This window comes from Pelodiscus sinensis, chromosome 1, assembly GCF_052426305.1.
Source record: "Pelodiscus sinensis isolate ZL-2025 chromosome 1, ASM5242630v1, whole genome shotgun sequence".
In the NCBI taxonomy this organism is placed as follows: Eukaryota; Metazoa; Chordata; order Testudines; family Trionychidae; genus Pelodiscus; species Pelodiscus sinensis.
This window is the reverse complement of record NC_143052.1, coordinates 358,879,348-358,944,514: the sequence shown is the minus strand read 5'-3', so window position 1 is coordinate 358,944,514 and position 65,167 is coordinate 358,879,348. Positions and strand designations below refer to the sequence as shown.

The 65,167-nt window shown below is 49.1% G+C and overlaps 5 protein-coding genes across 5 annotated transcripts; 3 read left to right on the top strand and 2 right to left on the bottom strand.

The window, feature by feature from the left end:
* The first annotated feature begins 1,561 nt into the window (after nucleotides 1-1,561).
* On the top strand, nucleotides 1,562-2,509 carry LOC102455220 (olfactory receptor 51E1-like). Its single transcript, XM_006117161.4, has one exon. The coding sequence runs from the start codon at nucleotides 1,562-1,564 to the stop codon at nucleotides 2,507-2,509; it is 948 nt and encodes a 315-aa protein (XP_006117223.3).
* A 17,215-nt stretch (nucleotides 2,510-19,724) lies between these two features.
* LOC102458897 (olfactory receptor 52K2-like) lies at nucleotides 19,725-20,672 on the top strand. Its single transcript, XM_006117174.3, has one exon. The coding sequence runs from the start codon at nucleotides 19,725-19,727 to the stop codon at nucleotides 20,670-20,672; it is 948 nt and encodes a 315-aa protein (XP_006117236.3).
* Nucleotides 20,673-32,151: 11,479 nt separating this feature from the next.
* LOC102458672 (olfactory receptor 52K2-like) lies at nucleotides 32,152-33,087 on the top strand. Its single transcript, XM_006117173.4, has one exon. The coding sequence runs from the start codon at nucleotides 32,152-32,154 to the stop codon at nucleotides 33,085-33,087; it is 936 nt and encodes a 311-aa protein (XP_006117235.4).
* A 10,147-nt stretch (nucleotides 33,088-43,234) lies between these two features.
* On the bottom strand, nucleotides 43,235-44,176 carry LOC142819032 (olfactory receptor 52B2-like). The gene is made up of 2 exons (XM_089775159.1): nucleotides 43,992-44,176; nucleotides 43,235-43,775 (listed from the first exon to the last, which is right to left on the bottom strand). Exons 1-2 carry the CDS (start codon nucleotides 44,174-44,176, stop codon nucleotides 43,235-43,237), a joined length of 726 nt encoding a protein of 241 aa, XP_089631285.1.
* A 10,240-nt stretch (nucleotides 44,177-54,416) lies between these two features.
* LOC102458185 (olfactory receptor 52E8-like) lies at nucleotides 54,417-55,406 on the bottom strand. The gene has a single exon (XM_006117171.5). It carries the CDS (start codon nucleotides 55,404-55,406, stop codon nucleotides 54,417-54,419), a length of 990 nt encoding a protein of 329 aa, XP_006117233.5.
* Between the last annotated feature and the right edge of the window lie 9,761 nt (nucleotides 55,407-65,167).

Genomic DNA, 65,167 nt, shown 5'->3' with positions numbered 1-65,167 from the left:
TACCAGTCAAATCAGTTGAAACTATAGTAAAGAACAGAATTGTCAGACACACAGATGAACAGAATTTGCTGGGGGAAAAGTCAACAGGGTTTCTCCCGCAGGAAGTCATGCCTGGCTAGTTTAGTAAAATTCTCTGGGGGGTTAAACAAGCACGTGGACAAGGGGGATCCAGTGGATATAGTGGACTTAGATTTCCAGGAGTCTTTTGACCAAGTCCCTCACCGAAGGCAAAAGGAAAGGAAGCTGTCATGGGATCCGAGGGAAGGTCCTCTCATGGACTGAGAACTGGTTAAGACGTAGGAAAGACGTAGGCCTCAGCTGGAGTACTGTGTCCAGTTCTGGGCGCCACATTTCAAGAAAGATGTGGAGAAATTGGAAAGGGTACAGAGAAGAGCGACAAGAATGATTAAAGGTTTAGAGAACATGACCTATGAAGCCAGGCTTCATGAACTGGGCTTGTTTAGTTTGGAGAAAAGAAGATTAAGGGGGGACATGATAGCGGCTTTCAAATATCTAAAAGGGTGTCACAAGGAGGAGAAAATTTGTTCCTCTTGGTTTCTGAGGACAGGACAAGGAGTAATGGGCTTAAAGTGCAGCAGGGGAGGTTTAGATTGGACATTAGGAAAAAATTCCTAACTGTCAGGGTGGTCAAATATTGGAATAAATTGCCAAGGGAGGTGGTGGAATCTCCCTCTCTGGAGATATTTAAGAACAGGTTAGATAGACATCTGTCAGGGATGGTGTAGGTGGAGCTTGGTCCTGCCTTGAGGGCGGGGGGCTGGACTCGATGACCTCTCGAGGTCCCTTCCAGTCCTATGATTCTATGATTCTATGAAAAGGAATCAGGGTCAGTTTTCAGAATGGAGAGAGGTAACTAGTGACGTCCCGCCGTGGTCTTGACTGGGACCCATCCTATCCTCCGTATTCAAAAGAAAGGGTAAAGCGTGAGGTGGCAAAGTATGCAGATGATACCGAAGGGCTCAAGATTGCTAAGTCCAAAGCAGACAACAGAACCCCATCCAGGGAATGAGGGGGTGTCTCTGTGGAGGTGCTATCCATGACGCCCAGCTCTCCTCCCGGAGGTGTGTTCTAGTTTGACGGGTTCCCCCTGGAATGTGTCTTGGCAAAGGTTTGGTTTCTTCCATTCTGAAATTTCGAGCTACCAGGTGAATGAGGAAATCCCTCCAGCATGGACTCTCCAGCCTGGGTTTTCATTGCAATACGGAGCAAGGAAGGATAACTGGTACCAACATTCAGGTGTCCGGGTGGTGCCAAGTATGGTTTCACACACAATGACGTGTACCAATTACTGACACCGGGCGCGCCATTGAGTATGGAATAGGCCTGAGTAGGGTCAACTGTTGATAATTCATTTATCTGATTAATGGAACAGCCCCCGGCAGGGCATGTGGAGTCTGACATTCACTTTGTCTCTCCATCCAGGCATTTGGGCTCTGACCATCACCTAACACCCTGGGCACCTACAGGAAGTTGGAAAAATGTGAGTTTTGAATAGGAGACACTGTTCGGCATGAGGGTCAGTCACCTCCTCCCCGATTCAATGTCAGATTCCAACACCACCGACTTCACCAACCCCTCCACCTTCATCCTGCTGGGCATCCCTGGCCTGGAGGCGGCCTATGGCTGGCTCGCCATCCCTGCCTGCATCATGTACATCATAGTGCTCTTGGGCAACCTCAGCATCCTCTTCATTGTGAAGTTTGAGCCAAGCCTCCATGAGCCCATGTACTATTTCCTCTGCATGCTGGCTGTCACTGACCTGGTCCTGTCCACATCCACCCTACCCAAAATGCTGAGCATCTTCTGGTTCAATTCCAGGGAGATCACATTCACTGCCTGCCTCACCCAGCTATTTTTCGTTCACTGCTTCTCAGTGATGGAGTCTGGGATCTTCATGGCCATGGCTTATGATCGCTACGTGGCCATCTGCCATCCCCTGAGACATTCCACCATCCTGAGAAACACCGTGGTGGCCAAGATCGGCCTGGCTGCAGTGCTGCGGGCTGCCATGCTCTCACTGCCCTATCCCTTCCTGGTGAGACAGTGGCCATATTGCAGAACCAACATCATCCCCCACACGCACTGCGAGCACTTGGCCGTGGTGAAGCTGGCCTGCGCCGACATCCGCATCAGTAATTACTACGGCCTCTTTGAGCTATTCAGTGGGAAAGGTCTGGACTTGCTTTTTATTGTCATGTCTTATATCCAGATCCTCAGGGCCATCTTCAGACTCCCCACAAAGGAAACCCGGCTCAAGGCTTTTGGGACCTGCGGCTCCCACCTCTGCGCCATCTTGGCCTTTTACTTCCCTGGTTTTTTCTCCTCCTTCACACAGCGCTTTGGCCAGAATCTGGCATTGGATTTCCCTGGTCTCATTGGCAACGTGTACCTCCTGGTTCCCCCCATGCTAAGCCCCATCATCTACGGGGTGAGGACCAAACAGATCCGGAAGAGGCTGCTCCGGCTCTTTTCTCATAAACTGACCTGAAGTTTTGTGCTGGTGCTCTGGCTCTCCAACAGACGTCCGTTCAGAGTGGACTGTTGACATGCTGGTGGGCATTCCTGTAATCACTGCTAGGCAGCGCAGGAGACAATAAACCCCTTCCAGGCCTTAGTGTGATGTGTCCATGTGACAGCCTGGGGAATGGGTCCGTGCACATCTCATTAATTCCTGGCGTTGCCCCCTCTCTAGCTCTGACTGTAAATGCACATCTAAGTACGGCCCCACCGCTTCGTTTTCCTCGTGCCTGGCCCTGGCTCCATTTCAATGGCTGACCCGGGTCTCCCAGCAAGCCGGCTCCACTTCTGCTCTTCAGCCCCTTCTGTGTGTTTTCTGCCAACAACTCTGCCCCACCTCTCTCTAGGGGCCACGTCTGTGATGGGACCCGCCTGCAACAGAGGTACAGCTGGGGCCTCGGTCTCTCCAGGCTGGGTTCCCTCTTGCGCTGTCATGTGACGAGCTGCCAAGTCCTCCACGCGGCCTCACCCCAACATCCACAGACAGGGGCTGCGCCATGTGTGCTCCTGGGGGCTCTGCCAGCCAGTGCCTGAACCCCCAGTAGAGAGGCGACTGCCAAAGACCTGCCAGGCCCTAGTCCAGGCCCCCGGAGCGGCGTTGTTCAGCCATTGTCAGAACTCTGAGGAGAATGTGTTCCTACCCCCTATGCCACTTCCACAATGGACAGTGGACCTGCACCTACCTTGGGCTTGGGTGTGTTCACCCACTCAGCCGTCAATAGCCTTTGGCCTTCTGACGATTGTACCTGGAAGGGGGAGCGAGGGTTTCTCCGTGTCACCCTTGTTTCTGCAGCTCGGACGGAGCCAGACTCCACAACTTTCCCTGAGGGCACAGGCTGCTTCCCAGCCTGCTGGCGTTCCACTCAGTCAGACGTTGAGAAGAGCAGCTCATGAGGCAGCCATTGCTCACACTGCACCGTAACCTTGGGCCAGTGGTGAATAGGGGGTGCCAACGTGTCACAATCTCCACCTCCTTCCCCCCTCATCTCATCCCCTCTGCACCACAGCTAGGACCGCAAGGACTCTGCTGCGAGGACTCACACCTCGGGCCAGTGCAAGGCACAGAAGGAGAGAGGGCAGCCGGGACATCGTCTAAAAGCTGCTGAGGATGGGGAGCAGGGTTTTGCAGCAGGTGGGAGAGATTGTGCATCATACGGCCTGTGGGCCCCATAGCTCATCTGAAAAATCCTGAGTGCAGAGTGTCCCCAGTAACATTCATCCTTTGGCTTTCAGTTCCCTTTCCTTGCCAGCTACAGCCTGTAGCACACAGGGGTTCCAGCAATGGATACGGACTGAGAACCCATCTGGAGGCCACATCTGGAGTACTCCATCCAACACTCGGACCCCCACTAGAGAAAGGATGTGGACGCATTGGAGAGGGTCCAGCGGAAGGCAACCAAAATGATTCGGGGGCTGGAGCACATGACCTACGAGGAGAGGCTGAGGGATTTGGGTTTGTTTAGTCTGCAGAAGAGAAGAGTGAGGGGGGATTTGAGAGGAGCCTTCAACTTCCTGAAGGGGGTTCCAAGGAGTATGAAGAGAAGCTGATCTTCATGGTGACAAAGCTAGAACAAGGAGCAATGGTCTCAAGTTGCAGTGGGGGAGGTCTAGGTTGGATAGTGGGAAAAGCTGTATCCCAAGGAGGGTGGTGAAGCACTGGGATGGGTTCCCTAGGGAGGGGGTGGAATCTCCATCCCTAGAGGTTTCAAGGTCACGCATGGCAAACCCCTGACTAAGATGGTTTGGTCCTGCTTTTGGACTAGATGACCTGCTGAGGTCTCTTCCCGCCCTATGATTCTATGATGTCTTCAAGACACTAGAGCTTCATGAAATTCATCCCAGGGTACTTAAGGAGCATTCCTTAAGTATGCTGGGAATCCTGAACCTGGGAGAAGTTCCAAAATAGAGGGAAAGGGCAAATATACTGCCCATCTAAAACAGGGAAACAAGCACAACCTGAGTCTACAGACCAGTCAGCTTAACTTCTGTGTGAGGAAAGATAATGGGACAAATAATTAAGGATTTCATCTGAAAACATATAAGCTGTGTCTAGACTGGCCAGTTTTTCCGGAAAATCAGCCGCTTTTCCGGAAAAACTTGCCAGCTGTTTACACTGGCCACTTGAATTTCCACAAAAGCACTGACTTCCTACTGTAAGAAATCAGTGCTTCTTGCGGAAATACTATTCTGCTCCCATTCAGGCAAAAGTCCCTTTTGCAAAAAGCTTTTGCGCAAAAGGGCCACTGTAGACAGCTCAGATTTGTTTTGCGCAAAAAAGCCCCGATGGCGAAAATGGCGACTGGGGCTTTTCTGCGGAAAAGTGCATCGAGATTGGCCATGGACGCTTTTCTGCAAAAAGTGCTTCTGCGGAAGAGTGTCCGTGCCAATCCAGACGCTCTGGTCCAAAAATGCTTTTAACGGAAAACTTTTCCGTTAAAATCATTTCCGGAAAATCATGCAAATCTAGACGCAGCCATAGGGTGCATCTACACAGCAACATCCATTATTCCAAAATTTCAAAATAACGGGTGGCTTAGTTTGGTGCTTTTAAACCTGATTCCACATGGAATAACACCTCTTCTAGCATAGCTATTTCGAAGTAGTGCCTCTTAGGACAGTGGCTGCAGTTCTTTCAAAATAATTTGAGCAAATTACTTCATGTAACCTACCAGTCTTCATGCCTCGGTCCACTGGGTCTGTCTATCTGATTTTGGTGTGTGAATCATTCTTGTGTATAAAATTAGACATATAGGCTACGTCTACACTGGCCCCTTTTCCGGAAGGGGCATGTTAATTTCAGAGATCGTAATAGGGAAATATCCCCCGCGGCATTTAAATAAAAATGTCCGCCGCTTTTTTCCGGCTTTTAGAAAAGCCAGAAAAGAGCGTCTACACTGGCCCCGATCCTCCGGAAAAAGCGCCCTTTTCCGGAGGATCTTATTCCTACTTCCTACTTCCGGAAAAGGGGCCAATGTAGACGAGCCCATAGAGTGGGGAATGCTTTATGGGTTTTAAATGGGTGAAGGAAAGTCATCAAGGGAGGCCCCAGTGTCTGGGCAGTCATATGCAAATCACCTTTTGTCCGTTAAGTCATGGCAGTGGTTGGTCTGAGGACTTCCCATGCAAAAGGGGACTCTTTAAAAATAATAGGAAAGGAGGGGTGTGGGTCTTTGGCTGGCCCACCCAAGGGAAGGACCCCAAGACCCCAAGGTGACGGAGTGCAGTGGTTTGGAGGCTTTGCTGGAAAGAGACAGCATTAGGGAGAGTTTGTTCTGAGGTTTCAGTGCATTTCCTGTTATTTTGGGTCTGTACTCTTCTCTGCTTGGCCTGTTCTCACTTATCACCACTCCAGTCCTACGGCTTGTACTGAATAAAATCCCTTTTATTTCCTATCGAGCCGAGGGAGCAACCAGGGGGCACGTTCCCCTTTCTTTGCTAAGGGGGGACTCACCAAAGTAATTCACTGGGGGATTTGATCCCATTTGGGGAGGGGTATCCCAAAGGAGCTGGGCCCTAAACTGCCCTCCCTTGGACCTGAAGATGTTCAGTGTCTGTGCTGCTTCTTGGGGGGTAGATGTCTCAGCTCCGGGTCTTGGCTGGGGGAGACCAGGGAGCTGGCCCAGCAGGGCCGGGTGGGGAGGAGCCTCAGTGAGCAGGAAGTCGAGTGGCAGTGGCCATGTCAGCACCTCAAAAATCACCCCAACGGGTCTTCTGTGACCTGATCCCGTCACACTCGGGGGAAGGGCTCGTGTCAGACAGCAGCCCGACAGCCCTGAGGCACCCAGCAGCTTCCCCTGCTTGGAGTTAGCTTGAAATGAGAGTTTGCTGCTCCCACCCAGCCCAGCCCTGCTCCCAGGAGCCTGCCTAGGGACAGAAGAGACATGTGCCTTCCTGGGCCGGTGCGGCCCTTGCCAAGGTCTGGGGCAACGAGACCAGCCTCCAGGATCTCTGCACAAGACTCCAGAACGCCGATGTCTGTGACCGTATGGCCGACAGCCTGGCCACCAAGAGGCACATCTGCACCCAGGCGCAGGTGTGGATGAAAGTTAAGGAGCTCTGGCGGGCCTATGCCAAGGCGCAGGAGCAGAGCTCCCGCTCTGGGGCAGAACCCCACACCTGCCCCAGCTATGAGAGCCTGCACCACATCCTAGGCTGTGAGGCCATCCCTCTGCCCGTCGTCATCCTCCCAGGGCACAGAGACACGGTGGGAAGAGGAGGAATCCTAGAATCCTAGAGCTGGAAGAAACCTCAGGAGTCATCAAGTCCAGCCCCCTGCCCAAAGCAGGACCAATCCCAACTAAACCATCCCAGCCAGGGCTTTGTCAAGCCAGGACTTAGAAACCTCTAGGGATGGAGATTCCACCCCCTCCCTAGGGAACCCAGCCCAGCGCTTCTCCACCCTCCTAGGGAAATAGTTTTTCCTAACGTCCAACCTAGACCTCCCCCACTGCAACTTGAGCCCATTGCTCCTCGTTCTGCCACCTGTCACCACTGAGAACAGCCTCTCTCCAGCCTCCTTGGAACCTCCCTTCAGGAAGTTGCAGGCTGCTCTCAAATCCCCCCTCTCTCTTTTCTTCTGCAGACTAAACAAACCCAAGTCCCTCAGCCTCTCCTCGTAGGTCATGTGCTCCAGCTCCCTCATCATTTTGGTTGCCCTTCGCTGGACCCTCTCCAATGCAGAACTGGACACAGTGCTCCAGATGTGGGCTCACCAGAGCCCAATAAAGGGTAATAATCACTTCCCTAGATCTGCTGGCAATGCTCCTCCTAATGCAACCTAATATGCCATTAGCCTTCTTGGCTACAAGGGCACCCTGCTAACTCATCTCCAGCTTCTCATCCACTGCAATCCCCAGGTCCTTTTCTGCAGAACTGCTACTTAGCCAGTCGGTCCCCAGCCTGTACCAATGCTTGAGATTCTTCCGTCCCAAGTGCAAGACTCTACATTTGTCCTTATTGAACCTCATCAGATTTCTTTTGGCCCAATCCTCTAGTCCAGGTCACTCTGGATCCTATCCCTGCCCTCCAGTGTATCTACCTCTCCCCCTAACTTAGTGTCATCCACAAACTTACAGAGGTATGTCTCCACTACCCCGCTAGTTCGAACTAGGAGGGTAGTGTAGACATACCCATAGGGTGCAATTCATCCCCTCATCCAGGTCATTAATAAAGATGTTGAACAAAATCCGCCCTAGAACCAAACCTTGGGGCACTCCGCTGGAAACCAATCGCCATCCTGACATCAAGCTGTAGATCACTACCCGCTGGGCCCAACAGCCTAGCCAGCTTTCTATCCCTCTAACAGTCCATTTATCCAGAGAAGCCAGACAAGGTGAGCACAGTCACCCTCCTGACTCCGGCACTGGTGCCCCATGCTCTGGACGTGTCCCAGGCATTGTCTGAGGCCAGGGAAGACACCTCAGCTGAGTGCCATCATGTTTCCTGTGCACACAGGGTGGAGGGGGCAGGCAGCTGAGCGCTCCTCACTCGGCCTGGGGATCACGCAGCAGCCTGTACACGTGGGAGCACTCCGTGGCACATGGCCCCAGCAGGCTGCACCAGAGGGCCCCTGTGCTATTGGCCACGGGGTGTCTGGAGAGGTCGGCCATTCTCTTGACACCCTCCCTCCACAAGTCAGCTCTAGAAGGAGGTTGTGGACATGGACACACACACACACACACACACACACACACACACACGCATAGCAGTGCCGCACATGGCACACAGGCATGCGCACACTCTTTGGGCAGCATCCACTCCTGGGGACAGCGCAGTGGGAGGAAGGAGCATTGTCCATTTACACACATCTGCCCCCAACACCCTCTCCACTCTCTCCTAGCGGGCAGGGATACAAGTGCTCTCCCTGCAGGACGCCACCACTGCTGGGCCCGGCGTGTGCGTGACACAGAGGGAAGCCCAGTTACCCTGTGGCCCCCTCTCACCCACAGGATGCTGGTCTGGCCAGCACTTTCCCATGCCTACTTGTCCCCGGGATGCTGGGCCTCCCCAGAAGCTGTCTCAGTTAAATGGTGACCAGCCAGAGCCTGCTTCCTGAACCCCTGTCCCAGCTCTGAGTCTCCTCCTGCACCCAACCGCCTGCCCCAGAAGTGAGCCCCCCTGCACCCGACCTCCTTCCCAGAGCTTGCACCCTGAAAAGCCTCCTGGACCCCAATCCTGCACCCTGGGCTAAGCCCAGAGCCCCTCCCATACCCCAAACCCTTTGTCCCAAGACCAGAGCCTTCACCCCAAACCTCTACCCCAGCCTGGTGGAAGCGAGTGAGGATGGGGGAGGAAGGGGGATAAAGTGACCAGGGTGAGTCGTTGGAGAAGGGGCGGAGCAGGGGCAGGGCCTCAAAGAAGGGACGGGAAGTCGGCGGGGCAAGAGTGTTTGGGTTTCTGGCAGATCTTAGGGTACGTCTAGACGACAGGCTTTTGTTGACAGAGGCTTTGATGACAGATACGGCCGACAAAGCGTCTGTCGACAAAGAGCATCTAGACGACATCCAGTTCTGTTGACAAAGCAAGCCGCTTTGTTGACATGAGAGTGTAGCTGCAAAGGACATTGTAGATGCAATAACTCCTTCGGTCGACAGAACTCTGTCGATAAAAGGCGTTATTCCTCGTAGAATGAGGTTTACAGCCTTCGACAAAACTGCCGCGTTCTTCGGATGTTATGTCACCCGAACGCGGCGGTAGTGTAGACACAGGTATAGTTTGGTCAACAAAACTCTGTAGTCTCGACACACCCTTACATTGCACTTACATTGAAAAAATGATCTTGTGGTTAAAAAGATCGGAGATCCCTGTCTTAAGGGACTGCAGCATGCCCCCAGCCACAGAGTGTGAGGGGGTAGGTTGGTGAGTCAGCGAGTTCCGAAGACCCCCCAAGTCTAGGCTGCACCCCGAGGAACTCACTCAAGGAACAGGTTCTCCCAGATGATTCCTTCTTGACATGGGTTTTGTCCCTGGGAGAGAGACCATGGTTCTAGCAGGGAAGTCAGCACCCCTGTGTGGAGTGGTGCTGGGACTATTTGTGGGGGGTGCTGAGCTGCCCCCACCCCTGTTTGTGCCCCTCATTGCCCCTGCTGGGGTCACACTGAGGGTTGCCAACTCTCCTGGGCTGGATGGACGCGATGCCATGGCTGCACATGGCATCTGGTAGGTCCTGTCTGGGAGAGCTGGCAACCTCACTCCAGCTGAGTCAGCAGCAGGACACCAAGTGGCAGCGGAGCCTACAGAGGGGGTAGCCTGGCATGCAGAGCCATGGGGGAGGTGGGTGGAGGAACCTTGGAGGGTCCATAGGGATGATGAGTGGAGGAACCTTGGAGGGTCCATAGGGATGATGAGTGGAGGAACCTTGGAGGGTCCATAGGGATGATGAGTGGAGGAACCTTGGAGGGTCCATAGGGATGATGAGTGGAGGAACCTTGGAGATCCTGGCATGCAGAGCCATGGGGGCAGTGGGTGGAGAAATCGTGGAGGTTCTTGTATCTGTCAGGCTCTGGGTGGGTGACTCGGGTTCCGGAACTCAGGACTGATGGAGACAGCAGCGGGTGAATCGTTGGGCCAGCCCCTTGGCACAGAGAAACCAGGCTCGAAACCTGAGGGTGCTGCAGCACCCCTACGTGTGGCATCTCTGCCAGCATTCTGTTGTCCTCTGTGTGACCTTGGCCAAGTCACGTTGCCCCTTGCCTCTGGTTACCTATCTGTATAATGGGGATATGGTCATGCTTTTCCTTTTCTAGGTGTTTTCAAGATTCTCCAATGGAAGGTGCTGACCAATATGATAATTACTTCAGACAACTGCTGATCTGTGGTACCTGAGCAAGTGTCCTGTGTGCCTGCCTTGTGTGACTGTCTCCCCTCTGTCATCTGTTCCCATGTGTCTCCCTACTATCTTCGCATTTCTCCTGGGCATTTACAGGGAACCAGACCTTGTGGAGACAGAGGCATTATCCCTGGTTTTCTTAAATATAAACCAATGCGCAGAACAACCAATTCCTCCCTGACTCACCCAGAGCCCGGGTGTTCTCCTCTCCCTTGGGGAAAAGTCCCTTAATTGCTGTTTACTCCTAACACTGAACAAATTCCACAGCCATGGGAAACCAGACATCGGCTGGAGCATTTCTGGGCTCCATGCTCTTTGCATCCAGATGCTGCTTCTCTCCTCGGTGGTGAGCAAACTCTCCTGGGATTGCCCAGAGCTGTGTTATAAATGGTGCGCACACTGGTGCCGGCTCTCGGCGCGGGACGCTGCTGCCGGTGCCAGGCTGAGAGAGGTGGGGACGCTGCTGCAGACGCTGGGCTGAGAGAGGCGGGGACGCGGCTGCCTGAGGGGGGTTCCAGGGAAGACACGTCCCTCTCAGCACTCACAGGTACCGTTTCTTGCTGAGGGTCCCCCCTGCTCCACCAGACCTGCTATAGTGTGGGGATGATGGGAGAGAGAGTCAGTCTGGGGTCCTTGATGCTCTTCACAGCCACTGAACATCCCAGGGCCCTTGCAAAAGGGATGGGTTTGCTCTAGGATCATGGACCAAAATGTCCTTCTTTTCCATCCCCCCCGCTGGTGTCCTCTAGCCCAGAGCTGGCTGCATTTCAGGGGCACAGTGGAGGTTTCCTAATGAAAGGCCAAAACAAACAAACAAAAAAAGTAGCAAGAAAACCAGTGAAGTATCCCCAAGGCCAAAGAACCTAGTAAAAGAAGCAGAGAGAGATAAAAAGGCATCTTATAAAAAGAGGATAAATCCTAGCTAGGAAAATAGAAAGGAGCATAAACTCCGCCAAATGATGTGTAAACATATCATGAGGAACGCCAACAAAGAATTTGAAGAGCAGCTAATCATAACCTCAAAAAGTAATAACATTTTATGGAGTACATCAGAAGCAGGACAGCCAATGGAGACAGTGGATAACTGAGATGCTAAGGGAGCCCTCGAAGGCTATGTCTAGACTACAGGGTTTTTCTGGGATACCGGAGATATCTCGGAAAAACTCCGTTGAGTCCAGGGAACGTGTCTGCTATTCCGCTTTTTTCCCCCAGAAGAGCAGACGTGCTCTTTCACAAGCCTTGTCTTCCTCCTTCCACGAGGAAGAAGGGCTCTTCCAAAAGAGGGTTTTTTTCTGAAATTCGGCCAAATTTCAGAAAAGCCTCTTCCAAAAAAACTAACGGAAAAAGGTACACAAATTCTGATAAAGCCCCATAGTCTAGACATAGCCAAAGGCAATAAGGTCACTGCTAACAAAGTAAATGGATTCTTTGTTTTGCTTTTCATGGCTGGGGACGTGAGGAAGATTTTCAAACCATTCTTTTTTGGTGACATATCTGAGGAATTCTCCCAGATTGAAGAGTCATTAGAGAAGGTTCTGGGGAAAAAATGATAAATTAAACAGTGACAAGTCCCCAGGACCAGATGGCATTCACCCAGGAGTTCTGAAAGAACTCGCATGGGAAATTGTGCGACTACTAACTGTGTTTTTTTACTTCTCGGCTGTGTCTAGACTGGCAAGTTTTTCCGTAAAATCGTCTGCTTTTGCGGAAAAACTTGCCAGCTGTCTACACTGGCCGCTTGAATTTCCGCAAAAGCACTGACCATCTCATGTAAGATTGTCAGTGTTTTTGCAGAAATACTATGCTGCTCCCGTTCGGGCAAAAGTCTTTTTCTGAAAAACTTTTGCGCAAAAGGGCCAGTGTAGACAGCACAGTCGTGTTTTCTGCAAAAAAGCCCCGATCGCGAAAATGGCAATCGGGGCTTTTTTGCAGAAAAGCATGTCTAGATTGGCCACGGACACTTTTCTGGAAAAAGTGCTTTTGCGGAAAAGCGTCCTGCCAATCTAGACGCGCTTTTCCAAAAATGCTTTTAATGGAAAACTTTTCCGTTAAAAGCATTTCCAAAAAATCATGCCAGTGTACACGTAGCCCTCTTGTAAAGCATCTTCTGCACCGAATGACTGGACAATAGCTAACATGACGCCAGTTTTTGTTGAAAAGCTCTAGAATTGATCCTGGCAATTCCAGGCCAGTAAGTCTAACTTCAGTACCAAGCAAGTTGGTTAACACTACAGTTGAGAACCAAACTGAGAGACACATAGATGAAGGGAATTTGTTGGGGAAAATCAACATGGTTTCTTGAAAGGGAAACCATCCCTCACCAATCTTGGCGAATTCTCTGAATGGTTCAACAAGTATAAGGACAAGGGGGATCCAGTGGATTTAGAGTACTTAGATTTCCAGAAACAAGGTCCCTCACCAAAGGCTCTCAGGAAAAGTACGTTGTCATGGGGTAAGAGGGAAGGTCCTCTCATGGACTGAGAACTGGTTAGGAAATAGGAAAATAGCTGGTGAACCTGGCAAAGTCCGATGAAAAACAAAACCAAGTATTTAAAACTGTTCCTCAGAGTGGTCCGTGGTCTGCAGCCACGGAACCTCGTGGTTCCCACTGGCTCCAGTTCGCCGTTGCAACCAAGGGGAGCCACGGGATGCTTCGGTCCAGGTTATGCTACTTCCCACGGCTCCTGTTGGCTGCAAACGGTGAACCGCAGCCAATGGGAACCGCGAGGCTCTGTGGCTGCAGAACTGGGAAGCAAACAAACCGGTGCGGGCCAGGAGCAGCTTTCTCCGGATGGGTTCATGGACCCCTTTGAAAAACACTGATTTACACCTTTCACCCAGCGTATTCCGGTGTAAAGCAGCTCATTCAGCTACAGTAGAGTCCGGATTATCCGACGTTCGGTAATCTGACATTCCGCTTTATCCGACATAGCTGCCCTGTGCTGCTATGCCGCATGCAGCCTCCCCGGCTGAAGAGGCTCCCGCAGCCTCCTGCGGGCTGGAGCCTCCTGCCAGCGCCGCTTGGTCCCCATCCCTGCCCGGCCCTGGCCCCTTCCCTCCCTGCAGCTCTCAGGCACGGGCCAAGAGAATGGCGCCGCTCGCTGCCCCGTCGCTCTCCTGGCACTGCTGATGCCGCTCCTGCCGGCGCCGCTTCGTCCCTGGGAGCTGCAGAGAGGGAAGGGACCAGGGCCAGGCAGGGATGGGGACCAAGTGGCGCCGGCTACAGTAGAGTCCTTATCATCCAACATTTTCGGTAATCCGGCCACCTGTCAGTCCCGTTTAGGTAGGGTAATCGGGACTCTACTGTACTTTAGGGCTGTGTCTACACTGGGCCACTTATTCCGGAAAATCAGCCGCTTTTCTGGAATAAGCTGCGAGCTGTCTACACTGGCCCTCGAATTTCCGGAAAAGCAACGATGCTCTACTGTACAAAATCAGCCGCTATTCCAGAAAAACTATTCTGCTCCCGCTCGGGCATAAGTCCTTATTCCGGAACACTGTTCCAGAAAAGGGCCAGTGTAGACAGCCCAGTAGTCTTTTCCGGAAAAAAGCCCCAATCGCAAAAATGGAGATTGGGGCTCTTTTCCGGAAAAGCGCGTCTACATTGGCCACAGACACTTTTCCGGAAAAAGGGCTTTTCCGGAAAAGCAGCTTGCCAATGTAGATGCTCCTTTTCCGGAAAAACTGAAAACAGAATAGTATTCTGTTTTAAGCATTTCCAGAAATTCATGCCAGTGTAGACACAGCCTAGGTGGCAAAAATGTGTATCTTTAGGTAATCGGGGAGTATGACTTTATTTTGCGCAAACAAATCCACAAAGTCTTCAAAATATTTAGTAGATAAGGTGTAGGAATAAGTGTCCAGTTTTGAGAATGGAGAGGTAACTAGTGGTGTCTGCCAGTGGTCTTTACAGGGACCCATCCTATCCTACATGTGCATCAAAAATCTGGGGAAAAGGGTAAACAATTTGGCGTCAAAATATGCAGATGATACAAAACTGCTCAGGGTAGTTATGTCCAAAGCAAACAAGAGAATCCCAGCTATCAATACAGCTACTAAATAAAGGGGTTTAAATTAGCTCTTTCCTCTCAAGGGAGAGATCTTGGAGTCATTGTGCATAGATTTCTGAAAACAGCCACTCAGTGCGCAGCAGCCTATAGAAAAGCAAACAGAATGTTAGACCCTAAAAGGAGCCAGACTGGGTCAGCCCAAAGATCCATCTAGCCCAGCGTCCTGTCTTCTGACAGTGGCCAAAGCCAGACGCCCCAGAGGGAGTGAGCAGAACAGGGAATCATCCAGTGATCTGTGTCCTGTCATCCATTCCCAGCCTCTGACAACCAGAGACTAGGGACACTGTTCATTCCTACTCATCCTGGCTAATAAGTACCGATGGAACAAACCTTCATGAATTGATCTAGTTCTTTTTTGAACCCTGTCAAAGTCCTGGTCTTCATGACATCCTCTGGCAAGGAGTTCCACATGTCCAGAATCATTAAGAAAGGGATAGAAAATAGACAGAGAATATCTTATTGCCTCTATAAATCCGTGGTACGCCCACATCTTGAATACTGCAAACAGATATGGTCACCTCATCTCAAAAATGTATATTGGCATTGGTGAAAATTCAGAATAGGGCAACAAAATTATTAAGGATGTGGAATAGCTATCGTATGAGGAGAGACTAAGAAGACTTGGACTTTTCAGCTAGGAAGAGATGACTAAGGATGGGGGGGAGGGGTATGACTGAGGTCAATAAAATCATGGATGGTGTAAAAAACATGAATAAAGCAGAGTTATTTACTCCTACCTAGAAGGATCTGATTTTTACAGTGTTTTACCCTTTGTCCCCCACCAAAGTTCCTTAAGCAAAGCCAGATGCCAGAGGCCAAGGAGGAAGGATCTCATAGATTGGGAACCAGTTAAAAGACAAAACAAAGAGTCAGAAAAAATAGTCAGGTTTTGGAAAGGAGGGTAAATAGTGGTGCGCTGGGAACAGGGCTTTATACAGTATCGGGAGAAAGGTGATCATAATGTGATGAAATCTGCAGATGATAAAAAACTGCTCCGGATACTTAATCCGAAGCCGAAAGCAAAGAGCTACAAAGGGATTTCGCAAAACTAGGTGACTACACAGCAAAGTGTCCAATGAATTCCGATGCTCATGAGTGTGAAATAATGCACTTTCAAACTCATAATCCCAGATATACAGACAAGTGTTGGGGCTTAAAGTAGTTCTCACCACTCAAAAAGAGAGATCTGGGAGTCATTGTGGGTAGTTCTCATTGTGGGTGACTGCAGCAGCATTCAAAGAGAATACTGGGAATCATTAAGAAAAGGCTAAAGAATATTATTGCCTCTATACTATCAGTGCTATGGCCACTTCTCGAATATTACATGCAGATGGGGTTGCCTCATCTCAAAAGTGATGTCTTTGTAATTGGAAAATGTCCTAAGCTTCCATCTGAGGCGAGATTAAAAACACTGAGACTTTCTAGCATTGTTAACTTGCGGAACTCCTTCCAAGAGGAAGTTGTTTTTTTCAGAAAGTCTGTTTTACAAAATTCATGCTACTGACAAGCATGAACTACATTCCTGCATTTTTAAAACTAATTTCATTTCAGATTTCCCAGTGGTTCATAAACAAATTAAATCTTTTTTTATATATTTAATAATTTATACATGGATTAGAACTGTTCTCTATTTGCCCTTTACTTTTTTTTGGTTGGTTTTACCTGTGAAACTCTCCATTTGCATATGGTTCAAAATCATATGAATGGCTGGTTTGTTACTCTTGTGTTCACAAATTTATGGTCCAGTTGTAGATGCTGTTTACCATCCTCATTCACTGCTAAGGGATTGGAACTCACTTCCTTGCCTTAAGTAAGGCAGTGCTTTCCAATGCAGAACAATAATATTTCTTGAACATATCTACTTTCTCTGCAATCTTACCTTGTTTCTCCCGCCCCCCCTTCCAGGAATTTACCTGAAGTTTTTCAAGGATTACTACAGTCAATAATATAGTTTATAAATTCCTTTTTTAATCCTTAGCCCTTCAAAGGATGGATTTTCCCCTAATGGCTTCAGTGTCCCTTGTAGATTTATAACTCGCAATTTCTGTTATTTGCTCTCTATTTTCCCTTCTCCCATCTGTTTTATACAGCCTTTCCCCCGGTAATAACTGCCTTCATTTTGCCATTCAAATGGACGTTTAGCCAAATTCATCCATGGTTTTGACTGTGGAATCATGATTTTCATTATCTAATAATCTCTCCATTAGAAACTGCGATATTTCATTAACAATTTTCTCTCTACATTTTCTTCCCAATACACTACGCAGATCAACACTGCCCCTCGATCTTCCGGAGTTCAATCCAGCAGGTGTATTATAGACCCATAAAATTAAATAAATTGGGCGCCCCCATTGGCACCGGTACTCCTGGTCCTCACAAGGAACAAGGGAAGCCTCCCGCTGTGTGGACGGCATGGAAATGCGATGTGAGATATATCGACCCCCGCTATGTAATTTACCCAACTGTAGTTGCAAATCATAGAATACTAGGACTGGAAGGCTGTCTACACACTGGCCCCTTCTTTGGAATAGCCATGCTAATTTAGAACTTTGGAACAGGGATTTAAATATCCCCCGCGGGATTTAAATAAACATGGCCGCTGCTTTTTTTCCGGCTTGGGGAAAAGCTGGAAAAAAGCGTCCAGACTGGCGCGATCCTCCGGAATAAAGCCCTATTCCGGAGGATCTCTTATTCCTACTTGCAAGGATCTCTTATTCCTACTTATTCCCCTGGGGATTTCCCTATTCCAAAGTTCTAAATTAGCATGGCTATTCCGAAGAAGGGGCCAGTGTAGACACAGCCAAAGGGACCTTTAGAGGTCATCGAGTCCAGTCCCCTGCCCTCATGGCAGGACCAAATACTGTCTAGACCATCCCGGATAGACATTTATCTAACCTGTTCTTCAATATCTCCAGAGACGGGGATTCCACGACCTCCCTGGGCAATTTATTCCAGTGTTTGATCACCCTGACAGGTAGGAACTTTTTCCTAATGTCCAACCTAAACCTCCCTTGCTGCAATTTTTCTCCCTCCTCCTTGTGACACCCTTTTAGATATTTGAAAACCGCTATCATGTCCCCCCTTAATCTTCTCTTTTCCAAACTAAACAAGCCCAGTTCTTTCCATCTTCCTTCACAGCTCATGTTCTCTAGGCCTTTAATTATTCTTGTTGCTCTTCTCTGGACTTTCTCCAAATCTTTCTTGAAATGTGGTGCCCAGAACTGGACACAACCCTCCAACTGAGGCCTAACTAGTGCAGAGTAGAGCAGAAGAATGACTTCTTGTGACTTGCTCACAACACACCTGTTAATGCATCCCAGAATCATGTTTGCTTTTTTTGCTACAGCGTCACACTGTTGGCTTATATTTAGTTGTGACCCCTAGATGGGTAGCAGGTTTAAAACTAATAAAAGAAAGTTCTTCTTCACACAGCGTGTAGTCAACCTGTGGAACTCCTTGCCAGAGGAGGCTGTGAAGGCTAGGAGTGTAATAGAGTTTAAAGAGAAGCTAGATAATTTCATGGAGGTTAGGTCCATAAAAGGCTATTAGCCAGGGGATAAAATGGTGTCCCTGGCCTCTGTTTGTTAGAGGCTGGAGAGGGATGGCAGGAGACAAATTGCTTGATCGTGTCTTCGGTCAACCCTCTCTGGGGCACCTGGTGCTGGCCACTTGTCGGTAGACAGCATACTGGGCTATAAGGACCTTTGGTCTGACCCAGTACGGCCGTTCTTATGTTCTTATGTTCTAGATCCCTTTCTGCAGGACTCCTTTCTAGACAGTCACTGCCCATTCTGTGTGTGTGAAATGGATTGTTCCTTCCTTAGTGGAGCACTTTGCATTTGTCCTTATTAAACTTCATCCTGTTCCCTCAGATGATTTCTCCAATTTGTCCAGATCATTTTAAATTATCACCCTCTCCTCCAAAGCACTTGCAACCCCTCCCAGCTTGGTATCATCTGCAAATGTAACAAGCGTCCTCTCTATGCCGATATCTAAATCGTTGATGAAGGTATTGAACAGAACCTGTCTCAAAACAAACCCCTGCAGAACCCCACTTGTTATACCTGTCCAGCAGGATTGTGAACCATTAAAAATCTTACTTTGACCTTCTCGGGTAGTGTAGTCCAGGCCTCTGCGTCTATACAATATACTGCTTGGGACCTGTTCTCTGTGTCACCGTTGGAATGTGGTGAGTTCCATTTTCGCTGCCTCTTTTTTACCTTTATCTCTTCACCAAACTAACCCTTCCCAGACATTGCAGTCAGTCTGCATCTGGAACTCCACCCGTTCCCGCAGCCTGGATCAGACACCCCCTGCTCTCTGCTCTATTCCTCCTAGAGGGAACTGAGTGCGGGTGCCCAGCAGTTACATCTCCATTCCACTCCTTGTGGGTACGTCTAGACGACAGGCTTTTGTCGACAGAAGTTTTGTCGACAGATACTGTCGACAAAGCTTCTGTCGACAAAGAGCGTCTAGACTACATCCAGTTCTGTCGACAAAGCAAGCCACTTTGTCGACAAAACCCTGTAGTCTAGACACAACCCTAGATGCAATAACACCTTCTGTCAACAGAACTCTGTCGACAAAAGGCGTTATGCCTCGTAAAATGAGGTTTACCAGCGTCGACAAAACTGCTGAGTTCTGTCGACGTTATGTCGACAGAACTCTGCGGTAGCGTAGACGCAGGCATAGTTTTGTTGACAAAAGTCTACCTTTGTCGACAAAACTCTGTAGTCTAGACACAGACCTTTGCCATTGGTCTGGCCACGGCTGGGAATGAAAGGGTGTCTCTGTGGAGGTGCTATCCATGACACCAGCTCTCCTCCCGGAGGTGTGTTCTAGCTGGGATGTTCGCCACCGGAACGTGTCTTGGCAAAGGTTTGGTTTCTTCCACTCTCAGATTTTGAGCTACCAGGTGAATGGGGAAATCCCTCCAGCATGGACTCTCCAGCCTGGGTTTTCATTGTAAGGGGGAGCAAGGAATAATAACAATTCTCACCACTCAGACTTCCTGGTGGTGCCTATTAAGGAGTCCCACGCGATGACGTGTACCAATTACTGACACAGGGAGCGCCGTTAAGTAGGGAATTGGCCCCTGTAGGGTCCATCCCTGGGAACAGCCTCCATTAGTATGGATGGGGTCTGATATTAACATTGTCTCTCCATCCAGGCATTTGTGCTGTGACCATCACCCTAGACCCTGGGCACCTGCAGGAAGTCAGGGGAACGTATGGTTTGAGTAGAGAACACGGCTCTGACGCAAGGTTGGCCATCTCCTCTTCAACACCATGTCAGATTCCAACACAACTGGATTCACCAACCCATCCACCTTCATCCTGCTGGGCATCCCTGGCCTGGAGGCGGCCTATGTCTGGCTCGCCATCCCCTTCTGCCTCATGTACGTCATAGTTCTCTTGGGCAACTTCGTCATCCTCTTCATTGTGAAGTTTGAACCAAGCCTCCACATGCCCATGTACTATTTCCTCTGCATGCTGGCCGTCACCGACCTGGTCCTGTCCACCTCCACCCTACCCAAAATGCTGAGCATCTTCTGGTTCAATTCCAGGGAGATCAAATTCAGTGCCTGCCTTGCCCAGCTGTATTTCGTTCATTCCTTCTCGGTGATGGAGTCTGGGATCTTCATGGCCATGGCTTATGATCGCTACGTGGCCATCTGCCATCCCCTGAGACATTCCACCATCCTGACATACGTGGTTGTGGCCAAGATCGGCCTGGCCGCAGCACTGCGTGGCAGCATTATCGCACTGCCCTATCCCTTCCTGGTGAGACGGTGGCCATATTGCAGAACCAACATCATCTCCCACACGCACTGTGAGCACATGTACGTGGTGAAACTGGCCTGCGGTGACATCAGCATCAGTAGTTCCTACGGTCTCTTTGTGCTATTCTGTGGCAAAGGTCTGGACATATTTTTTATTGCCATGTCCTATATCCAGATCCTCAGGGCCATCTTTAAGCTCCCCACAAAGGACGCCCGGCTCAAGATTTTTGGGACCTGCAGCTCCCACCTTTGTGCCATCTTAGCTTTTTATATCCCTGGTTTTTTCTCCTCCTTCACACAGAGATTTGGCCAGAACATGGCCATGCATTTCCATGTTCTCATTGGTAACGTGTATCTCTTGGTGCCCCCCATGCTCAACCCCATCATCTATGGGGTAAGGACCAAAGAGATCCGGGAAAAGCTGCTACCCTTCTTTACTCGTAAACAGACTTAAAGTTTTGTCCTGGTGCTCCATCTCTCAGAGGGTGCGTCCACGCTGCAGCCTTACCTCGGAATAAGCTGCACTTGTGCTTGTGAAGCTTATTTTGAGGTAATTTCAAAATAGCTTATTTGTCTACACAGCACCCAATTTCAAAATAAAGTGCTATTTCGACAAGTCCCTTAACCGTTGTGGAAGGAGGGGCACAGAGACGTCGGAATAGCGCACCCGTTATTTCAAAATATATTTTGAAATTACAGGCACGTTTAACGATGCAGACTAGCTATTTCGGGATACTTCCCGGGATTCCAAAATAGCACCGCTGTAAAGACGGAGCCAGAGAGCGCTCCCTTCCGAGCGGACTGTGAACGTTCTGGCAAGTATTGCATTGATCGGTGACTGCGCCGTGCAAGACACATTAAACCCTTTCCTGGCCTTAGTGTGATGTGTCCGTGTGCTGAACTAGGGAATGGGTCTGTGCACACGCATTAAGTCCTGGGGGTGCCCTCTCCCTAACTCGAATTTGAAATGGGCCTGTGGGTGCCTGCCCATCCTACCTTTTTCCTCAGGGTCTCCCCTTTGCTCCACATCTTCGCTCCAGTCCTCAGCCACTTCTGTGTGTTTTCTGCCCATTTCCTGCTCCTCTCCTCCCCATGTCACTCTTTGGATCATCTCTGCGCGGGGTCCCACCTGGAACGGAGGTGCCCTTGGGGCCTCGGTCTCCCCAGTCTGGGTCCCATCTTGCCCTGGGATGTAACAAGCTGCAAAGCCCTCCACGCTGCCTCACCCAACGTCCACAGACAGGGCCTGCGCCCAGGTGTGTTCATGGGGGCTCTGGCCAGCCACTGCACGAACCCACAATAGAGAGGCTACTGTCAATGCGCCCAGCTCCTCAGGCTAAGAGCCCAGCGCCGCACTGTCCTACCCTGGTGACAACCCCACTGCATTACCCAATGTGCCACTGCTACACAGGGAAGGTGGCATGCACCCGTTTGCGTGCATTCTTCAGCAAGCCAACACATTCTTCAACCTAGTTCTCGTTGTACCTGCAAAGTGGATTATGGGGTTCTCAGCTCAGCCCATGTTTCAGTAGCACCGACAGAGGCAAAACTGCACATGCACTGACGGCACAGCAGAATAGCCACTTCTCTGGATCTGCTGGCAATGCTCCCCCTAAGGCACCCCAATATGCCATTCGCCTGCTTGGCTACAAGGGCGCCCTGTTGACTCCTATCCAGCTTCTCATCCACTGCAATCCCCAGGTCCTTTTCTGCAGAACTGCTGCTAAGCAGTCTGGCCCTGTGTGAACTTGCCTCTTCCCTCCAAGCGTAGACAGACCCCTGGCTTTGACCAAATCGTGTCACTAAAGCGTGTCCCAGAACGGCGTCCAGGGCTAGAGCCACAAAGTCACTTGGTAAATACTGAGCTTAGGCATCGCTGCCTTTTCTACCCCGGCTCCTCGGCTGCCTGACTCTCCAGGAGCTTAAGGTTTCACTCGCGGCCTGATTGCTGACACCGCGCTGCAGCTAACGAGCTGGCCAGGGTCGTCACTCCATCCTGGTGGTGCTCAGCAGCAGGAACAGCAGACACTGTGGCTCCAGCAGCTTCCCTCCCACCGACAGCTCCAGAGGGAACGGGAACAGCAGCACCAGCTCCGGTGGGAGTTGGCCACCCAGCGGCAGGTGCAGCAGGAACATCGAGTCCAACAGGCTGCCACCTCCTTCACGTCCGTGCCCTACCCCGACGGGCAGAGACAGGGGCAGTCTGACAGGGTCACCGGTGCCCCTGACCTTGACATCTGGGGTCTAGTGATGACCCAGAAGGGTTCCTCCTTACATTCAGTCAAGTCAACTCTACCACCCAGTGGCCACCCGAGCACTGAGGCACACTCAGTGTGAATAATTTCTACCTGGGGGCGGAGGGGGGAACACAACCTCTGAGCATATCTCTTCCACTGAGCTTTCTCTGTGGCGAACTTCTGCCCGGGGCAAGATGGATTTATTTGAGGGTTTCGTCCTCTTTTAGGGGTTGGCTTCCTGGGGGTGGAAAAAAAGCCCTATAAAAGAGACCTCCCGGAACTGAGCTGGCTCAGGGTCTGTGTTGCTCTGCAGGCAGGGAAGGGGGGGGCTAACCCCAACCCTATGTCTTGGCTGGGGGAGACCAGAGCTTCTGGCCCAACAGGGCAGGGAGACGGAGAGCCGCAGAAGGCAGGGAGGTGGTCTGTTCTCTATCCTTAGTGCTAAATTCATATTAGCTCATAACATTATTCTCCCTAGAGTAGGGGCGAGGAATCTCTTTTGGGATGGGGGCCACTGACCCACAGAAAAATCAGTCGGGGGCCACATACAAGTGAGAAGCCTGAACACCCCCCCCAAACCCTCTCTGATGTGGTCCTCAACTGAGAAGCAGAAAGACACTCCTCACAATCCCCTCCCACACCAGAGTCTCAGGGGGGCCGGGCTAGTTGATTTTCTGTGCTCCAGTTCCAGTTTTGTGTGCTCAGTAGGCATGGGCTCCACAATGCTAGGAGGGGAGCCCTGAGCCTCGGGGGCTGGATGTAGGCAGGCTGGGGGTCACATCCAGTTGATGGGCCTGAGGTTCCTGACCCCTGCCCTAGAGTTTCAGGGTGGCTAAACACTGGAATAAATTGTCTAGGGTAACCAACTTTCTCATTGCTGGCAAGTAGACCCTGAGTCCCTTCGTCTGCCCGGCCTATTCCCCCAGGCCCTGCGCCCTGCACCATCCAGTCCATGGTATCCCGGCTCCTTTCTCCACCTCTTCCACCATCAGCCAGCCCTTGTCTCATCTGCTATATGCCCCTATTGACGTTGCTCCCTGGAGCTTTTCCTCTGTCCCTGCCTCAGCTGGCTCCTTCTGCTCCCGGGCTGGGCTGAGAGCTGCCGGAGCCTGAGAAGGGATTCTCTGTAGGTAGGAAGTGCCTCCAGTTGAGCAGGAGCAGATGTGAACCCAATGCCTCTGCTCTACCAGACTCAGCCAAATCCCCTTTTCTCCCAGACTTCCTAGTTCAACACCCAGTATCAGGCCAACCTACCTGGCACCCAGACAGAGAAGCCAAGGAACTGACTGTCCGGAAAACAATCTAGACTGGTGGAAACCCCCTTGACTGACTTCTCATGGTAGAAACCATTCGTATCCTTATGTCTTTGGGCTTGTCCTGTGCTCTCCACTGATGCACCTTGTGATAATGGGCAGGAGGCTGAGGTGGAGGCATCTTTAGTCATTAAGACTCAGCCCTAACGAGATTGCATCCGACAGAAGAAGGGAGAAACTGCAAGCTAGATCAGACCAGGTCTCTCCAGTTTTCTTCCCTGCAGCGGAGTGGACATGGAAGGAATGGAACTCCCACCCTTTGGAGGGAACAGAGACAGGAGAAGCTGGTCCAGCCTTGAGAAAAAACCAAAACAGAGACTTGATGAGCTAGAAGAGGTTGGGGCAGGAGATGGGCACCAGAGCGGCAGAAGGTGACTCTTTGGTTGCAGGGTGGTGGTGCAGTAGAGATGAAGGAGAAATCAGGATTTGCAGGAGGTGGCCCCTGGACACCGTAGAGGTCTTCAGGATGATATATTCCTAATAATTCATTCTTCCGGGAATGAGAAAATAATGCACATTGGAAACAATAATCCCAATTCTGCAGATCAACTGGAAGAGTCTAAATTGTAGCCAGCAATTTTAGTTCATTCTCCTTCTATTGTGTGAGATGACGATTAAGCAATATTTTATTTCAAATATATTCACTGTATGTTAATTAAGATTAAATTGTGGGGCTATAGAAGTGTAGGGTTAATTGGTATGTAGAGGAACCAAGCACTAGACATAAGTGACATAAGCTGGAATGTAAGAACCGGTAGCTTAAGTGCTGCAAGACTTTAGCTTAGCTATTCTAGGCCCTGGAGACTAGAAATTGACAGGAGTGATTAACATTGTGTGAAATTATGCAGAAGAATTAATTATTAGATCATAATAATTCTGTAAAAATGCATCTGTCTCAGAATCAGAATCGCAGGATATAGGTTGGGTGTCAAGGCAATAGAAAATTGAGCTCTCTTACATTTCTAGGGGACACCGACCAACACGAGACAAGGGAGCTGACACTGTTATCGACATGCATAGAATGTAGGTACAGACAGAATCACAGTCTTAAAAGGGGGTGCCCAGTATAGGAAAATGGAGCTTCTTATGGGAGACTCAAGCAGGAGTCATTGCTCGACTGATGATAGAGCCATGAGAGATCGATCATCCCCTCATAACATTGCTAATGATGGGAGTGTAACTCTATTTGCCACTGTCCCAGAGATGTGTATGGAATTCGTACACGCATGTGTAATCAGAGCTCTAATTGTAACTTTTATAAAACGTAGAGAATAGACTAGACCTTGTCCTGATGACTGGGGATGTGGGCAGCTCCTTTGGTCTGTTGGTGTTCCTAGAAGCTTTCAATCTGAAACATGCAGCAGAGGTGGCTTGCGGTCTGCCACGCTTGAACGGCAGCCACTAGCAGTGAAGCTATGGGGAGGTAGCACCACCTTGCAGTATGTACTGTGCAGAAAACAAAAGGCTACACAATCAATGTGTCCTCTTTTATTTTCCATCTATGTGTAGAATGAATTTTGTCATGTGCACCGATGTGGAGGTAAAGTGTGGATGCGCATCACCAATGGAAACAAAAAACACATTGATTGATTGATTGATTGAAAGTTACTATAGGGATACTTACTCCAGCCAGGACAGGGTAGACATTTTGCAAGTTTCTATGCCAAGAATTACATCATATATATAGAAGCCCAGTGTCTGTGAGTCTGTAATGCCAAAATGTTGGCTGTTCCCTCTGGGCAGCGCTGTTCCCCGAGTCACATTCTTCGCCTCCCACCTTGGCGCTCGTCTGACTTCTGCACCGCTCAGCCAGGCCGCCGCAGGGGAGCAAACAGTGCAAGAGGCCGTTTGGGCCCCGTGCTCCCCATGCAGCACACCCAAATGGCCACTTGTGCTGCTTGCTCCCCCGCGGCAGCCCGGCTGAGCAGCACAGAAGTCCGCCGAGTGCCATGGCAGGAGGGAAAGAGGATGGGGTGGTGATGTACACGGCCAGGGGGTGGGGCCTGGACGAGCATGCATCCCCGACGGAGACAGAGGAGAGCGGAGAGAGTGAGAGGCAGGAGGGGGAGAAGAGAAAGAGAGAGACGAGAGAGAGGCAGAAGGCGGAGGAGAGCTGAGAGAGAGGGGAGAGGCAGGAGGGGGAGAAGAGAAAGAGAGAGACGAGAGAGAGGCAGAAGGCGGAGGAGAGCTGAGAGAGAGGGGGGAGGCAGTAGGAGGAGGAGAGAGAGAGAGAGACGAGAGAGAGGCAGAAGGCGGAGGAGAGCTGAGAGAGAGGGGGGAGGCAGTAGGAGGAGGAGAGAGAGAGAAAGAGACACGGAGCGAGAGACTTGAGGCTCAGGAGAGAAGACCGACGTGGAGGAGAGACCTGAAAATCCCGTCTTATGACGGGCTAATTGGCTAGTTTAAATATAAGAGAGAAATGAATTCTGGAAGTGATCAGACAAGTCACAAACACTCAAACACCACACCACAGCATTGATGGGCATGGCAGGAGTATCAGGAAGTGAGAACAACGCTAGAACAGACACAGTGTTGGGAGGAGAATGGGAAAGGGACGGCGTGTGTGTGCAGGGGAGACTGGCATCGTGTGTGTGTGTGTGTGTCACACCTCCCCCCAGACTCTGCAACACGGACACAGTGGGGGTGGGCTGGCTGCGGGGGGGAAGGGATGAGCATCGTGCACTGTGGATTTAAGCCGGGCCACACTCACTGTGGGACCTTGCTCAGACCTCAGCAGCTGCTGGTGACTCCATCCCAGTCCTGAGCCCTGCCCCTCCCCCACTCTGACAACAGCCCCTCTCCTGCCCTCCCCACCCAAGAGCAGCCGGCCAAGGGTTCAAGCCGAGGGTGGGAGCAGGGGGGCAGCAGGGCAATGGGAGATGATGGAAATCCCCTCCCCCCTTCTGGGACCCACGGATGTGACAGAAAAAATGCTCAGGTTGTCTCCTGCCCGTCCTCAGGGAGGAACCCCCCCCGGGACCTTCTGAAGGGGGCAGATCGGGGCAGATACCCGGCAGGGAGCTCATTTTGCAGGCCTCCAACGGCCGCCACAGACCCGGCACCGGAGGGGGCAGTGGAGGGCAAAGAGCAGCCCCCACAGTAGCTGGACCCGCCAGCCGATCGCGGCTCAGCCCCACCTGCACCCCCTCCACTCTCCGGGAGCAGACAGTGTTTGAACCCAAAGCCTCCCTCTGCCTCGCCCCGGGCTGGCCTGCCAGCTTTGAATGGCGTCACCTTGCAAGTGAAGCTGGAAATACGAAATGCGACTCTAAAGGCCATTAACGATTCTTCCAGTTCCTTGTACAGAATCGCAGAATCTAGGGCTGCGTCTAGACTGGCAAGAATTTGCACAAATACTTTTAACGGAAAAGTTTTCCCATTAAAAGTATTTGTGCAAGAGAGCGTCGACACTGGCACGGATACTTTTGCACAAAAGACATCTTTTGGCAAACAGCATCCGTGCCAGTGTAGACGCTCTCTTGCGGAAGAAAGCGCCGAAGGCCATTTTCGCCCTCGGGCTTTCTTGTGCAAGAAATTAACTTGGCTGTCGACACTGGGCCTCTTGCACAAGAATACTTGCTCAAGAGGGCTTATCCCTGAGCGGGAGCATCAGAGTATTGGCGCAAGAAGCACTGATTTTGTACAGTACAACGTCAGTGCTCTTGCACAAGTACTCACGGCCAGTGTAGACAGGCGGCAAGACTTTGCGCAAAATCTTGCCAGTCTAGACGCAGCCTCTGATTCTACCAGGTAGCTGAAGTATCACTGCCTAGTGACACAGAACTCAAGCCAACGACCTGTGACGGCCGTGTCTGTCCTGTAAGCCTAAATTGTGGTTGGTCCCAGAAAGACATGTGATCATGCCACCTGGTACTGGAATCCATCTTGGACATGGTATTTTTCTGTGGAGATGACGGATGCTAAACAAACCCTGGGGTCAGCTTGTCGCAGCCTGGCAGTGGGAGAAGGACCCAGGCTGGGGTTCAGAGGGCTCGGCTGTGCCCCAGTCCCAGGGTGCACTTGGGTGCCTGTGACACTTCCCTACTGAACAGGCCCTGCTAGACTGGGAGACCCTTCCCTTCCAGCCATACGCTCAGTTACTCCTAGAGAGCCCGTGGTGAGAGCTGGGAAACCTGGACTCCTGTTTCTCCCTGCCACTCTCTGTGTCACCTTGGGCGGGTCACGTCTCCCTGTGCCTCACCTTTCCTATCTGTATAATGGGGAACAGCTCATAGGGCCTTGCCTTGGCTAGAGAGTCTCAGGGGGTCGCTGTGCCAGTCTGTGACTTTGAAAAGAATGAGTAGTCCTGTGGCACCTTAGGGTATGTCTACACTACCACCCTAGTTCGAACTAGGGTAGTTAATGTAGTCATACGGAGTTGCAAAGAGGTGTACAGCTAGTTCGGAATAGGAAGCCTAATCTGAACTAGCTAGTCCGTGCCGCGTGTAGCCGCGGGCACGGAGTCTGAACCAGCGGACATTTAAAAATGGCGCCAGCCGGCATCATGCAAATTAAGCCCGGAAAATTCAAATCCCGGGCTTCATTTGCAACTCCGTATGACTACATTACCCCCCTAAGTTCGAAGTAGGGGGCTAGTGTAGACATACCCTTAGAGACTAACCCCAATCTATAAGATCAGGAGCTTCCGTGGGAGAGACCCCCGGAGTGGAAATAACAGACTCCAGGGAGATAGAAGAGCAGGAGAAGAGCCTGTGAATTGTAGGAGCCCTGTTAAAGAGGCTAAGTACGTGGGCTGGGTGTGTCCCATGGACAGCGCTGGGTGTGGGAATGCGAATGGTAAAGGTCGGGGGAACTGGCTTTGCTGGGTGGTCGAGGGATCCGTCAGTGAGAGGCGCTGCCCAGTGTGATGGAAGATACCGATGGGAACGACCGATGTCTGATCCCACCCTAGCAGCCCCGTGTGCCTGCACAAAGTCCTCGTGTCTTCCCTCCGTCACCTGCCTGCAGATCTGTCTGTCTGCTGCCTGCCCAGCCGTCCTGGGCGGTGTCATTGTATTAGACTCCGTGGAGAGCTAGGTGTTAGCCCTCATTTTCTTACTAATCAACAGTCATAGTTAAATAGACACAATTACACACAGCCGCTAATTCCTTCCTGCCTCAGCCGAGAGCCGAGTTCTCCCCCTCTGGGAAGGCCCCTTAATTGCTGTTTACTTCCAAACATAGAGAGCATGGACGTGGCGACAGGCTTCTCTGCCACCCGTTTGCATCCTGATGCTGCTTCTCCCCCAGAGGCCGAGGGAACCCCCCTAGGACGGCCCAGAGCTGTATTATAACCAGTGCCCAGCCCTGTGCTGGCTCTCGGCGCCGGACGCTGCTGCAGACGCTGGGCTGAGAGAGGCGGGGACGAGGCTGCCTGAGGAGGTTCCCAGGGAAGACACGTCCCTCTCAGCACTCACAGGTACGGTCTCCTGCTGGGGGCTCCCCGGCTCGGTAAACCCAGTGCTCTGCGGGCGGGTGGCACAGAGGACGCCTCTGGGGTCTTTTCTGCTCTGCGCACCAGTTAAACAGCCCCAGGCTCTGCCACACCGGATGAGTGTTTTATAGAATCACAGACCAAAGGTCGCTTTTCTGCCGGGCCTCCCTGCCCATCCTGGCTGGTGGCCTCCACCTCTGAGGTGGCTGCATTTAGGGGGGCAGGGTCCTTCGTCAGTGGGTGTAGAACACCAGGCCGTACTGTGAGGCTGCGGCTTGTTCGCTGCTCAGGCCCCAATAAAGCAAAACTCCCCAGTGGAATAAGAACTGAGAAAAGGTCAGAGGAGCCGGCTGCGGGAAAGCTCTGAGAACCTCACCTCCGCCCTTTGTATTTCAAGGCTCTGGCTGGTGGTGTCCCGCCCTTAGGTAACGGGTGGGGTCCCACAAGGGTCCGTACCGGAACCAATCTTGTTCTGGAGCAAGGGGGAAACAGCGGGGTGGCAAAATTTGCAGCTGACACTAACCTGCTCAGGGGAGATAAACACAGAGACGACTGTGAAGAGCTTCAAAAAGATCTGAGAACACCAGGTGACTGGGCGCAAAAATGGCAATGAAGTTTAATGCTGATCAATGCATCAGATGTGTACATGAGGGGGACTACGTCAGCTGTGACCACTCAGGAGAGAGATCAGAGTCAGTCACAGAATCACAGAGTGCTAGAACTGGAAGGGACCTCCAGAGGCCATCAAGCGTCTCTATCACCCCGACAGGTGTCTGTCTAGCCTGCTCGTCAACATCTCCAGAGATGGAGATTCCACAACCTCCCTGGGCAATTTATTCCAGTGTTTGACCACCCTGACAGGTAGGAAGCTTTTCCTAATGTCCAACCTAAACCTCCCTTGCTGCAGTTTAAGCCCATTGCTTCTTGTCCTATCCTCAGAGGCCGAGAACAATTTTCCCCTCTCCTCCCTGTGACACCTTTTTAGATAGCTGGAAACCGCTATCATGTCCCCTGTCAGTCTTCTCTTTTCCAAACTGAACAAGCCCATTGTGGCTAGTTCTTTGAAAACATCTACTCAGTGTGCAGCGGCAATTGAAAAAAAGTAAATAGAATATTAGGAATCACCACAAAAGGGCTAGTATCCTTGAATCCCAGGGCGAGAAGAGACCTCAGGAGTCATCGAGTCCAGCCCCCTGCCCAGAGCAGGACCAATCCCAAATAAATCATAGAGATAGAGAATAAAACAGAGAACATCTTATTGCATCTGTGTAAATCTTCAATACTGCATACAGATGTGGTTGCCTCCTCTAAAAAAAATGATATCTAGGTATCAGAAAATGTACGGAAAAGGGCAACAAAAAGATTAGGGGTTTGGAACAGCTGCCATATGAAGAGAGGTTAATAAAATTTGGAATTCTGGGTATGTCTACACTACCCCGCTAGTTCGAACTAGCGGGGTAATGTAGGCATACCGCACTTGCAAATGAAGCCCGGGATTTGAATTTCCCGGGCTTCATTTGCATAAGCGGGGAGCCGCCATTTTTAAAACCCCGCTGGTTCGAAGCCCGTGCAGCGCGGCTACACGGGGCTCGAACTAGGTAGTTCGGACTAGGATTCCTATTCCGAACTACTGGTACACCTCGCTGCACGGGGTTCGAACCAGCGGGGTTTTAAAAATGGCGGCTCCCCGCTTATGCAAATGAAGCCTGGGAAATTCAAATCCCGGGCTTCATTTGCAAGTGCAGTATGCCTACATTACCCCGCTAGTTCGAACTAGGAGGGTAGTGTAGACATACCCTGTGATATTAGAAAAGGAGACTAAAGGGGGATATAATGGATGTCTATAAAATCATGACAGGTGCAGAGAAAGTAAAAAGGCAACGTTATTTACTTGTTCTCCTAATACCAGAACTAGAGCTCATCAAATGAAATGAAGGGGTAACAATTTAAATACCAAGAAAAAGCAGTTTTTCTTCATCCAGCGCATGGTCAACCTGTGGAACTCCTTGCCAGAGGATGTTGTGAAGACCAGGGCTTTAACAGGGTACAAAAAAGAACTGGATAAATTCATGGAGAGTAGGTCCATCAATCCTTATTAGCCAGGACGGGCAGAAATGGTGCCCCTGTTCCGTTCATTCCCCTAAAATAGGTGGAAAGGTTGTCTTTTTTTCCTGAGATTTAATCTAACTCTGATAATGGGTAGCTTGATTCCATTGCCTCTTGTGCTGACTTTGAATGAAGAGAGATATCTTTCCCCCCCCCCCCATCTTGTTCTGGCACCATTTCAAGTATCTCAGATCTGCTATGCTATTTTATGTCCCCCCTTAATCTCCTCTATTCCCACCCATCTTCTTCTTCTTTTGGGGGTGGTGGTCATGGAAACCCCATCCCTAGGACTTCGCATCCTATGCCTTCCAGTAGATGGTGTCTCCTAATTTCTTTCCTGAGATGTCCCTGCCAAAGCATTCTCAACCGTAGCCCCTGTGCGCAGTTACTTACCTCTACAGGAATGGGGGAAACCTGAATTGTCTTTCTTCTATCAGTTATGGCCAGGTCTTTTTCTGAAGATGTGCTTTGGAGGGATAATCAGGAATGTGGGTTTCTGCTAGTGCTTATTTAGGGTTCACATGCCGCCCCGTGTGTGAATGAGTGAGTCAGAGTGCACTACAATGTACAGATTTTGCCATAGTAGGGTCCGTTTTTTTACAGTTAATTCATGTGAATAACAAAAAGGACTTTTTCAGTGTGTTAAGGGACCAATCTGCTTCCTCATGAGAACAGCCTCCAGTAGCGCATAGAGTGTCTCATATCTACATTGTCTCCCCATGCAGGTATTGGCACTTGGAGCATCTCCCCCGACTCTGGATGCACACCGGCACTCAGGGAAACTTAAAGTACATGAAGGAGACACCGTTCTACCTCAGAGTCAGACACCTTCTTCCCTGCTCCATGTCAGAGTCCAACACAACTGACTTCACCAACCCCTCCACCTTCATCCTGCTGGGAGTTCCTGGCCTGGAGACGGCCCATGTCTGGATCTCCATCCCCTACTCCACCATGTACACTGTAGCCATCTTGGGAAACTTCAGCATCCTGCTCATTGTGAAGAGGGAGCCAAGCCTCCATGAGCCCATGTACTATTTCCTCTGCATGCTGGCTGTCATCGACCTGGCCCTGTCCACGTCCGTCCTGCCCAAAATGCTGAGCATCTTCTGGTTCAATTCCAGGGAGATCGATTTCAGTGCCTGCCTCACCCAGATGTACTTCATTCACTCATTCGCACTGATGGAGTCTGGGATCTTCGTGGCCATGGCGTTGGATCGCTATGTGGCCATCTGCCATCCCCTGAGACATTCCACCATCCTCACAAACTACGTGGTGGCCAAGTTTGGCCTGGCTGCAGTGCTGCGCGGCAGCATGATCGTAATGCCTTATAGCCTCCTGGCCAGGCAGTGGCCATATTGCAGAACCAGCATCCCCCACTTATACTGTGAGCACATGGCCGTGGTGAAGCTGGCCTGTGCTGACATCCGCCTCAGTAGTTACTATAGTCTCTCTGCATTATTATTTGTATTTGGTCTGGATGTGATTTTTATCTCTGTGTCCTATACCCACATCCTCAGGGCCATCTTCAGCCTCTCCACAATGGATGCCCGACTCAAGACTTTTGGGACCTGCGGCTCCCACCTTGGTGCCATCTTAACCTTCTACATCCCATGTTACTTCTCTGCCTTTGCGTATCGTTTTGGAAGTGATATACCTCTGCATGTCCACGTTCTCATTGCCAGCGTGGACCTTCTGATGCCCCCCATGCTCAACCCCATCATCTACGGGGTGAGGACCAGACAGATCCGGGAGAGGCTGCTCTGGCTTTTTACTCGCTAATTATGTTTCTGGAGCGCTGGCTTTCAAATTTAGTTCATGCAGAGCTGGCTGGGGATAGGATACGCGACTCTCTTCCCTTCATGTCTTAGTGGGCAGTCCAAACCCCCTTGAATTCTGAACTACGCGTTCCCCTTTGTGTTAGGGTAACAAACTGATGAGTAGGTCTCTGTAGAACTAGGTAATGCATGCGGCCGCAACCTTTTGAATTGCTTGTAACTGGACCACTATGACCTTGCCCCTCCTCTTCCCTCAAAGCCCAGCCTCTCTTTGGCAATTCACGAGCATCATGGCATTTATCTGGGACTCCAGGACAGCCAGTGCCAAGGGGTGGAGGTTGAGCAGTGAAGCTGAGTCTAACATACGCTCTGCATGGCGCTTTGGATCTCTGCATGGAGAAGCTCCGTGTTATCCCCATGTCATGGATGGACTGATCCGTGTTAAAGTAATTTACCCAAGTCCATAGAAGGAGTTATTGGTAGCGCTGGGAATAGTAGCCCAGAGTCCATCCGGTGTGTACCTGCTAATGCCTCCCTTGCTAAACCTTGTCGTCTATGGGGTGAGGAGAAAACAGATCTGGGGCAGGCAGAGAACTGGCCCTGGTCTTCTGGTAGCAGCACACCACCAATAATCATTGTGACGGGGTACGGTCACAGACCACCCCTCGGGGGGGCCTCCCATGGAGCTGACACGGCCACTGCCACTGGCCTTCTTGCTCTCTGGGGCTCCTAGCCGCCCGGTCCTGCTGGGCCAGCTCCCTGGTCTCCTCCAGCCGAGGCCCCGAGCTGAGGTCCCTGCCCCCACTGAGAATCAGCACAGACACTGAACCACTTCAGGTCCAAGGCGAGGGCAGTTTAGGGCCAGGCTCCCTGGGATAGCACTCCACGGGTGGGATCAGACCCCAAAGAATTAGGTGAGCCCCCTTTAGCAATGAAAGGGAGAACTGGTTGCCCTCCCCCGCCCCGGTAACAAACACTTACACTGGGTTTGACAGAAAATAAAAATGGTTTTATGAAGTGGAAGCCGTAGGATTTAAGTAGTAATAAGTGAAGTCAGGCCGAGCAAAGTAGGTTATAAATCAAAAGAAACAAAACCGCTTGGCTAATTCTATGCTGAAACCTCAGAGCAAACTCTTCACACTCACCCTAAAATCTCTGGGCCAGAGCAGACAAACAACCGCATACAAAGGAATCCAATGCATCAGGGAAGGGCAGACAAATAACCAGTGGCAAATTTTTAAAGTGCTTCTACACAAATGCTAGGAGTCTGACTAATAAGATGGGTGAACTAGAGTACCTCGTATTAAATGAGGAGATTGACATAATAGGCATCACTGAAACCTGCTGGAATGAGGAAAATCTGTGGGACACAATCATCCCGGGATATAAAATATATCGAAAGGATAGAGCAGGCCGGGTGGGTGGCGGAGTGGCACTGTATGTGAAAGATAATGTAGAATCAAATGAAATAAAAATATTAAGTGAATCAACATGTTCCATAGAATCGCTATGGATAGAAATTCCATGCTCCAATAATAAGAAATAAGCAGTAGGGATATATTACCGACCACCTGACCAGGACATCGATACTGACATTGAAATGCTGAGGGAGATTAGAGAGGCTACCAAAATAGAGAACTCTATAATAATGGGGGATTTTAATTACCCCCATATTGACTGGATACATGTCACCTCAGGAAGAGAAGCAGAGATAAAATTTCTCAATGGCTTAAATGACTGCTTCTTGGAGCAGCTAGTGCAGGAACCCACAAGGGGAGAGGCAATTCTCGATTTAGTCCTGAGTGGAGTGCAGGATCAGGTCCAGGATATAACCGTTACAGGACCGCTTGGGAATAGTGACCATGATATAATAACATTCAACATTCCTGTGGTGGGAAGAACACCTCAGCAGTCCAGCACCCTGGCATTTAATTTCAAAAAGGGGAATTACGCAAAAATGAGGAGGTTAGTTAAACAGAAATTAAAAGGCACAGTGACTAGAGCCAAATCCCTGAAAGCTGCATGGAAACTTTTTAAAGACACCATAATAGAGGCCCAACTCAAATGTATACCCCAAATTAAAAAACATAGCAAGAGACCTAAAACAGTGTCACCGTGGCCTAACAGCCATGTAAAAGAAGCAGCGAGGGACAAAAAGGTATCTTTTAAGAAGTGGAAGTCCAATCCTAGTGCGATAAACAGAAAGGAACATAAACACTGTCAAATCAAGTGTAAACATGTAATAAGAAAAGCAAAAAAAAGATTTTGAGGAACAGCTAGCCAAAAACTCAAAACGAAATAACAAAATGTTTTTAAGTACATTAGAAGCAGGAAGCCTGCTAAAAAGCCTGTGGGTCCCCTAGATGATCGACCTATAAAAGGAGCAATCAAGGACGATAAAGCCATTGCGGAGAAACTAAATGATTTCTTTGCTTCAGTCTTCAGGGCTGAGGATGTTGGGGAGATTCCTGAATCTGCACCCTCCTTTGTGGGTGATGAATCTGAGGAACTGTCCCGGATTGAAGTGCCATTAGAGGAGGTTTTGGAACAAATAAGAAAAACTTAATGTTAACAAATCTCCGGGACCGGATGGCATTCATCCAAGGGTTCTAAAAGAACTCAAATGGGAAATTGCTGAGCTATTATCTGTGGTTTGTAACCTATCCTTTAAATCGGCGTCCGTACCTAATGACTGGAAGGTAGCCGGCCAGCGCCATTTTTAAATGCCGGCTTGTTCGAACCCCATGCCGCGCGGCTACACGCGGCACGGGCTAGATAGTTCGGACTAGCAAGCTAGCGGGGTAGTGTAGACATACCCTGAGGTAGTAAAGTTTGCAGATGATACCAAACTGTTTAGGATAGTCAAGGCAGAAGCAGATTGTGAGGGACTCCAAGAAGATCTCACCAAACTCAGTGATTGGGCAGCAAAATGGCAAATTAAATTTAATGTGGATAAGTGTAAAGTAATGCACATTGGGAAAAATGACCCCAACTATACGTACAGTATGATGGGGGCTAATTTGGCTACGACAGATCAGGAAAGGGATCTTGGAGTTATCGTGGACAGTTCTCTGAAAACTTCCACGCAGTGTGCAGCGGCGGTCAAAAAGACAAATAGGATGCTAGGAATTATTAGGAAAGGGATAGAAAATAAGACCCAGAATATCTTACTGCCCCTGAATAAAACTATGGTACGCCCACATCTTGAATACTGTGTACAGTTGTGGTCTCCTCACCTCAAAAAAGATATTTTGGCCTTGGAAAGGGTTCAGAAAAGGGCAACTAAAATGATTAGGGGTTTGGAACGGGACCCATAGGAGGAGAGGTTAAAGCGACTGGGACTTTTCACTTTAGAAAAGAGGAGACTGAGGGGGGATATGATCGGGGTCTATAAAATCATGAGTGGTGTGGAAAGGGCCGATAAAGAAAAGATATTTATTAGTTCCCATAATAGAAGAACTGGAGGACACCAAATGAAATTAATGGGGAGCAGGTTTAAAACTAATAAGCGAAAGTTCTTCTTCACACAGCATGTAGTCAACCTGTGGAACTCCTTGCCAGAGGAGGCTGTGAAGGCTAGGACTATAACAGAGTTTAAAGAGAAGCTAGATAGTTTCATGGAGGTTAGGTCCATAAAAGGCTATTAGCCAGGGGATAAAATGGTGTCCTTGGCCTCTGTCTGTCAGAGGCTGGAGAGGGATGGCAGGAGACAAATCTCTTGATCATTGTCTTCGGTCCACCCTCTCTGGGGCACCTGGTGCTGGCCACTGTCGGCAGACAGGATACTGGGCTAGATGGACCTTTGGTCTGACCCAGTACGGCCGTTCTTATGTTCTTATGTTCTCTTTTCCAGCTGCCCCTCCATACCAGGGCTCTTTTCCACACCCTGGGGTCCCTGGCTCCTTCCTTCAGGTGCAGCCCAGCCAAAAGACCCAGGCCCCTCCTTCCCTATTCCTTTTGTTAAGGAGCTGAGGCCCCTCCCTCCCAACCACTGCTCAGACGGAAGGACAAAAGATTGTTGAACAGCGGCTCATCTAGAAGTTGCGGGTAACACCCTCCATGTCTCCCCTTCACACACTGGAAACTCACCGAGTATCCCCCCTCCATGTGTCTAATTTTCCACACACAAATGATACGTACAGCAGAGTAAGATCAACAGACCCAGCAGACCATGACATGCAGATCGATGGGTTACGTGAAATAATCCGCTCAAACCACCTTTGAGTTCTGTATATTCATGTCCAGGAGTCCATTTCCTAAAGCCATCACAATCATAACTACAGCCACAAAGATGATACATGAAAAGAGTCATAGAATCCTAGAACACTAGAACTGGAAGGGACCTCGAGAGGTCACCGGGTCTGGTCCCCTGGTCTCATGGCAGCACCGAGCACCGTGTCTGTCCAACCTGCTCTTAAATATCTCCAGTGATGGAGAGTCCACAATCCGCCTAGGCAGTTCAGTTCAGAGTTTCACCACCCTGACAGTTAGGAACTTTTTCCTAATAGCCAACCTAAACTCCCTTGCTGCAGTTTAAGCCCATTGCTTCTTGTCCTAGCATCAGAAGCCAAGACATTTTTTTCTCCCTCCACCTCGTAACACCCTTTTAGGTACTTCAAGTAATAAATATATAAACATATTAGAATATGAATCAGCTTAGCCAATCAGAACGTTCCATTGACACCTGACAGGACATGCCTTGTGTGCAATTTCTTGTTATTGTAGAACCCTGGTAGTAACTCTGATAGAACTAGTCATATTCAGTCATACAGCATCGTACCATGGCCTCAACCCACCACCCTGCTACAGTTGCCAGGCGCCTAAGGAAGGAACATTTCCTGGTGTATTGCAGAGCAAGCCGCTGGGACACTAAAGCCCTTTGAAGATGGATAAAGCAGATAAATCCCCATTTTCACACAGGGAGCCTGCTTCTTGCACAGGAAAAGAAGGAAAGAGTTATTAAAAAGGGAGAATTTGTCTTTTCCTCCAAGGGTCACCAGCGAACCCGCTTGGCTTGCAGCACGTTAACTTGTGTTGGATGAAAGCATCTTACAGAAAAGCATCCAGGGTACTTGCAGGTCACACACCTGGGCATAAACATCTATGAGTGTTTGTTACAAGTGCATCTCTTTGTGTATTTGCACATGCATTTGTGTGTGTTCACAGTTGTCTCTGTGTGGATGTGCATCTGGGTCTGGGCACTTGTGTCTGTGCACATCCATATGTATATGCACGTACTTCTGCGTAGGTGTGTAGGAGTGGGGTTTTATATTTATATTTTAGGTTTAATGATGTAGTAATGTATGACTTAATTTCATCCTGCCCGACCGAAGTTCATAAAGACAAATGTTAAAAAAGAGAAATGCAAAGTGCTCCACTTAGGAAGGAACAATCAGTGTCATACATACAGAATGGGAAGCGACTGTCTAGGAAGGAGTACGGCAGAAAGAGATCTAGGGGTTATAGTGGACCACAAGCTGAATATGAGTCAGCAGTGTGATGCTGTGGCAAAGAAAGCAAACATGATTCTCTTGGTTCCTCTTGGTTTCTGAGGACAGGACAAGGAGTAATGGGCTTAAAGTGCAGCAGGGGAGATTTAGATTGGACATTAGGAAAAAATTCCTAACTGTCAGGGTGGTCAAATATTGGAATAAATTGCCAAGGGAGGTGGCGGAATCTCCCTCTCTGGAGATATTTAAGAACAGGTTAGATAGACGTCTGTCAGGGATGGTGTAGATGGAGCTTGGTCCTGCCTTGAGGGCGGGGGGCTGGACTCGATGACCTCTCGAGGTCCCTTCCAGTCCTATGATTCTATGATTCTGGGCTGCATTAACAGGTGTGTTGTGAGCAAGAGACGAGAAGTCGTTCTTCCACTCTACTCTGCACTGGTTAGGCCTCAGTTGAAGTATTGTGTCCAGTTCTGGGCACCGCATTTCAAGAAAGATGTGGAGAAATTGGAGAGGGTCCAGAGAAGAGCAACAAGAATGATTAAAGGTCTAGAGAACATGACCGATGAAGGAAGGCTGAAAGAATTGGGTTTGTTTAAATTAGAAAAGAGTGGGTTTGTTTAAACAAAATTGGGTTTGTTTAACTTAGAAAAGGAGTTCAAATTAAGCGCTCCGCTAGTTCGAATTAAGTTCGAACTAGCGGTTTGTATGTGTAGCACCTATTAAAGTTAATTCAAACTAAAGGCTGTTAGTTCGAATTAACTTTGTAGTGTAGACAAACCCAGAGAGAGCAATCAGCAGTCGATTTAGTCGGTCTTTACTAGACACACTAAATCGCCCCAAGGGACACAGTCACGACAGTGCCAATCTCCTGGTAAACAAAGACCTGTCTTAGAGACCAAGAAGTATCATGGTAGAAGGACAAGCGTCTGCAGAACCTTAACTACAGCCCTGGTGCAATTGAATGAGCCAGACAATTAACTGATTTCTCTCTTTGCAACTAGATTATACATACATTTTGTATGTTGAAAGAAAATTAAATTTTAACTTTTCACTGAGTCATTACAATGCACAGTAGCCAAATATTTGTAGAAATAATGCATTGGGCAAGGGCTTAGAAAAGAAAAGGTATAAAACTTCATAAAATTCCCCTCTACTCCTTACATGGCACACCTCCCAGAGATATTCAAAGCCCCAGAGAGCTCTCGCCTGGGTGGTAGAAATCACCCTTCAGTTACACACCGTGCCATTCTATGTTTTAATAAAGTCTCAGTGATGTGAACTAGTTCAAAATATATTTCCTCATCTAAGCATCACCACAATATTTTCCGTTTGGCAAACCACATGACTGAGTCTATGATTGTTTTTTTGCATTCCATTTAACTGGTAGGATCAAAGACTTCGTTCTGGGCTGGCTGCAGCGGGCCAGGGTGAATGTAAAGGCCGGGAAGTGCAAGGTGGGGATGGCAGAGGTGTCTCCCCTGGGCCATATGATGGGGAGCAGCTGCTTGAAGCCCAGCCCAGACAAGATGGAGGCTCTCAGAGACTGGCTGGTTCCCCCTGGCCAGGAAGCAAGCGCAGGGATTGCGGGGCACTGCTGGGCTGTGTCTACACTGGCATGAATTTCCGGAACTGCTTAAAACGGAATACTATTCCGTTTTCAGTTTTTCCGGAAAAGGAGCGTCTACATTAGCAGGCTGCTTTTCCGGAAAAGCCCTTTTTCCGGAAAAGTGCCTGTGGCCAATGTAGACGCGCTTTTCCGGAAAAGAGCCCCGATCGCCATTTTCGCGATCGGGGCTTTTTTCCAGAAAAGACTACTGGGCTGTCTACACTGGCCCTTTTCCGGAACAGTGTTCCAGAACAAGGACTTATGCCCGAGCGGGAGCAAAATAGTTTTTCTGGAATAGCGGCTGATTTTGTACAGTAGAGCATCGTTGCTTTTCCGGAAATTCAAGGGCCAGTGTAGACAGCTCGCAGCTTATTCCGGAAAAGCGGCTGATTTTCTGGAATAAGTGGCCCAGTGTAGACACAGCCCTGGAGATTTGTGCCCCATGTTAGCTCCATCGCAGCCCTGATTACGGAGCTGTGTTAGAAGGGGAAGCCAGACACGGTGGGCTGGGCTGAGGCAAAGCAGATGACTCTCTGCACACTGAAGGAGGCCCTGGTCAAAGCCCCAGTGCTGGTACACCCACACTGTGGGCGTGTCTAAACTACATGGCTCCGTCGATGGAGCCATGTAGATTAGGCTGATCGGCAGAGGGACATGAAGCCGCTATTTAAATAATTGCAGCTTCATTTAAATGTATATGGCTGCCACGCTGAGCCGACAAACAGCTGACCAGCTGTTTGTTGGCTCAGTGCGCTAGTCTGGATGCTCTCGCGCTGACCTGAAAGCCCTTTATCGACCTCCCCGTTATGCCTCGTAGGATGATGTTTACCGGGGTGGTCAATAAAGGGCTTTCATGTCGACAGGGGAGCATCCAGACTGCCCCGATCTGCCGACAAACAGCTGGTCGGCAGAGCGGGGCAGCCATTTAAATTTAAATGAAGCCACAATTATTTAAATCACGGCTTCATTTCCCTTTGCCAAACAAACAAATCTACATGGCTCTGTCGACGGAGCCATGTAGTTTAGACGTACCCTGTGACAAACCCTTCCTGGTGTTTACTGACATCTCAGGCACAGGGCTGGGGGCGGTGCTGATGCAGGTGGATGAGAAGGGGGAGCGACACCCCATCATGTACCTGAGCAGGAAGCTGCTGCCCGGGAGCAGAGCGACGCGGCCGGAGAGAGGGACGCCTGGCGACGGTGTGGGCTCTTCAAAAACTGCAGCCATATCTGTTTGGGTGGCATTGTGCGGTGTACACCAACCACTCCCCCAGCATGACTTCAGATGAAGCGAGTCAACACAAAGCTCCTGAGATGAAGCCCTCTCCTGCAGGATTACCTCCCGGAGGGTCCATGTTAAAGGGAGTGCTAATGTCATAGCTGATGCTTTATCCCGGAGCGGGGGGTCTGAATTTCCCTAGGCCACTGGCTGCGTGGCCCTGCTCAGTGAGGTCTCGAAGCAGGGAGAGATGGGCTGTAGTGGGGTTGTGTTTGCTCTGTTCCCCTTGTTATGTGATTCCTACTGCCCTCTGCTTCCCTGTCGTGACTCCGTGTGTGTGCTGTGCCCAGCGGGGGAGGGGATCCTTGGGAGAGAACCCCCGAGGGACGGCACATAGGGAATGGCCCAGGCTGGCCTGTCACCTGATCCTCGGGGGAAGATGCCACCCGTGATAGTGGAAAAAAGAAGATTAAGGGGGGACATGATAGCGGTTTTCAAATATCTAAAAGGGTGTCACAAGGAGGAAGGAGAAAATTTGTTCCTCTTGGTTTCTGAGGACAGGACAAGCAGTAATGGGCTTAAAGTGCAGCAGGGGAGGTTTAGATTTGACATTAGGAAAAAATTCCTAACTGTCAGGGTGGTCAAATATTGGAATAAATTGCCAAGGGAGGTGGTGGCATCTCCCTCTCTGGAGATATTTAAGAACATGTTAGATAGACATCTGTCAGGGATGGTGTAGATGAAGCTTGGTCCTGCCTTGAGGGCGGGGGGCTGGACTCGATGACCTCTTGAGGTCCCTTCCAGTCCTATGATTCTATGATTCTATAGTCAGATAGCACCGTGGGCCCAGGAAGCAGGAAAAAAGAGGGGGCAGAACAGCCTGGAGAGCGGGGGACTAGTTGCCGTGGGACTTTCCTCTCTCTCTCTGGGCTGGGATGCAAGAAGAGGTGGGGAACAGGTCCCTTCTCCCCAAGAGGGATGGGGTGGACTGCTCCTGGTGCCATGTTAATGATGATCCTGTTCTTCGCTGTCCCTGTGAATCAATAAGCCTTCCGTTCTGGATGGGGGCGCAGGGCCCGGTGACTCCCCCACACTCTGTGACACCCAGTAAAGGCCATTCGAAAGTCTTTCTATAGAGCCCAGAAGTATGTGTTCCCCATTATAGTCTACTAGACACCCTGGAGTCTGGACAGGCACTCTCTCGCTACAGAGTTATTAACAAACTGAGAATATGCACTGCCATGTGAGAACAAACCAGTTTCCCTTAAGTGAATTCCCATGAGATGGCAGATCAGGTTATTAGTAGAATGAAATGGGTTTACTATTGATTTTCTCTCCTTTCAATAGGAATTAGTCAAAGTGCTCTAATCAGCTAAGTCCTAAGTTATGTCTGCCAATACAGTGCAGTTTTCAATAGCCTAAATAGCCCCTGGAATCATGATTACAGATTCCACTCTACCAAAACACTGCAATGGCTGTGGAAGGGGGGTGGAGGGACATGGATATTACTCAGGCAGTAACAGGGGATGGGCAGGGAGGACTGAGCAAAGAGCAGGGTTTTGGGGGAAGGAGGCAGAGGAGCTGTGGAGTCTTGGTGGAAGAGCTGGGGGAAGGAGACGAGTATCGGTGGAAGAGGTGGGCAAGGGTTAGATTCCTGGGGGTCAAATACCGGCTGTTAAAAAGGCAACGACCAATGGGTTGTGCAGAGACGGATTTCCCAGTTTCTCATGCTTCCAGAGCACAGTAAAGTGCAGAAGGGATTTAATGTCACTTGGCTTGTCCAGTCTATGATTCAAGAGGGCCCAACACCACCTCACCAGCTACCTCTGCACGGAATTAGTTCCGACAGCCATAGCAGCAGGACAAATCATTATACTCATCTGTGACCAATGAGCTGTAGCAGCTTGCCCTGCATCTGTTTGGTTCTCACCCCGTAGATGACAGGGTTTAGCATGGGGGCTAAGAGGGCGCACACACTCGCAATGAGAACCTGGGAATGGCGGGGCACGCTCTGGCCAAACCGATGTATGAGGGCGGAGAAGAGAGAAGTCAGGTAAAAGGTTAAGATGGAAAAGAGGTGGGAGCTGCAGGTTCCAAATGTCTTGAGCCGGGTGTCCTTAGTGGGGAGGCTGAAGATGGCCCTGAGGATCTGGGTGTAGGACACAGCAGTAAGAAACATATCCAGACCCATCGCAGCGAATACAACAAAGAGGCCATAATAACTACTGATGCTGAGGTCCGTGCAGGCCAGCTTCACCATGGTTATGTGTTCACAGTACGGCTGGGGAATGATGTTCGTTCTGTAGTAGGGGCACCGCTTCACCAGGAAGGGATAAGGCAGTGCAAGGATGGCACCTCGCAACACCATGCCCAGGCCGGTCTTGGCCACCACGGGGTTTGTCAGGATGGTGGAATGTCTCAGGGGATGGCAGATGGCCACGTAGCGATCCACAGCCATGGCCATGAAGATCCCAGATTCCATCACTGAGAAGCCATGAATGAAGTACAGCTGGGCGAGGCAGGCACTGAAATCGATCTCCCTGGAATTGAACCAGAAGATGCTCAGCATTTTGGGCAGGATGGATGTAGACACAACCAGGTCGGTGATGGCCAGCATGCAGAGGAAATAGTACATGGGCTCATGGAGGCTTGGTTCCATTTTCACAATGAAGATCATAATGAAGTTCCCCAAAATGGCTATGATGTACATGATGCAGAAGGGGATGGAGATCCAGACATGTTCCCTCTCTAGACCAGGAATGCCCAGCAGGATGAAGGTGGAGGGGTTGAACAAGATGGTTGTGTTTGAGTCTGACATGGAGTAGGGAAGAAGGTGTCCAACTTTGAGGCAGAACGGTGTCTCCTATTACAACTTCTTGTATGGCTCCAGGATCTAGAGTTAGATGACTCTCAAAAATACCTAGATGGAGAGACAATGTTAATATGAGACATTACAGGAGCTTGTGCTCTTGGGTGACATAGATATCATAGAACACTAGAATTGGAAGGGACCTCGAGAGAGCATCGAATCGAGTCCCCTGCCCTCACGGCAGGACCAAGCATCATATAGGGCGTCCCTGACAGGTGTCTGTCTAACCTGCTCTGAAATATCTCCAGAGATGGAGATTCCACAATCTCCCTTGGCAACTTATTCTAGTGTTTAATCACCCTGACAGGTTTTTCCCAATGTCCAACCTAAACATTCTTTGCAGCAATTTAAACACATTGGTTACGTCTACATTGGCCCCTTTTCCGGAAGGGGCATGTTAATTTCAGCAATCGTAATAGGGAAATCCGCGGGGGATTTAAATATCCCCCGCGGCATTTAAAAAAAAATGTCCGCCGCTTTTTTCCGGCTTTTAGAAAAGCCGGAAAAGAGCGTCTACACTGGCCCCGATCCTCCGGAAAAAGCGCCCTTTTCCGGAGGATCTTATTCCTACTTTGAACATTTCTCCCCTCCCCCCTCTTTGTAACACCCTTTTCGATACTTCAAATATTATTCAGAAATCAAATTATGACGAACTGACCTTACTAATGCCAATTCCATATTTCATGATCTGTCAATCGTTCTCACACATAACGGTTTGTCATCCGTCATTTCTTAGTGCAAGAAAGCTGAGCTAGGGAGTCGTAATGTAGGGAGCTCCCATTTCTCCTACTTGTTCAAACTATTGGAAAAATGGTGGGAAAAGAGGGGGAAAATCCCCAACCATTGTCCAGCGAGTGCTGGGGAGAATCCTGACTCTAGCAAATGTAAGGGAAAAGCCCTTGGTTTCACTGACAGCAGCTCACCAGGAACACCCGCTCTCTTTCACAATGGCAGTCTAAGAAAGACAATGGTCAGATGCTAAGGCATGAGATGAAAAATAACCTGCTGTGGACATGCACTCAGTTTCTGTCTCACAGAATGTATGAAGAACAGAGCAGATAGAAAGGGTATCTGGAGACAAGCTATTGTGGAGACTAATTTAGCTATAACCACTCAAGAGAGAACTTGGAGTCATTGTGGACTGTTCTGTGAAAATATCCACACAGTGTGCAGCAGCAGCAATAAATGCAAACAGAATGTTTGGAATCATTAAGAAAGGGATAGAGAATAAACCGGAGAATATCTGATTGCCTCTATATAAATCCACGGTCCGCCCAATCTTGAATACTGCGTACAGATGTGCTCAACTCAAAGAACTATCCACAATGACCCCAAGATCTCTCTCTTGAGTGGTAATAACTAATTTAGTCCCCGTCATTTTGTATGTAGAGTTGGGATTATGTCTTCCATTGAGCGTTACTTTATATTTATCAATATTAAAATTCATTTGCCATTGTGTTGCCCAGACACCTAATTTTGCGACACCTCAATCTGGGGCAATTTCTCAGATTTGTCACCTTCGAAGAATGTCTCAGGTTTGGGAATCTCCCCCAAGATTCTCAGCCGTGAAGACTTATGCAAAGAATTGATTTCATTTCTTTGCAAGGACCTTATTGTCTTTGGGCATGTCTAGACTACATGGCTCCGTCAACATGGCTCCGTTTCACAAGGCATACCGGAGCGGTAGACAAAGGCTTCCCTTGTCGACCGTACCGCGTCTAGACTGCCGTGCTGTGCCAGATCAGCTGATTGTCAGCACAGCGTGGTGGCCATTTTTATTTTAATGAAGCAGGGATTATTTAAATCCCTGCTTCATTGACTATGTCGAGTAAACTACTTTACATGGCTCTGTCAATGGAGCCATGTAGTCTAGACGCACCCTGCGAGTGCTCCTTTATAATCTTGATCATCTAGTGGCCCCACTGGTTGTTTAGCCAGCTTCTTGCTTGTGATGAATTTTTAAAAATGTTATTAGTTTTTGAATGTTTCTCTAGCTGTTCTTCGAACTCTTATTTGGCCTTTCAAACTATATTTTTATACTTCATTTGACAGAGTATATGTTTCTTTCTATTTTCCCCACTAGAATTTAACTTCCACTTTTTAAATGATGCCATTTTATCTCCTGCTGCTTCTTTTACTTGATGGTTAAGGCACGGTGGCATCATTATTATTATATTAAAAATGCTTTTTTAAAAAAAAATGGAGTATACATTTAAGTTGAACTTGTAGTATGGTGTCCTTGAAAAGTTTCCATACAGCTTGCAGGGATTTTACTTTTGTCACTGTACCTTTGAATTTCTATTTAACCAACTTCCACATTTTTATGTAATTCCCCTTTCTAAAATGAAATGCCACAGCACTGGGCTGCTGTGCTGTTTTCCCTACCACAGGGATGTTAACAACATGATATATGGAAAACTGATCTTGTCAAATAAAAGTCAACTTCATCCTTTAATGGAGCTATATCTACACTACAGGGTTTTAATGCAAGAAGCTTTTTGCAGAAGAGATCTTCTGCAAAAACGTCTTGCACAAGAGCGTGTCCACACTACAAAAGCACTTCGAAAAGCAATGCGCTTTTGCGTAAGAAAGCGTCCAGACTGCATGGACACTTTCTGGAAAAAAAGCTCTGATTGATATTCACAAAATAGCCACAAGAGCACTTGTGCTTTTTTCAATTGGCTCTTTTTGTGCAAAAAAACCCTGTTACCTGTCCACACACACCTTTTTGCGCAAGAACTCTGGTGCGAAAAGGAGTTATTCCTTGCAGAAAGAGGAATACCTACTCCGCAAAAACCCCTATGTCCTTTTGCTTTACTGTAAATTTTCTTGCACAAAAACGCGCTTGAGGTGTGGATGGTCCTCACCCTGCAGTGTAGTAGTAGCCTGAGAGTAAACATTTGATTCATAAAGGAACCAAGGAAATAAAAAAGACTTCCATTTTTAGAGGCATTTGATTTAGTAGGGGAAACATTCAGATAACAGAACACAGCTTATTACACTCAAACGGACAAATAACACTCCCAACCAGTAATAACGATGGCAATTTAGCATATCAAAGGGCAATTTCCCTGAAGGTGAGACAATTTATCAGGAAAACTGATTGGAATGAAAAATATAGATGGAAAAAAGGTAAGAAAAATGGGAGATCTTTGAGAAGAGATCACATTGTCAGGTGACCCAAAGCCTGGCACACAGTGAGGGATCTGGAGTGTTTGGTGAACTGGGCCCATGCACACAAAATGGGTGTGTCTAGACTGGCAAGATTTTGCGCGAATTGTGCAAAAACTTGCCAGCTGTCTACACTGGCTGCTTGAATTTGCGCAAGAACACTGACTTTGTAATGTACAAAATCAGTGCTTCTTGCGCAAATACTTTCACGCTCCTGCTCGGGAAAAAGCCCTCTTGCACAAGAATACTTACTCAAGAGGGCCAGTGTAGACAGAGAAGAATTGTTTTGCGCAAAAATGCCCCGATGGCTAAAATGGCATTCGGGGCTTTCTTGCGCAAAAGCGCATCTAGACTGGCCACGGATGCTTTTGCGCAAAAGCACCTTTTGCCAAAAGAATCCATGCCAATCTAGACGCTCTTTTGTGGAAATACTTTTAACGGAAAAACTTTTTCGTTAAAAGTATTTCTGCAAAATCATGCCAGTCTAGACGCAGCCAAAATGTTTATTCAGTCAAATGCAAATTTATCTCTTCAGCACAGGAAATGCAGGCCAGACATCAGGGCCATCCCTACCAGTACCGACACTGCAGCGCCCACAGGGGGAGCAGCTGCTCCCCAGTGGTGCCTGTAGGGGAAGAAGCTGTGGGGCTGGGGTTTGCCAACTCTGCCGGACCAGAAGGGCTGGATACAATTTGCTGTAAAGGCATCCGGTCCATCTGGGTAGGGAGTGTTGGCAACCCGGAGCAGTGTAGGGAGGGAAAATCAACAGCAGCCCAGGGGCACTGGGTGGGGCAGAGGATGAGCCAGGTCATACTTCGGACTGCCACCTGATGGGTGGAGGTTGGGGGCAGCCCATGGGGGACAGCCAGGAATCGGAGCCCCATCGCTGAGCCATGGGGGGCATCCGAAGACACCACTCCATTTCCTTGCTGTTTCAAAAGAGGTGAGCGCACTGGTAGGTTGTCTTAGCAGAGGCCCAGCATGCAGGTCGCAGTAAGGGAGGGTACCACACTCTCCAGTGCCGGTAAGGCCTCAGTCAGAGGAGTGTGCCCAGTGATAGACACCTCTGTGTGGCAAAGAGGCAGAGACGCTGGAAAGGACCCAGAGGAGAGTGACAGAGACATGCCAAGGGAGGGAATGCTGGCCGTGTGAGCGAGATGCAGGAACCTGGGGTGTTTAGTTGAGATGAAAGGATATGAAGGGGGAAAGTGAAACCCAACTTCGAATACTCAAATGGCTGCCATTAAAAATGGGGGGTCTCTTGCCTCAGAGGGCAGGACAAGAAACAATCAGTTCACTCCAGCACAGCAGATTGAGAGGAAATCTCAGGGGAAAAGTCCTTACTGTAAGAACCTGAGGAGACTGGAAGAGACACTGCGGATGGTCATGGAAGGTTCTTCAATGGAGGATTTCCCATGCAGGCCGGATACTCATCTCTCTGGGACTGTTTAGGCACAACAAATCCTGGATCTTGCAAGTGGGTCGGACAAGCTGCCCCTGGGTTCCTTCCATCCCTGTGGCTCTATGATTGTACCATGTCAAATCCTGGTGTGGACAAGATCTCGGTCAGTCACACACATTATGGAGCTCTAGACAGGGGTAACTGGGTGCAATGTAATAGCCTGTGTCAGACAGTAGGTCGGAATGGATGATCCTAGTGTCCCTTCTGATAATGTACTCTGTGCATCTATCGATAAAGAAACTGGATCAGGCATTTATATTTATTGTGTCAAGAGCTTAGCTAAATTCGATTCATAGTGGCTGGGCACATGTAGGTGCTGCTGTGAGCACCTCCTTTCTTTAAAGCTGGCTGAGACGAGGACTGAAATTTTCCATCCTGGGTGTCTGCTCTTGGTTGAATTGTTTTTTTTTTTTTTAAGTTTCAGGCATAAAACTTCAGCCACATTAAGAAATGGGTTAATGTTGTTCCTCTCAGCAGGACCAAACACCATCTAGATTATTCCTCACAGGTGTCTCTCTAACCTACTCTTAAATATTTCCACTGATGGAGGTTCCACAACACCACGCTAAACTCGGGATCTGCAGCCTGCCTCCAAACAGCCGCCATGAATGTGATGTGTGTGTAAGTATTGCCGTGCCATTAACAATCCGTACCAATGAATAAACCTCAATACTGCTCTAGTTCACCCTTTCTCTGGGTTCATTCCTTGGCTGGTTTCAAGCACTGGTAACAATCAGAGGCCAACTTTTCTCTCTACCCCTTGTAACACCCTTTTGGATATTTGAAAATTTCTATTATGTCCCTTCTCAGTCTTCTCTTTTCCAAACTAAATAAGCCCAGTTCTTTAAGTCTTCCCTCATAGCTCATGTTTTCTAGGCCCTTAATAATTTTTCTTGCTCTTTCTCACAACAATGAAGTTGGACAAAACATGCCTATGTTCAAATAAATACTGTAATGTTTCTAGTGTGGCGCTCCAGCATCTCCATGACACTCAGCAGGTTAAAGTCAGGTAAGAACATTTAACAGCAAGAGCCCCGTGGGGCAGAAGGAGGAGGTGACAGTTTCTGTGCATTAACACACAGCTGGCTCCTCAGGTTTTTCCTCAACTCTTACTCCAAGGGGAATCTTGCCTCAATGGAGCTCGAGCAAACTAAGGGCCATGGTCTCAGAATTCAAACACCCCAACCCTGTTCTCTGTCCCTTCACATCTACTTCGCCCTGGGTTTGTAGAGCAGGGGAGCTCCTCAGCAAGAGATAGTACCTGTGAGTTCTCAGATGGAAGTGTCTTTTCTCGGAGTCCCTTCAGGTAGCTGCGTCCCACACCTCTCTCAGCCCAACATCTCAGCATCTACAGCAGCATCTTATGCCGAGAGATGACCCACAACTGTGCACTGGTTATAATACAGCTCTGTGTGGTCCCTGAGGTGTTCGCTCAGCATCTAGGGGAGAAGTGGCATCTAGATGTAAGCACAGTGGTTAAAAGCCTGACTGCACTTCTGGGCTATTTACCCAGTGTTAGGAATAAACAGTAATTAAGGGGCCTTCCCAAAGGGAGATGAGAACTCCTGGGTCCTGGGCTAAGTCAGACAGAATTTGATTGCTCTGTGCATGTATCTATATTTAGAATTATAGATGATTCAGGAAAAGAAAATTAGGGATAATATTGTTGACTAATATCCAGCTTCTCATCCTCTGTAATCCCTACTTCGAACTACCGTTACTCCTCCTTGCAGAAGGAGGAACGGTAGTTCAAATTAGGAGCTTTAATTTGAACTACCTAGCCCGTGCCATGTGTAGCCGTGGGAAGGGAGTTCGAACTACCGGGCATTTAAAAATGACGGCACCCAGGAACATGCAAATAAAGCCCGGGATATTTTAATCCTGGGCTTCATTTGCAAGTTCGAATGACTACATTAGCCACCCTGGTTCGAACTAGAGTGGCAGTGTAGACATACCCTGAGTGTAGTAAGGTCACCAAAGGAGTAGGTCAGGATTTACTGCCGAGGTGTCCTGACAGGTCTCCAGCTCTGTCAATGATGATAACCAGAAGGCTGCGTGCATGTGTGCTCAATCATGTGTGCCGTGTGGACTTGCACAATTAGTCACTGCAGCAGACTCCGAGAGAGCCTCCAAAGACCATACATCAGATAAGGATTGAAGGACCACGGCTAGTTTATTTTAAATCAAAGTACAGTAATAATTGTCGGTAGACTATAACGAACCACTACCCACATGTACCCCATAACAATGGACTCAGCTCAGTGAATGGGACATCCCACTGCGCCCTTGGCTGGACAAAGAATGTCCATCCAATGACACCACTTTATACACAGGTACGAACAAATTACAGTAGACTTCCAATAATCTGGCACATTTGCGACCTAGGTGGTGCCAGATTATCGGATATACCGGAGTATCAGGAGGTACTGCATACTCCCAACCCAATCCCCCTCCACCTCCCCACCTTATGCTCAGGTCCTGGAACCACCAGTACAGACGCACATCTCCCTCCAGGCACTGGGCACGAGCGCTGAGCGGCCGGCTTTTCAATCAGCTGGCAGGGACACCATGCATAACCCAATCTTCTTCCCCCTCCCCTTCCCCTTTCCCTTCCCCGGAGCCAAACACTTCTCCTCCCTGCCGTAACCCACATGAGAGCGGCTGACCTGCGCGGTTCCGGGTTCCATCCTGGTTCCGTCAGGAGCACTTGCCATTTTGATGCCAGACTATCAGGCGTGCCAGACAATTGGGTGCCGGACTATTGGAGTTTTCCTGTACACATAACTTCTGATGTGTCTGGTTACCACCCTCTGATGTTGCCCCCTCTGACACTACTTAGATACCACCCATCGCCCTGCAATTTGTGGTTTGATTAGAACACATCTATCCATCATGATGTCAGTTTAAACCCTTTCCTGAACCTGGGTCAGTATCTGCGGGGAGTGTGGGTACCAATGTCTTTTTTAATGAGCTCGTGTTACCATTCTTTTGGAATGTGCTTTCAACGTATGACCAGTACCAATGACTGTTTGACAGCTGGTATCTAGTACCAATGACTGTTCTACACCCGGACCTATTACCAATTAGTGTTTTACACTCTCAGCCCTCTTCATGCCAAGTTCTGTGAGCAGGGCCAGCCTCTTGCTCACGGTTTAACTCTGCTTTATATTAGCCAAGTGTTGTCTATTGTTAGCTAGGCCTCAGGTCTCACACCAGCCCTGTGAAAAAAGGGCCCATATTTCAGGTCCTCATCTTTCTACACTGAGAAACAGTGAAGGAGGTACACCTGGGTGAGGCAGGCACTGAAACTAATCTCCCTGGAATGGAACAAGAAGATGCTCAGAATTCTGGGTATGGCTGGCAGCTGTTGCACGGTTGTATGACGAGAACATGGTGTGATGCTTTATGACTGAATATGGCCAATTTTATCAATGTTGCTACCAGGGTTCTACAATAACAATGAATGGTGTACAAGGTATGTCCTGTCAGGTGTCAATGGAACATTCTGATTGGCTAAGTATGACTAGCTTAGTTATATGCTAATATGTTTATATATTTACTGCTTCAAGTTCCTAAAAGCGTGTTACAAGGATGAGGGAGAAAAATTGTTCTCCTGGGCCCCTGAGGACAGGACAAGAAGCAATGGGTTGAAACTGCAGCAAGGGAGGTTTAGGTTGGACATTAGGAAAAACTTCCTGCCTGTCAGGGTGGTTAAACACTGGAATAAGCTGCCTAGGGAGGTTGTGGAATCTTCAACACTGGAGATATTTAAGAGCAGGTTAGACCGACACCTGTCAGGGATGATCTAGAAGGTGTTTGGTCCTACCATGAGGGCAGGGGACTGGACTCGATGACCTCTCAAGGTCCCTTCCATTTCTAATGTTCTATGATTCTATGCACGTATCATCTCTGTGTCTGCAGTTATGATGTTGGTGATGTACGGCCACCAGAAGAACAGGGCCAGTTCTTGGCCAGAGCAATGGTGTGGAGGAGTCAGGACTCCGAGCTCTTATTCTCAGCCCTGCCACTCACTCATTCTATGGACTTGGGTGAATCCCTTTACCTCTGCTCGGATCAGTCCATCCATGACATGGGATAACACTGCCTAGCAGCCACTCTAAACAGCTTCTAAATGTAATGACCAAAAGCACCGTGTGGCGTGTATGTTAGACTCAGCATCACTGCTCAGCCTCACCCTGGGCACTGGGTGCCCTGTAATCCCAGATAAGGTGCCGTGTATGCATAAGAATAGCCAGCTAATGGAAGATGCCCTTTGTCCCCCTCCCTTTGAGCTACTGCAGTTACTGCAGCCTCTGCCCAGTGTCCCACACTCCCAGGTAATATAGGGCCTCACCCTACAGCCTCTCTAAGTTGTTGCCCAAATAGCTGCCAAGTTGACTCAGAGCAAAGGCCTCTAGCCTGTAACTACTGCAGGGATCCTGCCCGCTACAGGCTCCTAGCAGGAACAAAAAGGAATTGGAAGCTAAAGACACTAGTCTCGGCCCTCAGAATTTTGTAGCTGAGCAACAGGGGACAGGGTCTTGAAGGGATAGAGTGAGATTAGGGGGAGACAAAGGCTGGGCTTTGAAGGAAGAGGAGGGGCAAGGGGCCAGGGGTCAGATGGTTTAACAAAAAATACCAAACACCTCCCCTCCCCCCCCCCAATAAAAAAGAACACTGGTAAAAAATTTCGTTGAGAAAAAAAAGGGGGGAGACGAAAATTGTTAAGCAAAAAAAAAAAAAAAAAAAAGAAAAGAAGTGCCGTGCCTTTAAATGGCCTTGCACTCCTCACTTCCTTGCTCCTCCCAGATGCAGCAGGAAAATTGTCCCTGCCGGACTTCCTTCCAAGGGAAACAGGAAATACTGCACATTTCACATGTCTGGTATTTTCTGATTTTTTTTTAAACCAGATGGGGGACCCAAATAATGGACAGTACGGGTGAAAACTGGACACCTGGCATCCCTAGTCCGGTTATAAGCAATTCAAAAGGTGGCAGCCGTAAGTGTTACTGAGTTCTGCACACACCTACTCACCAGTTTGTCATCCTAATGCAGAAGGAAACATTCAGTTCAGGATTTGAGGGGGTTTTGTGCTTTTTGTGGCTTGTTTTTTTACTGTCCACACTAGGGCTATGTCTAGACTGCAAGCCTCTTTTGAAAGAGAGCGTCTAGACTGCACGCGGAACTTTCAAAAGAGCAAGCCGCTTTTTCGAAAGAAAGCACCCAGTGAGTCTGGATGCTCTTTTTCGAAGAAGCCCTATTTACATTCAAGAACACCTTCTTTCAAAAGAAGCACTTTCGAAAGAAGGCGTTCTTCCTCGTGAAATGAGGTTTACCGCCGTCGAAAGAAAAGCCGCGTTCTTTCGATTTAATTTCGAAAGAACGCGGCTGCAGTCTAGACGCAGGTGAAGTTTTTTCGGAAAAAAGGCTACTTTTCCCGAAAAAAACCCTGAGTCTGGACACAGCCTAAGAGATTCAGGGAATAGGGGCACATCTTATATCACCAGCCAGCTCTGCATGAGCTCATTCTAAAAGCCAGAACACCAGAAAAAAAAATTAGTGAGTAAAAAGCCAGAGCAGCTTGTCCCAGATCTGCTTGGTCCTCACCCCGTAGATGATGGGGTTGAGCATGGGGGGTATCAGAAGGTACACACTGGCAATGAGAATGTGGAAATGCAGAGGTATATTATTTCCAAAACGGTACGTGAAGGCAGAGAAGAAACATGGGATGTAAAAGGCTAAGATGACACCGAGGTGGGAGCCGCAGGTCCCAAAAGTCTTGAGCCGGGCGTCTTTTGTGGGGAGGCTGAAGATGGCCCTGAGGATCTGGGTGTAGGAGATTGTGATAAAAAACACATCCAGACCGAATACACAGAGTACCACAGAGAGGCTGTAGTAACTACTGACACGGATGTCAGCACAGGCCAGCTTCACCACAGACATGTGCCCACAGTACAAGTGGGGGATGATGTTGGTTCTGCAATATGGCCACTGCCTGGCCAGGAGGCAATTTGGTATTGTGAGTATGCTACTGCGCAGCAGTACGGCCAGACCGGTCATGGCCACCACGGGGTTTGTGAGGATGGTGGAATGTCTCAGGGGGTGGCAGATGGCCACGTAGCGATCCAACGCCATGGCCACGAATATGCCAGACTCCATAAGCAAAGAGCAGTGAATGAAGAACATCTGGGTGAGGCAGGCACTGAAATCGATCTCCCTGGAATTGAACCAGAAGATGTTCAGCATTTTGGGCAGGGTGGAGGTGCACAGGACCAGGTCGGTGGTGGCCAGCATGCAGAGGAAATAGTACATGGGCTCATGGAGGCTCGGCTCCCTCTTCACAATGAAGAGGATGGTGAAGTTTCCCAAGATGGCTATGATGTAGACGGTGCAGAAGGGGATGGAGATCCAGACATGGGCTGCCTCCAGTCCAGGAATGCCCTGCAGGATGAAGGTGGAGGGGTTGGTGAATTCGGTTGTGTTGAAATCTGACATGGAGGACAGGAGAAGGTGTCCAACTGTAAGGCAGAACAGTGTCTGCTGCATGTACCGTAAGTTTTCCTGGCCACCTGTGTGCAGCCAGAGGCTCCTAGAGTCGAGGGAGATGGTTGACGTGCCAATACCTGGATGGGGAGACAATGTATATATGAGACACTCTATGCGCTACTGGAGGCTGTTCTCATGGGTGACTCTGACTGGTCTCTTAACACAATGAAAAATGTTATTTTCATTATTCACATAAATTAATAGTGAAAAAACTGACCCTACTTATGCAAAATCGATACATTACAGTGCACCATGAATCAATAATCTGTACATGATATGGTGTAAAAGCAGCGAGGAGTCCTGTGGCACCTTATAGACTAACAGGAATGTAGGAGCAGAAGCTTTCGTGGGCAAAGACCCACTTCGTCAGATGCATGGAGTGGAAATTTCCAGAGGCAGGTATAAATATGCAGGCCAGGATCAGGCTGGAGATGACGAGGTGGATCCAATCAAGGAGGATGAGGCCCACTTCTAGCAGCTGATCTGGAGGTGTGAATTCCAAGGGAGGAGAAGCTGCTTTGTTTAGTCTATAAGGTGCCACAGGACTCCTCGCCGCTTTTTCAGATTTAGACTAACACGGCTACCCCTCTGATACATGATATGGTGTGTGAACCCTAAATAAGCACTAGCAGAAACCCACATTCCTGATTATCCCTCCTTGTTCCTGAATGGACTGAAATGCAGGGGGAGAGTCCATGCTATTGAGAGTTCTCCGGTCAGTGAGTTGTTCCAATATGAATATGAAATAACAATTCCTGGGCCAACACGTATGCGGGGGAAACTTCACAGCCAAAACTCACTTTAAGGGAAAGACCTGGCTGTAACCGGTAGGAACTACAAAGAAATACCTGCTCATTCACAGCAATGGCCAAAACAAAGACAACGTTCATATACCTAATAGCATCTGATGAGGTGGGTTTTACCCACGAAAGCTTGTACCCTACGAAATCTGTTAGGGTACGTCTACACAGAAGTGTTATTTTGGAATAGCTGATGTTATTACGGAATAACATAGTCCATGTCTACACTACAAGCAGTTATTTCAACATAATGTCAAAATAATGTCAAGCTGGAGGATTTCGTACTCTGACTCCTGTAACCCACATTTTATGAGTCCCAGGAAGAGCGCTCTTTCTCGTACTTCCTGCTGTGTAGACAGCACTAAAAGCCGAAATAAGCCATTTTGACTCAAGCTACGCAATTGACGTAGCTCAAGTTGCATAACTTATTTCGGCTTTAGCCTTGCTGTGTAGATGTACCCTAGGTCTCTAAGGGTGTGTCTACAAAGCAGGGCTTAACTTGAAATAAGCTGCGCCGCTTCATTTCCCTATGTCTAGAAACCTCATCTACATGGCTCCGTCAACGGAGCCATGTAGTCTAGACATACCCTTAGTTTCCTCTTTTCTAAGCTGAAAAGTCCAACTCTTTTTAATCTTTCTTCACATGGGACCCGTTCCAAACCCCCAATCATTTTTGTTGCCCTTTTCTGAACTTTTTCCAATGACAAGATGTATTTTTTTAGATAAGATGACCACATCTGTACCCAGTACTTAAGATATGGGCGTACTATTAATTTATAGACCCAATAAGCCATTCTCTGTTTTATTCTCTATCCCTTTTTTAATTATTCCGTATATTGTGTTGGCTTTTTCTGACTGCCACTGCACATTGAGTGGATGTTTTCCATGGCTACAAAATCTCTCTCTTGAGTACTAAGAGCTAATTTTAGTCCCCATCAAAAAATTCATTTGCCATTTTGTTGCCCTAGTTTTGTGAGACTCTTTTGAAGGTCTTTGTAACCCACACACCTAATGTGGCTCCATGTCCCGTCTAAAAATAACTGGCTTTATCGCTCAAGCAGTAGAGACTCCTACACTAAGCTCCTGAGATGCTCGGTGCAAATCTGTCCAGTAGCAATTACATCTTCACCGGCTGCTTTGGTCTTATCTAGAGCAGTTTAGTATCATCTGAGATTTTGCCACCTCGCTGTTCACCCTTTCTCCAGATCATTTAAGAATATGTAGCCTTGCGGGACCCCACTCGTTACCTGAGGGCGGGACACCACTAGCCAGAGCCTCGAAATACAAAGGGCGGAGGTGAGGTTCTCGGAGCTTTCCCGCAGCCGGCTCCTCTGACCTTTTCTCAGTTCTTATTCCACTGGGGAGTTTTGCTTTATTGGGGCCTGAGCAGCGAACAAGCCGCAGCCTCACAGTATGGCCTGGTGTTCTACACCCACTGACGAAGGACCCTGCGCCCCTAAATGCAGCCACCTCAGAGGTGGAGGCCACCAGCCAGGATGGGCAGGGAGGCCCGGCAGAAAAGCGACCTTTGGCCTGTGATTCTAGAAAACACTCATCCAGTGTGGCAGAGCCCGGGGCTGTTTAACTGGTGCGCAGAGCAGAAAAGACTCCAGAGGCGTCCTCTGTGCCACCCGCCCGCAGAGCACTGGGTTTACTGAGCCGGGGAGCCCCCAGCAGGAGACCGTACCTGTGAGTGCTGAGAGGGACGTGTCTTCCCTGGGACCCCCCCTCAGGCAGCCGCGTCCCGCACCTCTCTCAGCCCAGCATCTGCAGCAGTGTCCCGCACCGAGAGCCGGCACAGGGCTGGGCACTGGTTATAACCCAGCTCTGGGCAGTCCCAGGGGGGTTCCCTCGGCCTGTGGGGGAGAAGCAGCATCAGGATGCAAACAGGTGGCAGAGAAGCCTGTCGCCACGTCCATGCTCTCTACATTTGGAAGTAAACAGCAATTAAGGGGCCTTCCCAGAGGGGGAGAACTCGGGCTCTGGGCTGAGGCAGGGAGGAATTAGCGGCTGTTTGTAATTGTGTCTATTTAACTATGACTGTTGATTAGTAAGAAAATGAGGGCTAACACCTAGCTCTCCACGGAGTCTAATACAATGACACCACCCAGGACGGCTGGGCAGGCAGCAGACAGACAGATCTGCAGGCAGGTGACGGAGGGAAGACACGAGGACTTTGTGCAGGCACACGGGGCTGCTAGGTGGGATCAGACGTCGGTCGTTCCCATCGGTATCTTCCATCACACTGGGCAGCGCCTTTCACTGACGGATCCCTCGATCACCCAGCAAAGCCAGTTCCCCCGGTGTTTACCATACACATTCCCACACCCAGCGCTGTCCATGGGACACACCCAGCCCACGTACTTAGCCTCTTTAACAGGGCTCCTACAATTCACAGGCTCTTCTCCTGCTCTTCTATCTCCCTGGATTCTGTTATTTCCTCTCCAGTTCACCTCATGAAGCGGGGGTCTCCCAAGGAAGCTCCTGATCCTATAGATTGGAGTTAGTCCCTCAGATGCCACAGGACTACTCATTCTTTTCAAAGTCACAGACTGGCACAGCGACCCCCTGAGACTCTCTAGCCAAGGCAAGGCCCAATGAGCAGTTCCCCATTATACAGATAGGTAAGGTGAGGCACAGGGAGACGTGACTTGCTCAAGGTGACGTAGGGTATGTCTACACTACCCCGCTAGTTCGAACTAGCGGGGTAATGTAGGCATACCGCACTTGCAAATGAAGCCCAGGATTTGAATTTCCCGGGCTTCATTTGCATAAGCCGGGCGCCGCCATTTTTAAATCCCCGCTCATTCGAATCACGTGCAGCGCGGCTACACACGGCACGAACTATGTAGTTCGAACTAGGCTTCCTAGTTTGAACTACCGTTACTCCTCGTGGAGTGACAGGGAGTAAGCAGGAGTGCAGGATTTCCAGCTCTCACCACGGTCACTCTAGGAGTAACTGAGCGTATGGCTGGAAGGGAAGGGGCTGTTCGCCCTGGGACTGGGGCACAGCCGAGCCCTCTGACACCCCAGCCTGGGTCCTTCTCCCACTGCCAGGCTGCGACAAGCTGTGATTCTGTTCAGGCCTCGCACCGACACCCCCAGACAGGGGGCAGGGCACTGCCAGTGAGTGAGAGAAATACTTCCACTAGCCAGCTCCCCCAGCTCTCCCGCCCATGGCCCCAGAGCTGTTCCTGTTCCTGAGCAAAATTCCCCCTGACTTTTCCAAAGCCCTGTGGTGGGCTGGCAGCCCCAGTCTGGCTAGAAGGGGACAAGGCAGAGCCCTGGCCAATGAGGGACAGGCTTATAAGGAGCCAATGAGAAGGTTGCTTGCTGGAGCAGCTCTGCTTATAAGGAGCTGCTGGGCGGAGCAGAGGGCAGTTGGGCTCTGACCAGCGAGGGTGCAGGACCGACTCCCAGGGGAGGAGGAGCTCCTTGGGCAGAGCAGGGCAGGGCAGGCTCAGGGGAATTAGAGAGGGAGGCTCTGGCCTGATACCCACTGGACTGTGGCCTGGACACCAGGGCCAAGAAGGTGCCAAGGAATAATGGGGAAGTGGCCCATGGTGCAAGAGGCCGTAGAGGGGAGAGAAGGAGGCAGAAGAAGGTTGATGCCAGAAGGCCCTGGGGCTGGAACCCAGGGGAGTGGATGGGCCTGGGTCCCCTCCCCTCCCAATTGGATCGATATCTTGTTGCCATTGGAGTGTAGCCCTGTGGTACTGATGCTTGCCTCTGAGGGGTGGGATAGACGTTGGCTGCAGTTGGCCATGGTGATAGGCATGAGCGGAGGACTGCTGATACCTCCAGGAGGGGGTGAGGCACCAGAGGGGTGGGCTTTGCTGGAGGGCCGTGCCATGAAGAGGACACCGTGGTCCTGGGAGCAAGGCGGGTCCAGAGCTAGAATGTGGAAAGAGCGCAGAGCAATGGCAGGTGAGACACCAGCCAGAAGGGGGCGCCCTCCTATGGGCTGAGCTATGGACCCCACCAGCAATTCTGGACCACTCCACACCAGTTCTGCTGTAGGCACCCAGCTGACACAGCCCTGTAGAAAGAGGTCCCATCTCCAGCCCATCAGGCAGCTCCCTAGAGGCCCAGGTCAGTAGGAACGAGCTGCGTAAGGACCATGGGATGGGCTTTGGCACCAGAATGCCTGATCTGGAGCAGCTCAGGGAAATGGAGGGATATCTAGATGAGACTTCCTGGGATGGTGTAAAATAGTCCCTCCCCTGGCCTGACAGCCTCTCTGCTGTGGAGAGGATGGAAGTCTCAGGGAAGGAGAACATTGAACTGGAGCCATCAGACCTTCCTTCCAGATGATGTTATCGGAGCCTCTTGTACTGAAGATACCTGCTCAGGGGAATGAATTTCAGTTATCGGGAGAGATCGCTAATAGCTGGGGGGATTCCATCGTTGAAAATGTCTGACTGTGACTAATTTGCAAGGTGTCAAGACTGGATCTCTTGAGATATCGAGATAGATTTGCGTGTAGTGCTGGGGAGGAGCCAGAGGTCATGGGACATGCAGGTACCGATGACATAAGGAAGTATGAGAGAGGTTCCAGAGGCCAAATTAAGGCTGCTAGATTAAAAGACTAAAATCCAGTAAAACCATGGTAATGTTCTCCAAAATGCTTCCACTTCCAGCTGAGCCAGATAGTCTCACATTACTGCAGGGACTCAATGCACAGAGGAGATGATGGTGGAGGGAGGAGGAGTTTAGAATCTTTAGGAATTCAGGAAACTTTGGGGGGAAGTTAGATCCTATGCAGGAGAAAAAACACACTGTAGTAGAGGCAAGATCTGAGACAGGATGCTGGTCCTACTGAAGAGACCGTTGTTTCTGAAAACGCTAATGAGCCAATAGAGAGGGAAGGAGGAAACTCTGGGTTGGGAATCACACAAAGCAGTCATGAAAAGGGCTCTTGAAAAAATATACACTACCTAGCCGTGAGAGTAGAGATCACAGCTCTCTGGGAAAGGAAGGCAGAGAAGATCTCAGTGTTGGGAGTGGGGATCGTGGGGATGGATTTTCCACATAACCATAAACCCAGGGGATGGGAAGCAGCTGCACATGCAAAGTCTCCTTACTTCCTTACCAAACCAGCCCCTGGCATTCCCAGAGCACAAAAGTTACTTTAGGTTGAAATGCCTGTTGAACGGGACATGGAGGGGAAAGGAAAACCAGGAACTAGACACATTGTAAGGTTCAGGGAGGAGTTGAAAGACACAATGAGACTTCGATTCTTCTCTGCTTCGTTTTAACTACTTCAGATACTCACTGATTTAACTACTTCAGATACTTCAGATAACCACAAGATCTTGCATGATCTAAAAATAAAAAAGGAGCCATATAAAAAATGGAAAGTAGGACAAATTACAAAGGATGAGTATAGGCAAACAGCACAGGAATGCAGGAGCAAGATTCGAAAGGCAAAGACACAAAATGAGCTCAAACTAGCTACGGGAATAAAGGGAAACAAGAAGACTTTTTATAAATACATTAGAAGCAAGAGGAAGACCAAGGAGAGGGTAGGCCCACTGGTCAGTGAGGAGGGAGAAACAGTAAAAGGAGACTTGGAAATGGCAGAGATGCTCAATGACTTCTTTGTTTCGGTCTTCACCGAGAAGTCTGAAGGAACGCCTAACACAGTGAATGCTAGTGGGAAGGGGGTAGTTTTAGAAGGTAAAATGAAAAAAGAACAAGTTAAAAATCACCTAGAAAAGTTAGATGCCTGTAAGACACCAGGGCTTGATGAAATGCATCCTAGAACACTCAAGGAGCTGATAGAGGAGGTATCTGAGCCTCTAGCTATCATCTTTGGAAAATCATGGGAGACAGGAGAGATTCCAGAGTACTGGAAAAGGGCAAATATTGTGCCCATCTATAAAAAGGGAAATAAGAACAACCCAGGAAACTATAGGCCAGTTAGTTTAACTTCTGTGCCAGGGAAGATAATGGAGCAAGTAATTAAGGAAATCATCTGTAAATACTTGGAAAGTGGCAAGGTGATAGTGAACAGCCAGCATGGATTTGTAAAGAACAAATCATGTCAAACCAATCTGATAGCTTTCTTTGATAGGATAACCAGTCTTATGGATAAGGGAGAAGGGGTGGATGTCATATACCTAGACTTTAGTAAGGCATTTGATACGGTCTCGCATGATATTCTTATTGATAAACTAGGTAAATACAACTTAGATGGGGCTACTATAAGGTGGGTGCATAACTGACTGTATAACCGTACTCAGAGAGTAGTTATTAATGGTTTACAATCCTGCTGGAAAGGCATAACAAGTGGGGTTCCGCAGGGGGTCTGTTTTGGGACTGGTTCTGTTCAATATCTTCATCAACGATTTAGATATTGGCATAGAAAGTACGCTTATTAAGTTTGCAGATGATACCAAGCTGGGAGGGGTTGCGACTAATCTGAAGGATAGGGTCATAATTCAAAATGACCTGGACAAATTGGAGAAATGGTCTGTGGTAAATAGGATAAAGTTTAATAAAAACAAATGCAAAGTGTTCCACTTAGGAAGGAACAATTAGTTTCATAGGGTATGTCTACACTACCTCGCTAGTTCGAACTAGCGGGATAATGTAGGCATACTGCACTTGCAAATGAAGCCCGGGATTTGAATTTCCCGGGCTTCATTTGCATAAGCGGGGAGCCGCCATTTTTAAAACGCCGCTGGTTCGAACCCCGTGCAGCGCGGCTACACGGGGCACGAACTAGGTAGTTCGAACTAGGCTTCCTAGTTCGAACTACCGTTACTCCTCATGAGTTCGAACTACCTAGTTTGAACTACCTAGTTCGTGCCCCGTGTAGCCGCGCTGCACGGGGTTCGAACCAGCGGGGTTTTAAAAATGGCGGCTCCCCGCTTATGCAAATGAAGCCCGGGACATTCAAATCCCGGGCTTCATTTGCAAGTGCGGTATGCCTACATTACCCTCCTAGTTCGAACTAGGAGGGTAGTGTAGACATACCCAGACATACAGAATGGGAAGCTACTGTCTGGGAAGGAGTATGGCAGAAAGGGATCTAGGGGTTATAGTGGACCACTAGTTGAATAAGAGTCAGCAGTGTGATGCCGATGCAAAGAAAGCAAACATGATTCTGGGATGAATTAACAGGTGTGTTGTGAGCAAGACACGAGAAGTCATTCTTCCATTCTACTCTGCGCTGCTTAGGCCTCAGTTGGAGTATTGTGTTCATTTCTGGGCACCACATTTCAAGAAAGATGTGGAGAAATTGGAGATGGTCCAGAGAAGAGCAACGAGAATGATTAAAGGTCTAGAGAACATGACCTATGAGGGAAGGCTGTAGGAATTAGGTTTGTTTAGTTTAGAAAAGAGAAGAGTGAGGGGGGACATGATAGCTGTTTTCAGGTATCTAAAAGGGTGTCATAAGGAGGAGGGAGAAAACTTGTTCATCTTGGCCTCTGAGGCTAGAACAAGAAGCAATGGGCTTAAACTGTAGCAATGGGGTTTAGGTTGGACATTAGGAAAAAGTTCCTAGCTGTCAGTGTAGTTAAACACTAGAATAAATTGCCCAGGGAGGTTGTGGAATCCCCATCTCTGGAGATATTTAAGAGCAGGTTAGATAAATGTCTATCAGGGATGGTCTAGACAGAATTTGGTCCTGCCATGAGGGCGGGGGGCTGGACTCGATGATCTCTCGAGGTCCCTTCCAGTCCTAGTATTCTATGATTCTATGATTCCCTTAACCCCCCCCCCCATTTTCGATACTCTCTGCTCTCTATCTCCCGCACCCTTTTTTCTCTGCCCTTCTCTCCTATTTATTTTGGGTCTGCACATCCTAAACTCAGAACTTTGGTCATCTGACGAAGTGGGCTGTGCCCACAAAAGCTCGTGATCTCATCTACATGTTTTGTTAGTCCATAAAGTGCTATCAGACCATTTGTTGGGTTTTTTTCTGTACTGACTAACTCGGCTACCCCCTCAAGCTTCTAACAACTTGGGACGGCCTAACTGTGATAAGATTTGGAGGTATTGTTAAATCTCATGACACACAGTGCATTGCTAATGCTAAATCATCTGAGAGAGAATTTGGTAAATCCGATGAAGAGGTGTAACAAGAATGATTCTGTAAAAAGGCTTTGAAATGCTAGGAATATTAATCAAGAAGCCCTGTGGGGATACAGCTTTCTAGCTAATATGTGTAAACAGGCCCAAAGCTGTCCAACAAGGGAACCATAATAAATGTGGTCGCCTGGGTGGGAGGGAAACTGAGGCATGACATTTTATGGCATTGATGTATTGAGTCACCCCCAGTTGAAAAAGCACAATATTTAATGATGCCATAGATACAAAGAGAGGTAATCTAGAGACCCATTGGGGAAAAAAAAACGTGTTCACTTCTGAGCCCTCAAGGCTGCTCTACAAAACGTTGAAAAATTCACAGAATTGTGCAAGAACACCTGTGGGTAATACTGTTGAGCATCAGAGTCAATCCACGACTGACACTGTTGCACTAAACTATACTAAACAACCTGTCATATAAAGTATCAATGGAAAAGATATGATTGTATGAATATGATCATACTATCGGTGTGCATGCATCATAGTTATACCTAGTTATGAATGGTTTTCAGGCCATGTGACCAGCTCGTGTGACACTAGACACCATTGTTTGCCTGAACTTTTCCAGTAACCATTCTGGGGATATCAGCTTAGAAAAATAAGGTTCCCTCCATGTGGCTGAAGCTACAATAGGTGGAAGTGACATCACTCACACAGCTTGTCCTCACTCCTCACACAACTCAACACCTGGAAACACTGTAGGACTGAGCTGGGGTTGTGGTCCCAGGCTGACGGAGTTACTAATCGAGGTGTGGATAGTTGGTGGACGGTCTGTGCCATCAGGATGAGATATCTCCAAATCTTGAAACCTTCTGTAACGTAAAGAACTTAGTTTGCTGTTTTCTTTGTTTCTTTGGCAAACAA

Bases quoted from the DNA above. Each gene is read 5' to 3' on its own strand.
- LOC102455220 (XM_006117161.4), top strand. From the start codon at position 1,562: ATGTCAGATTCCAACACCACCGACTTCACCAACCCCTCCACCTTCATC.
- LOC102458897 (XM_006117174.3), top strand. From the start codon at position 19,725: ATGTCAGATTCCAACACAACTGGATTCACCAACCCATCCACCTTCATC.
- LOC102458672 (XM_006117173.4), top strand. From the start codon at position 32,152: ATGTCAGAGTCCAACACAACTGACTTCACCAACCCCTCCACCTTCATC.
- LOC142819032 (XM_089775159.1), bottom strand. From the start codon at position 44,176: ATGTCAGACTCAAACACAACCATCTTGTTCAACCCCTCCACCTTCATC. The intron at 43,776-43,991 runs GTACTATTTCCT...CCATCCCCTGAG, and splicing joins CCAAGCCTCCATGAGCCCAT to ACATTCCACCATCCTGACAA.
- LOC102458185 (XM_006117171.5), bottom strand. From the start codon at position 55,406: ATGCAGCAGACACTGTTCTGCCTTACAGTTGGACACCTTCTCCTGTCC.